General features: G+C 44.8%; 2 protein-coding genes and 1 non-coding gene across 3 annotated transcripts; 1 reads left to right on the top strand and 2 right to left on the bottom strand.

Moving 5' to 3' along the window:
* Positions 1-21,517: 21,517 nt before the first annotated feature.
* On the bottom strand, positions 21,518-50,598 carry BST1 (bone marrow stromal cell antigen 1). Its single transcript, XM_027545319.1, has 9 exons — positions 50,405-50,598; positions 48,969-49,095; positions 45,820-45,955; positions 38,107-38,189; positions 33,927-34,003; positions 33,289-33,381; positions 31,872-31,958; positions 28,278-28,337; positions 21,518-22,234 (listed from the first exon to the last, which is right to left on the bottom strand). Exons 1-9 carry the CDS (start codon positions 50,596-50,598, stop codon positions 22,135-22,137), a joined length of 957 nt encoding a protein of 318 aa, XP_027401120.1. The 3' UTR covers positions 21,518-22,134.
* Positions 50,599-55,741: 5,143 nt separating this feature from the next.
* LOC113894845 lies at positions 55,742-55,848 on the top strand. Its single transcript, XR_003511683.1, has one exon. It is a non-coding gene; the product is annotated as a U6 spliceosomal RNA (small nuclear RNA).
* Positions 55,849-63,239: 7,391 nt separating this feature from the next.
* FAM200B (family with sequence similarity 200 member B) lies at positions 63,240-70,982 on the bottom strand. Its single transcript, XM_027545073.1, is given in 4 exon segments — positions 63,240-64,871; positions 64,874-66,096; positions 67,438-67,537; positions 70,869-70,982. Coding segments are annotated over 2 exon segments (1,974 nt in total). The 5' UTR covers positions 65,352-66,096; positions 67,438-67,537; positions 70,869-70,982; the 3' UTR covers positions 63,240-63,375.
* Positions 70,983-72,089: the final 1,107 nt, after the last annotated feature.

Here is a 72,089-nt window from a genome sequence, read left to right as displayed (position 1 = left end):
ACTGGTTGGGGCATAGGCTTGGATTACTGTGATATTGAATGGTTTGCCTTGGAAATGAACAGAGATCATTCTGTCATTTTTTAGATTGCATCCAAGTACTGCATTTTGGACTATTTTGTTGACCATGAGGGCTACTCCATTTCTTCTAAGGGATTCCTGCCTGCAGTAGTAGATATAATGGTCATCTGAGTTAAATTCACCCATTCCAGTCCATTTTAGTTCGCTGATTCCTAGAATGTCAACGTTCACTCTTGCCATCTCTTGTTTGACCACTTCCAATTTGCCTTGATTCATGGATCAGACATTCCAGGTTCCTATGCAATATTTCTTTTTACAGCATTGGACCTTGCTTCTATCACCAGTCACATCCATAACTGGGTATTGTTTTTGCTTTGGCTCCATCCCTTCATTCTTTCTGGAGTTATTTCTCCACTGATCTCCAGTAGTATATTGGGCACCTACCAACCTGGGGAATTCCTCTTTCAGTATCCTATCATTTTGCCTTTGCATACTGTTCATGGGGTTCTCAAGGCAAGAATACTGAAGTGGTTTGCCATTCCCTTCTCCAGTGGACCACATTCTGTCAGACCTCTCCACCATGACCTGTGGATCTTGGGTGGCCCCACGGGCATGGCTTAGTTTCATTGAGTTAGACAAGGCTGTGGTCCTAGTGTGATTAGATTGACTAGTTTTCTGTGAGTATGGTTTCAGTGTGTCTGCCCTCTGATGCCCTCTTGCAACACCTACCATCTTACTTGGGTTTCTCTTACCTTGGACGTGGGGCATGGGAAATAGATGGGGAAACAGTGGAAACAGTGTCAGACTTTATTTTTTTGAGCTCCAAAATCACTGCAGATGGTGATTGCAGCCATGAAATTAAAAGATGCTTACTCCTTGAAGAAAAGTTATGACCAACCTAGATAGCATATTCAAAAGCAGAGACATTACTTTGCTAACAAAGGTCCATCTAGTCAAGGCTATGGTTTTTCCAGTGGTCATGTATGGATGTGAGAGTTGGACTGTGAAGAAAGCTGAGCACCGAAGAATTGATGCTTTTGAACTGTGGTGTTGGAGAAGACTCTTGAGAGTCCCATGGACTGCAAGGAGATCCAACCAGTCCATTCTAAAGGAGATCAGCCCTGGGATTTCTTTGGAAGGAATGATGCTAAAGCTGAAACTCCCATACGTTGACCACCTCATGCGAAGAGTTGACTCATTGGAAAAGACTCTGATGCTGGGAGGGATTGAGGGCAGGAGGAGAAGGGGACCACAGAGGATGAGATGGCTGGATGGCATCACTGACTCGATGGATGTGAGTCTGAGTGAACTCCGGGGGTTGGTGATGGACAGGGAGGCCTGGCGTGCTGCGATTCATGGGGTCGCAAAGAGTAGGACACGACTGAGCGACTGAACTGAACTTTCCATCTCAACTTACAGGTCTCCTCCTCCAGGAAGCCTTCCTTTCCTGATGATACACTGGGCTAGGTCCTGACTCTGCAATGCCAAAACACCCTGTGTCTCCACCACATATATAGAAAGAAAGAGAGCAATTCCCAGTTTAATTATCAGGGTCAGAAGAGTCTTTCTTCCTCCCTGCCTCCTGCCATCCTTCCTAAGTTCTATTAACAGCAGCAGTGGTAAAACTTCATTCTGATTACAATTCTGTGCAGATCACAGTGTCACCCAGAATCCAGTCCAAACAAGCATAATGTGTTCTTCCAAGAGCTTTTAACTGTGAACCAGCTATTCCCAAATAGTAAAGCTTTACAAAGTACCATCTTAGAGTTATCATGTCACATTTCTATCATAAAGTCATGCAGGTGCAGTTGGTAGAAGTCAAATCAAACCCTTTCTATTTCTGCACAGAGCAGAAACACACACACTCAGACTGACTTTTCAACATGTACTTTTCTCAAATAAATAAGTCATTTCAGTGAAGCATCTGGGTAATTTTGACAGCTACCTTTTAATAGCCACATGACAATGTGGAATTCTAAAGTACCCAAATAACACAACAACAAATCAATATGCTTTTCAGAACATGCTTCAATCCATATCTTTTGGGGAAAAAAAATGACCTGCCTGAAATTCCAAATAAGGTGATTGAAAACATACACCTTTCTCATTATTGGAACATATTTTGAGATAGACTCTATCAAAAAGGCACGGAAACATACGGCTGTAAGTAAGGAATAGTTGTGTTGAAATTAGCATCATGCTGATCCTGCTGCCCGCTTCATTGGTTACTAAGTGGATGTTCAGCATCCTGGCCACGTCTTAAAAAGACAGGTTCCCAGTCTCCACAATAGTTAAGTCCTGCTTGCCCGTTCCATGTCTGAATTTGACCTTTCCTTTGGTGGCACAAGTCTCCTTGTTTAAGTGTAAAGCTGAACTCTGTGTTTCAAAAGCCTATTAAGTAAGTTCAAGCAACGACAAGTTCTTCAGTGAAGTTTCATTTTCACAAGTTCCACTTTGGGTCACGGAGGAATTTTGGAAAGACTTCAAAAAAAGGAAGAATAGCCTTCAGGGCTGGCTCAGCTCTGCTTTGGACTGTCCCATGTGGGTAGGGCCCTGAATTCTCATCTAGGTGACACTCTTATTCATCATATCCCCTTAGCACCGTTGTAAACCTCAATTGTCATTATCTCATGGAGCAAGGAGTCCAGAAAGCTGGTTTTCCATTCAGCACATCGGCTTCTATAACTTACTTTTGAAATACTCACTGTTGAATTGGTTTTCTGGGGCTGGAATAAAGAACCACGAATTGGGGAGGAACTTGGTTTAGTCTGTGAAGTTTGTGTTCAAGGAGAATTTCAGACAGGCAACCAATCAGCTGGCCAAGACGTAGTCACTCCCACTTCACATCTTTGAAGATCATTCAGAGAGGGTCGCCATGGTTTTTAATCAAAGTCTTTTTGCCTTCCAATATATTTGGGTTTTAAAAAATTATTTGTTTATGTTTCACTGGGTCTTCATTGCTGCATGCAGACTCTAGTTGCATCGAATAGAGACTACTTTTTGTTGCAATGCACAGGCTTCTCGTTGCACTGCGAGTGGCCTCTCTGTCTGAGGCTCACAGGCTCTAGGGCGCTTCAGTAGCTGCAGCTCATGGGCTCTAGAGAGCAGGCTCAGTAGTTGTGGCCCAAGGGCTTAGTTGCTCCATGGCATGTGAGATCTTCCTGGACCAGGGATTGAACCCGTGGCCCCTGCATTGGCAGGCAGAGTCTTACCCACTGGACCACCAGGGAAAAATCAACCAATATTCAGAGATGTTTTTAGGATTTTTTTTCCTGTTCTTTTGCCTCCTTTTTTATTTACCAGCATCATCACACGCCTCAGAATTCAGGTCCTCCTTGTTTTACATCGCATTTCTTCACCTCTGGGCACATCCCTCCCTTACATTAATAGTGATACATGTACCGTAGAGACTGAGCATCTTAGTGAGGAAGGGCTCACAGACTTCCCATCTTTTCTCAAAGTTCGGAAGTTCCTTTTCAGATTGGGCTTCTATGTTGTCCTGTTGCTTCTGAAGTTTTTGAGGGACATTGACACAGACTGAACTCAGCCAGGGCCCCTGGAGATTTTGGCCTCCTTTCTGTGGAGGTCAAAGGCATTTGTGCCGCTGCACTTGCTGAGGGCTTCCCAGGCGGCGCTAGTGGTAAAGAACCCGCCTGCCAATGCAGGAGACCCGGGAGACTTGGGTTCGACCCCTGGGTCTGGAAGATCCCCTGGAGGAGGACATGTCAACCCACTCCAGTATTCTTGTCTGGAGAATCCCATGGACATAGGAGCCTGGCAGGCTGCAGTCCATAAGGCCGCAGAGAGTCGGACATGACTGAAGTGACTTAGCATGCACGTGTAAGCTGTCAGTATCTTGTGAAAATTAATAAAGGGGAACCTCACTAAAATGGAGTCAGGAGGGTTGAAGCAGGGCATTCTCATGCCAGTACCACTCAGTCCATACCGATCCCGACAGGAAGAAACGTAGTTTGCATCTTCCACAGCAAATGACACTACTTGACTACCACCAGCAGAAGAAAGAAAAGTTCTTCCTTTTTGCCTGGCAACAACCCAGCCAATGAAAAGCCACCATACTTCGAAGTCTTAGTTTCCTCCAATGGACTTTTTGTTTATAACAGTCCCCCCCCGCAGCTTCCCCTTCTTCTCCAGCAGAGAGTTTCCTCGCCTTTGTTTCACTGGACTTCCATAGGGTTACTGTAGTTGCAGGTCCCAAGTTGTAATTCTTTGTTGCTCCCCACCGCGCCCCCCATCCCTCCCCACCAAAAACCCATTTTGCTGGTAGAGTAACTGCCTGTTTTATTGTCTGTGGTTAACAATCTTCACCATAATAGTTTCTACTAGTCCTCTTCAGGTTCCAAAAGTCGCTTGGTATCAAGTATGTCGTACTAGAGAGAAAACGACCAATTTTGGGGATGGTTACCATGGAGACCCAGAGCAGAACAGGAAAGACAAAGACTCAGTTCCTCCGCGTGCCTGCCCAGTCTTGTGCTCTGGGGCCGTTCACGAGCGTTTCATTTGTGCTTTAATGACAATCCTCATTCACTCACTCAGCAGATGACTAAGCATGTACTAAGTGCCAAGTGTGATGCTGGCACTGGATATGTCAGTTCATAAAGAAGGAGAGCTGGTGCATCACACTTCTGCTAAGACTGACAGCCGCCCTCTCTGCCCAGAGCAGGAGGAATTCTCAGAGGTCTTAACCCTGTAATAGAAGCTCTCTGCTTCTACAGTTTCGCCTCTGCAAAACAGGATGTAAAGAACTGATCTCATGGGGCAGGTGAAGACTAAACGGGGCATCTATGAAAATGCTTGGCACAGTGCCTGCTGCACAGTAATTCCTGCACTGCACTAGAAAGCACTGTCTTGGTAGATAGTGTTTAAAGAATTATCTAACATCTCTAGTAGTAATAACAAAAGCGCACACCTCAGACTGGGACTTGAAACCAGCCAAAACTCAGATTGGCACTTGAACACATGGGCTGGGACTTGAACCCTCTTGTCTTTTAATTAAAATCACTTACTTGGTGTCAGGACTTACTGAAGCTCAGGTTCTTAACGTCTCAGTACAGAAGGAATTTAGCAAGAGGCAAAGTGATAGGCAAGAAGTAGATGTATTAATATAGGATGCTTGTCAGGGATATAAGTGGGCAGGCAAGGGGGTGGCTCTGCCCCCAGAGTTATGTGGGAAAGCAAGTTTATTTAGGGAAATACACACTCCATAGACAGAGTGTGGACTATCTCAGAAGGCAAAAAGTTCCAAAACATGGGGTGGTTAGTTTTTATGGGCTGGGCCATTTCATAAGCTATTACATGGGAAGATTATCCCAACTATTTGGGGAAGGGGCAGGGATTTCCAGGAACTGGATCACAGCTCACATTTTGGCCTGTTATCATTGGCCCTGAAACTGTTATGGTGCATGTAGGTGTGTCATTTAGCAAGTTGAGGCATCACAATGAAGGTATAAGGAGGCTCAAGGTCTATGGAAGCTGAATCTTCTGCCATCTTGGACATCATTGGTTCCAGCCAGTTTATGTCGTATCCACAATGACTGTGTCATTCTAAAAGTTATGCCCTGCCCTCTTGCCTCCAGTCTCAATAACAGCACTAGCAACTGACACTTCCACAGTGCTCACCTACTGCATGCGTGGCACTGTCTTGGGTTCTTTATGCACATGGATTCATTTCATTCTGAGTACTTATAACCTCTATCTACAACAAGGTGATGCAACTCAGAGATATACATCATCTGCCCAGGGCCACACAGCGAGCAAGTGATAAAGGCAGGATTAGCTAGACTTATGCTGACTGATGGTGACTGCAGCCATGAAATTAAAAGATGCTTGCTCCTTGGAAGGAAACTATGACCAACCTAGATAGCATATTAAAAAGCAGAGACATTACTTTGCTAACAAAGGTCTGTCTAGTCAAGGCTATGGTTTTTCCAGTAGTCATGTATGGATGTGAGAGTTGGACTGTAAAGAAAGCTGAGCACTGAAGAATTGATGCTTTTGAACAGTGGTGTTGGCGAAGACTCTTGAGAGTTCCTTGGACTGCAAGGAGATCCAACCAGTCCATCCTAAAGGAAATCAGTCCTGGATGTTCATTGGAAGGACTGATGGTGAAGCCGAAACTCCAATACTTTGACCACCTGATGTGAAGAGCTGACTCATTTGAAAAGACCCTGATGCTGGGAAAGATTGAGGGCAGGAGGAGAAGGGGATGACAGAGGATGAGATGGCTGGATGGCATCACCGACTCGATGGACATGAGTTTGAGTAAACTCTGGAAGTTGGTGATGGACATCAAAGGCTGGCGTGCTCCAGTCCATGGGGTCGCAAAGAGTCAGACACGACTGAGCAACTACACTGAACTGATGTTGACTGAAAAAGAAAAAAAAGCACAATCTAAAAGTTGAGAATTATGTTTTATTTGGCAAACAAAACTGAGGTCTTCAGCCTGGGACACATGATCTCAGATAGCTCTGAGGGACTGCTCCAAAGAGGTGAGGGAGGAGCCGGGATATATAGGAGTTTCTGCAACAAAAACAAGTAGTCAGAACATCAAAGGTTGACTATTAATTAAAAAGTCCAGTGACCTCAAGTTAAGGAAATTAGCAATTTTCTATGTATAGGAAGATGCAAGAGTCTGGGCTCACTGAAACCCTTCCTTCGATAGGCACCTCAGCCATCTGGGGCCAGCACCCTGTGACTCTCACCTTGAGTCTCCTTGGAGTACAACACCGGGATGAAGGCTGGGGGGAGTGGCTGCAGGGGCTGATGCCAAACATCCTGTTTCTATGAGTTTCCTCAGACAGGATGGCTGTAATGTGATGGTTTGATGGCTTCAACATACTTTGTTTATTGATGGCAATTCTTCATTCACACCTCACAGAATCTTAGCCATGGTGTTGGGCAGTGACCCCACTTGGCTTCCGTCATACTGTGACTTCTGATGAGAAATACATATTTGGTCTGCATCCCTGATTCTGCAACAGCACTCCTGAAACCCTCAGAATTTCTTAAGTGAGGAGGACAGTGAAGGTGGTTTTTGTTATGTTAATAGTTGAATTTTTGGAAAGACCGTAGGTAAGAGTGGGAGCTGCTTGCCCGGGGAACTAACCACAGGACTAGAGGGATGGAACTTTCAATTTCACCCCCTTGACCTGGGGGGCAGGGGGGCTGCTGGAGTTTAAGTTCAATCACTAATGGTCAACGATTTAATCAGTCATGCCTTCCTAGGTAATCGTGCCTTCCTAGGTAAGGAAGGCTCCATGGAAACCTCAAAGGAGAGCTTCCAGGTTGTTGAACCCATGGAGGTGTGGGAGAAGCGGGGCTTGCAAACAGCTTGGAAGCTCTATGCCCTCCCTTTCCCTGTCTCTTGTCTCTGCAGTTCTTCCATCTGGCTGTTCCTGAGTTTTATTGTTGTTATTTAGTTGCTAAGTTGTGTCCAACTCTGTGATGCCATGGACTGTAGCCCACTAGGCTCCTCTGTCCATGGGATTTCCCAGGCAAGAGTACTGGAGTGGGCTGTTATTTCCTTCTCCAAGGGATCTTCCCGACCCAGGGATTGAACCTGCCTCACCTTCATTGCCTGCATTCGCAGGTGGATTCTTTACCACTGAGCCACCAGGGGACCCCTCGCTGGTGGTGTGACTTTTTTAATAAAAAGTCACAGCCTTTTTATTAAATGATAACCTGTGGACAGGTTTCCTGAGTTATGTGACCCACTTTGGCAAACCAATCACAAATGATACCAAGCCTTGTGGGGCTTAGGCCTTGTGGGGCTCCTGGGCACACAGCCTTCCTGGGACCCCCATTTCTTTGATTACGGGAAATAGGTTTCATTCAGCCTCTATGACCTTCCCTGAGTTCCACTGGGCAGATTCAAGCAGTTATTCATTAGGGAAGGGAGGGGATGTGCGACCAGGAAAAGCAAACAGTCAAGATAAACAACAGGGTAAGGTCCTGCTTCCCCATCAGTACACACAATAATCAATACCTTTGAGCTGTTTTGCAGACACTGAAACTCCCTCCAGGTAGGAGAAGTGAATGATTAACCATAGATGCTGCCCACAAGCATGTAGACCCCAGACCAGTTGGAACATGAAGGTCGATGATCTGGACTCCTACTTACCTCACCACCAACCCATCAGAAGAATGTCCATGAGATGATCATGCCCTCTTTGGATAACTACTATAAAACTTCTCCAAGTCTCCAACTTAGGACATACGGGTTTGAGGGCATTAGCACACTGTGGCCCCCTTTGCCTGTCAAAGCAATAAGGCCATTCTTTTCTACTTCACCTAAAACCATCCCCAAGGTTTAATTCAGTGTCAGGGTACAGAAGCCAGAATTGGCTTTCCAAAGAGAAGGTCGTGGGAAGCTCTGGTCTACAGCTGGTCAGGCAGAAGCACAGTCCACGCTTCTTGTGTCCATGGGGTCACAAAGAGTCGGAATGGCTGAGCGGGTCAGGCAGAAGCACAGTCCATGCTTCTTGCGTCCATGGGGTAACAAAGAGTTGGAATGGCTGAGTGGGTCAGGCAGAAGCACAGTCCCTGCTTCTTGCGTCCATGGGGTCACAAAGAGTCGGGATGGCTGAGCGACTGGACAAGAACAGAAGCACAAGGGACAACCTCAGCAGGACCCTAGGGGCCTTCCCGGGACAGACTCCCCTTCCCACACACTCTGCTTTCGTTCTTCTCTGAAGTACGTGCTGACAGTATCTGGTGCACATTTTCTGAGCTGTTTTTTCAGATGCTAAAACCCCCACCACACAAGCTGGAATCAAGATTGCCAGGAGAAATATCAATAACCTCAGATATGCAGATGACACCACCCTTATGGCAGAAAGTGAAGAGGAACTCAAAAGCCTCTTGATGAAGGTGAAAGAGGAGAGTGAAAAAGTTGGCTTAAAGCTCAACGTTCAGAAAACTAAGATCCTGGCATCCGGTCCCATCACTTCATGGTAAATAGAACAGTGGCTGACTTTATTTTTCTGGGCTCCAAAATCACTGGAGATGGTGACTGCAGCCATGAAATTAAAAGATGCTTACTCCTTGGAAGGAAAGTTATGACCAACCTAGACAGCATATTAAAAAGCAGAGACATTACTTTGTCAACAAAGGTCCATCTAGTCAAGGCTATGGTTTTTCCAGTAGTCATGTATGGATGTGAGAGTTGGACTATAAAGAAAGCTGAGCGCTGAAGAATTGATGCTTTTGAACTGTGGTGTTGGAGAAGACTCTTGAGAGTCCCTTGGACTGCAAGGAGATCCAACCAGTCCATCCTAAAGGCGATCAGTCCTGGGTGTTCATTGGAAAGACTGATGGTGAAGCCGAAACTCCACCTGATGTGAAGAACTGACTCATTTGAAAAGATCCTAATGCTGAGAAAGATTGAGGGCAGGAGAAGGGGATGACAGAAGATGAGATGGCTGGATGGCATCACCGACTCAATGGACATGGGTTTGGGTAAACTCCGGGAGTTGGTGATGGATAGGGAGGCCTGGCATGCTGTAGTCCATGCGGTCCCAAAGAGTGGGACACGACTGAGTGACTGAAATGAAGTACATGGTGACAGAATATGATGCACATTTTTTTGAGCTGTTTTTTCAGATCCTAAAACCCTGACCAAAGGGAGATGTTAATTACTTGATGACCCTGAGCCCCTAGCCCCCAGGCCTCCTGGAGCCTGAAGACTGATAATGTGAATTATCATTATGACAGTGTTATGTCACCATCAACTGATCAGAGAATTGTGCGCGAACTGGCCGCATACTCTGTGACCCTCCCCCTCCCCCTCACCTGGCCTGTAAGATTGCTTTGCTGAAACCCGTGGGGAGTTCTGGCTTTTTGAGCCCTACCTGTCCTGGACTCTTTGTCTGGCATATTACAACAAATGCTGCACTTGCCTTCACCACAACTTGGTGTCAGTAGATTGGCTTTACTGCCTGTGGGTGAGCAGACCCAACTTTGGTTCAGAAACAAACCTGGGCCATGGACAGGCAGCTGAAGAGGACTTAGTGGAGGGCAGTCTTGTGAGGCTGAGCCCGTAACCTGTGGAATCTGACGCTGTTTCCAGATAGGTAGCTTCTGAATTGAGTTGAATTGTAGGACATGCAGCTGGTGTCAGAGAATTGCTTGGGGTGGGAAAAAATCCACATATTTGACAACCAGGAGTGCCAGAAATGTTCTGTGTGGATTGTGGTTGTTCAGTCGCTCAATCATGTCTGACTCTTAGCGACTCCACGGACTGCAGCATGCCAGGCTTCCCTGTCCTTCACTATCACACTATCTCCCGGGGTTTGCTCAAACTCATATTCATCGAGTTGGTGATGCCATTCAACCATCTCATCCTCTGTCGCCCCTTCTCCTCCTGCCCTCAGTCTTTCCCAGCATCAGGGTCTTTTCCAATTTGTCAGTTCTTTATGTCAATTGGCCAAAGTATTGGAACTTCCTTCCAATGAATATTCAGGGTTAATTTCCTTGCAAGTTTGATCTCCTTGCAGTCCAAGGGACTCTGAGGAGTCTTCTCCAGCACCACAATTTGAAAGCATCAATTCTTCGGGGCTCAACCTTCTTTATGGCCCAACTCTCGCATCCATACACGATGACTGGAAAAACCACAGCTTTGACTGTACAGACCTTTGTTGGCAAAATGATGCCTCTGCTTTTTAATATGTTGTCTAGGTTAGTTATAGCTCTCCTTCCAAGGAAATTATCCTGCCCATAAAAACTGATACTTTCCTGGTGGTTAAGACAATTCAGAATCTGCCTGCAATGCAGAACACCTGGGTTCAATTCCTGGGTCAAAAAGATCCCCTGGAGAAGGGAATGGCTACTCACTCCAGTATTCTTCATGGAAAATTCCACTGACAGAGGAGCCTGGTGGGGTACAGACCATGCCATATTTCAGAGCCTCTCGCCTTCTAAGATGGCCCACACTGTCTATGGAATGTGTTTCTCCCTGAATAAATCTGCTTTAAATCTGCTCTAACTTTACTTCAACTCACTCTGGAATTATTTTGTGCATGAAGCCAAGGACCCACATTTGGCACCCCGCCCCAAGGACTCACCTGAGCTCTGGAACATGACCATCCTCTGGGTCCCAGTTTCCTGTGATATCTTAATTAGGGGATCATGAAATCGAGATCCTCTCTTAGGATGCTTTCTCTAGCACCTCTGTAGAAGTTAGGCTGGGGGGAAGTGGATCAGCAATTGTTTGAAATCAACATTTTAACATGTCAAAAGCCTAGAATCTGCAGTCAAATGATTCTGCTCTCAGTTGTCAAATACAGCTTTCTGTGTTCAAAAACAGGAGCATGTGTCCCTTGGACAACAAAGAGACCAAACCAGTCAATCCTAAAGGAAATTAACCCTGAACACTCATTGGAAAGACTGATGCTGAAGCTGAAGCTCCAATATTTTGGCCATCTGTTGCAAAGAGCCAACTCATTGGAAAAGACTCTGATGCTGGGAAAGATTGAGGGCAGGACAAGAAGGGAATGACAGAGGATGGGATGGTTGGATGGCATCACCAACTCCATGGACATGGATTTGAGCAAACTCTGGGAGACAATGAAGGACAAGGGAGCCTGGCGGGCTGCAGTCCATGAGGTCACAAAGAGTCAGATGCTACTTAGCAACTAGGACAACAAATGTGTTTGAACATACGTAGAGAAAAATCTGTTATGATGCACATAGTATGACAGAAGACCCATATTGCCTTTTACATTAATCTTTCTGTATTGTTCAAAGTTTTTCAAGGGAGCCATTGTCCTTATTTTTGTATTCAGAAAAAAAGTAATGTTATTTAAAAAAAAAAAAATCCCTTTCCTTTCCACGGAGCTCAAAATGACATCTAATGAAGTCACAGACCATCGTGCTGTGAGAGACTGTGCAAATCCACTGGTTACCCAGGCAACCCAAAGGCAGGGGACGCTGTGTTCTCCGAGCCCGGCCTAATAGATGCCCCTGGCCGGGTTTCCATGGGATTAGCCTGAGGAGCCGGCTGGCCCTGAGACAAGCTGAATTGCAAGTCAGGAGGGATCTTTCTTTTCCTTTCTAGGAACCCCAAGTTCTTAGGCCTCTTGTCATGCTCCCTGCTGCTCCCCTCACCCACACTAGAGTAGATCACACATTTCATGTTTCACTGAAATAGAGCATAAATATGCATTTCAAATCCAGCAGTGTGTACATGTCAAACCCCAACTCCCTAACTACCCTTTCTCCCCATCCCCCCCACCCCCCAAGCATAAATTTAATCTCTAAGTGTGTGAATCTGTTTTTGTTTTGTAATAATTTCGTTCCTATTGTCTTCTTTTTAGATCCGCATATGAGGGATGTCCTGTGATATCTCTCTTTAAAATGGATAGCCAGCCAGAGCCGGCCGTGCAGCACAGGGAGCGCTGCTCAGTGTCACACGGCCGCCTGGAGGGGAGGGACAGTGGACACGCGTATGTAGGGCTGAGCCCCTTCGCTGTCCGCCTGAAACTGTCACAACACTGTGCATCGGCTTTGCGCACAGACACGGTCGCTTCAGTCGTCTCTGACTCTTTGCGACCCCATGGGTCGTAGTCTGCCAGGCTCTTCTGTCCATGAGTTTTCCCAGGCTGTCCATGAGTTTCCAAGAATACTGGAGTGGGTTGCCATTTCCTCCTCCAGGGGATCTTCCTGACTCAGGGATCGAACTTGCATCTCCTGAGTTGCAGGCAGATTCTTTACCCCTGAGCCACCAGGGAATCGGCTTATACTCTGATGCCAAATAAAAAGGTTTTTTTAAAAAAAGAAAGAAAAGTGATATGCAACGCTTTTAATCTTCCCTTGTACCATCCCTGATCTCCTCCAACAAAATTTACATTAAAAGCAAATCAAAGAATCACCCATCCTGTGTTTTCTTCTCTGAAGCCTGTTCATTCACAAGTCTACTTTCTCAATGAAGCTGCACATGAAGTATCCACTTTACCCAGCCGAGGCTGAGCCAGGGAGGAAATTATGTATGTCTTCAGAAAAAACCACAGTCCTAGCGATGACAAGACAGGGCAGATGAATCATGTCAGGAAAATTCACAGGGCCTGGGGCAGCAAAGAACAACCAAGGCCCTGGTGGCAGAGGAACCAGAGGACTCAGAAGGTTTTCAGTAGGAAGAGATTTTCCTCTACCCTTCTAGACGCTTCTGGTCAGACTAAGAACTGAATTGAAGTGAGATGGAGTAACGGGAGACAATCAAACACAAGTTTAGTATATATCCTGGTGGCTCAGACAGTAAAGTGTCTGCCTGCAATGCAGGAGACCCAGGTTCGCTCCCTGGGTCAGGAAGATCCCCTGGAGATGGAAATGGCAACCCACTCCAGTATCCTTGCCTGGAGAATCCCATGGTCAGAGGAGCCTGATGGGTTACAGTCCATGGGGTCGCGAAGAGTCGGACATGACTGAGCGATTTCATTTTCTTTAGTATACATGGGAGAGATCCAGATAAACTAAGGCACTCACCAAAATAACTGAAGTCTTCACTTTAAATAACATCTTCAGCCAAAGATGAAAGAGGATGTGGTGGGTAGTGGTTGGGAACCACAAAGGGTAAAAATGCAATTCACATGAATAGCCAAGCAAATGTCTGGTAAACACATATTTGCTGGGTTACGCAGAGACAGTGGGTCACACAGAGACAGTGGGTCACAGAGTGGGCTCTGATCGCTAAGCCCTGTCGAGTTCCTCCACCCCCACCGAGCCCAGATCTTTGCAGATATCTCTGGTGATAGCTCTATTCTAGGGAACCCCCGCCATCTAAATTCTTTTAGGCAGTTAGGAGGAATTTCAAGGTTTCTTCCCGACTTTTTTGAGTCTTGATTCTTTTCAGCTCAAAATAATCCACATGCCAAAGAGACATTTCAGGGAGGAAAGTTTTGCTCCCCTACAAAGTGATGCTTAGGGTGTATGCACTCATGTTCAGTCACTCAGTTGTGTCCGACTCTTTGCAACCCCATGGACCATAGCCCACCAGGCTCCTCCTTCCATGGGATTTTCCAGGCAAGAATACTGGACTGGGTTGCCATTCCCTTCTCCAGAGGATCTACCTGACCCAGGGATTGAACCCCTGTTTCCTTCATTGGCAGGCAGATTCTTTACCACCGAATCATCTGGGAAGCCCTGAGGCATAAGGGGCTTAAAATCTGACAAAGAGATGGCAGAGCAGGAAGGGATATCAGCACAGAGAGACCAACCCATTCAAGACATAAGGAGTGAGAGATCAGGACACGTGTGGCTCATGGCAAGTCCTTGGTCTGATGGTGCCCACTGGGTAAAAGTGAAAGAAGTCACTCCGTCTTATCCAACTCTTTGCAACCCACGGACTATACAGTCCATGGAATTCTCTGACCAGAATACTGGAGTGGGTAGCCTTTCCCTTCTCCAGGGGATCTTCCCTCCAGGGGATCGAACCCAGGTCTTCTGCACTGCAGGCAGATTCTTTACCAGCTGAGCCATGAGGGAAGCCTAGCTGGGCACAGCCTCTCTAAGACACTGACGTCACTCTTACGATTCATAGCAGTGGCCACACCATAAACATTCCACATCATTCCAGTTCTTCTTGGATTTTGTTTCTCTGCTATCTTTCTTGCCATACTCTGCTCACTTCACCCACTCTGAGCTTGACCTTGTTCCCAGCCCCCTCCACTCCCTGTCGAGCTGGTGTCCCATCACACCATGCTCCCCAGCGTGTCCTGGATTGAAGAAAGGCATTCACTCTTCCTCCAGCTGCCCGAGTGTCTGTTGGGCTTGGAAGTTGGAAGGCTTGACCAGGAGCTTCAGGAGGCAAGGCTAACTGGTGTCCATGTCCTGAGTCAGGGCAGGCTAGGAAGTCACAATGGGTCCAACACATTAGGTCTGAAAAAGCTGTGGAGCAAATCTAGGATCAACAACAGAGAACAATCATTTACTCATGGGGATTTCTACTGAACATCTTTTTAAAATGTATTGTCTCTTTCTTTCTGGTTGCTCTAGGTCTTCATTGCTGCGAGGGTTTTCTCTAGTTGCACAGGATGGGGGCGACTCTTCACTGCAGTGCACGGGCTTCTCACTGTGGTGGCTTCTTTGGCTGTGGAGCACAGGCTCTAAGCTGCTGGGCTTCAGCAGTTGCAGTATTTGGGCTCAGTAGTTGAACACAGATTGAACCCATCATGTCCCTGCATTGGCAGGCTGTTCTTATCCACTGTTCAGTTCAGATCAGTTCAGTCGCTCAGTTGTGTCCGATTCTTTGCGACCCCGTGAACCACAGCACGCCAGGCCTCCCTGTCCATCACCAACCCAAACCTATTTCCATTGAGTCAGCGATGCCATTCAACCATCTCATCCTCTGTCAGCCCCTTCTCTTCCCATCTTCAATCTATCCCAACATCAGGGTCTTTTCAAATGAGTCAGCTCTTCACATTAGGTGGTCAAAGTATTGGAGTTTCACCTTCAATATCAGTCCTTCCAGTGAATATTCAGGGCTTATTTCCTTTAGGATGGACTGGTTGCATCTCCTTGCAGTCCCAGGGACTCTCAAGAGTCTTCTCCAACACCACAGTTCAAAAGCATCAATTCTTCAGCACTCAGCTTTCTTTATAGTCCAACTTTCACATCCATACATGACTACTGGAAAAACCATAGCCTTGACTAGACAGACCTTTGTTGGCAAAGTAATGTCTCTGCTTTTTAATATGCTGTCTAGGTTGGTCATAACTTTCCTTCCAAGGAGTAAGCGTCTTTTAATTTCATGGCTGCCATCCACTGTACCACCAGGGAAATCCTACTGAGCACCTTTTATGTGTCAAGCACTGGGCCAGAGGCTGAAGATACAATGAACAGAGTTAACCCCATCCCTCCACGCTGCTGGTGCTAAAGCTAGTGGTTTTCCTGATGAGAACATCTGGCATCCGCTCTGATTGGTTAGGCCTGTGACACAGTGATGGTTAATTATTTTTCATGTCACCTCTTGTCCCTGGCTGGCTTCCCTGTTAGCTCAGCTGGTGAAGAATCCGCCTGCAATGTGGGAGACCTGGGTTCTATTTCTGGGCTGGGAAGATTCCCTGGAGGAGGACATGGAATCCCACTCTAATATTCTTGCCTAGAGAATCCCCGTGGACAGAGGAGGCTGGTGAGCTACAGTCCATGGGGTCGCAGAGTCGGACACGACTCAGCAACTAAGCACAGCACTGTTCCCTGGCCTTGTGAGAGGGCAGATACAGATGTTAATCAATATTGATAGTGATAAATATATAATTACAAACTGAAATAAGGAAAAGAACTTGGAACCTGACCTAGACTGGGAACGGTGGTCAGGGAAAGCTTCGGGGAGGAAGCGAGCCTTGAGCTGAGATCCAAATGGTGGGCAGGAGATAACTGGCGAAGACGTAGGGGTGGAACAGAAGAGCGTTGTGAGCACAAAGGGAGACCCAGACCACTTTGTGGGCGGAGTTTGGTTGAATCTTCTAAGGAGAAGGGGTAAGATGCAGGATTGATGAGCTGTGAAGTGTTCTGAGTTGACTTGGGCATCAGTGCCTGCTGTGGTCTAAATGTTTGTGTCCCCCCACCCCCAGACTCATTCCCAAAACATTAAAATCCGAATGCCTGAAGTGGTGGTTTGGGGACAGGTAAGCCTTGAGGGTGGAGTCCCAATACATGAGATTAGTGTCTAAAAAAGAGGCTCCAGAGAGAGCCTGAGCTCCTCCTTCCATGTAAGGACACAGCAGGGATGCTCTGGCTTATCTCCCAGGAGGAGGACCCTCACCAGAACGTGACTTTTCTGGCACCTTGACATTGGGCTTCTCAGCCTCCAGCACTATGAGAAATAAATTTCTGCTGTTTTTAAGTTACCCAGTGTGGTACCTGTGGTAAAGAACCCATCTGCCAATGCAGGAGACCTAAGAGATACAGCTTTAATCTGTGGGTCAGGAAGATCCACTGGAGGAGGAAATGGCAACCCACTCCAGTATTCTTGCCTGGAGAATCCCAAGGACAGAGGATCCTGGCGGGCTATAGTCCACAGGATCGCAGAGTTGGATATGACTGAAGCGACTTAGCCAGCACCCAGTCTGTAGTATTTAGTTATAGCAGCAGCCCAAATGGACTAAGACAGTAATCTTTCTTTTTGGTGGGGAAGGGACAGAAGAGTTAGTGAGATTCTTTAAGAAGAGATGGTGGTTCAAAGCGCGAGCAGCTGAAGTGCACAGCAATGGGCTTGGCACCTCTGTCCCCCACGGCAGGTTAGAAAGAGCGCACAGCAAGAGGCAGCAGGAATTTGCCTAGGCTGGACAGGCCAGTTCATCCAACTCTGGCCACGTTGCCGAGAGCTGCCGTCTCATTTAAGAATGCCGTCCTTCATCACGGAGATACCTCATAAGCAACGGGAGGGGATTGTAGGGGAGAAGGGACACAGGCGTATGTACGGCTAAGTCGCTTCACTGTTTACCTGAAACTATCCTAACACTGTTAATCAGCTGTACCCCAATTCAAAGTAAAAAGTGAAAAAATAATAATAACAACCTCATAAGCTCCCCAAATGTGCAGACACGGTGAGCCAAGACATCTCTCCCCTTTTCCTTTGGCTGGGGAGGGCTTCAGTTAGAGTTGGGAGTTGTCAGTCGGGATTCTCAGCTGCAAACAACAGAACCACTCCAGCTTAAGCAGAAAGCACTCCTATTAATAGAATCTCCAGGAAAGCCAAGGAATGGAGCTTGCAGACTATGCCCCCCTGGTGGTGGTGGTGGTGGTTTGGCCACTAAGTCGTGTCCGACTCTTTGTGACTCCAAGGACTGTAGCCTGCCAGGCTCCTCTGTCCATGGGATTCTCCAGGCAAGAATGCTGGAGTGGGTTGCCACTTCCCTCTCCAGGAGATCTTCCCAACCCAAGAATCAGACCCAGGCCTCCTGCATTTGCAGGCAGATTCTTTTCTGACTGAGCCACCAGGGAAGCAATCTGGATCCACTCCCAAATCAGCAACGTCCATCCACCCAGCAGCACCGCTGAGCTCAGTCATGGCAACCTGCGTCACCCAAGACACTCTGTCGTCTGTTTCTTCCGCATTAACAGGCCACCTTAGACAGACCAAGACCCACTTTGTCTTGGAATGCTTTACTTCCACTCAGGACCAGCTACATGATTCGCAGGTCCCAGTGAAAAATTACAGTGCTGAGCTCCTTGTCCAAAAATTAAGAATATAAAGACAGAGGAATTAGACCAAGCGTGGGCCTCTCTGAGCATGGGTCCTCGCACTGCATGGATCACAACGCCTGCCTCCTTTTCCTCCAGGTTGACCAGCTTTATGTTGTTTGGACACTTGTATAACCTACTGTTGCTGGACATGGTGGAAAGAGGTGGTAACTCAAGTGATAATCCTCAATAATAAGATAACTGGTAAGGTCTGGATCCATCTGGAAACCTATCAGAGCTCATTGTGTAGGGAAGGGAGGTGTCATAAAATTCTGGGACCTACACAAAGAAGGACAAAGGATGAATTCCAAAGCTGAAGCAGGAACAAAAGTCGCTTTGGCAAGCTGGCTGTCTTCACAACGCTGTACTTCTTGTCACAGGATGTGGGTTGTTATGGTGAGTGAACTGGGACAGAAGTGTGAAACACTACAGAGAGGGTTTTCTTTCTTTCTTTCCTTTTGTCTCTTTCTTCTATGAAACTTTGGTCAAATGTATTCTCTGGAGCTAAAGTAAGACATCCATAACCCGGTATTTCATGACAAAGGATACATGTGTTCAACATTTCTATAAAAAGAAAAAACACCCCAAGATTCAACCATCCAAACCAGGCTTCTCCAAAACCCATGGGGCCTTGGCTATAGAAAGCAAAAAAGCGCCTTGATGCTGGTAATACTGCACGCTCATCTGCACACCTGGAGGGATTCGAGCTGTAAGTCTAATTCCCACCTGCAGGGCTCAGGTGGTCTGAATAGGGGTCCGACAATGTCCGCTCTGGGAAGGAGTGATAGAAAGCATGTTACCCTGACACGTGTCCTTAAGTGTGCTGAGGTGAGGAGGAGCGATGCAAGTGTAGAGAAAAGGGGAGCCCAGTTTGAGACAAGAGAGGCTATTTCCCGTGTCAAAGTGTAAGGGAGAAGCAAAACCATAAATGGTAGGTGGAGTGTAGGGCTGGAGATCTAAGAAGACTGAGAAAGTGGAAAGAGGACGCGGGAGCGAGTTCAGAGGTTTCCAGAACAGAATCTGAGTTTTTGGTTGTTTTTTTTTTTAACATTCCTGGGGACTTATTTCGAGCAGCAGATGGGAAGGCACCCCAACTCTAGAGTCAGTCCACCTAGATGTAACACTTCCCCTCCATGACTAACTGGGCGACCTTGAAAAAAGTGATTTAACCTTATCAAGCCTTGACTTTCTGCAAAGATTAGACAGTAATGAGGATGAGATAGTATGAGATAGTAATGAGGAGAGTAATAAGAATTTCGTGAATTATTAAAGTAGATAACAATGACTGGTTTTTGGTAGGAATTCAAGAAATAGTAGGTGTGGTGATGGTGATGATATTGAAGCTTACGAAGATGGTGATGATGGTGGTGATAAAGGTGACCGATACTGATGTCAAGGAACCTGGCCTCTCCTGAACCCTGCAGTGAGCACCATGGGGAGGGGTGGATGACGTGTGAACCCCACAAGAGGGATAGTGGTGGGCGATGAGGAGCAACCAGCGGAGGAAGAGACAGGCAGCACGGGGAGCTAACTAGGAGACCTGTGATCACTGCCAGTGAGACATGCCCAGGGCAGCATCTCAGCTGCTCTCTAGAGACGCACGAGGTTGGGCTGTAAATACATCTTATACACAATGACCATCAGACTCTGGGCAAGTGTTTCCAAAAAATGGAGTGAAGTCAGGAGGAAGAGAGAGCCCTGCTCTCAGGTGAGCACATTTGAGGAACAGCTCTGCCTGCGATGGGCAATTCTTTTTCTCTCCGGAGGTTTACAGGAAATGACAGAAAGTGAAAACTCCCATTACTACTTGTGGGCACTGGGGCACCAGATTACGCCAGTTCTCACATCTGAACCTCCTACACCGATCTCTGTGAAAAAATAAGGAGCAAGAACAGAGAAGTGGCCGTGACAACTTCTGGTTTTGTTTTCGTCTTCTGGAAATGTGTGTTGCGTTAAATGACCATACACAGAAGGCAGGTTTAGTTTTCTCTTCCTGATTAGAAAAGGGATGTGCGCTTATTAGAGAAAATTTGGAAAACACAAAAGGTCAAAAGTCAAGAATAGGAATCACTGAAAAGACCATTCTGCAGAGATTACTACTCTGCATTTGGGCCGCTTTTCGATCCCTGGGATGGGAAGATCCTTTGGAGGAGGAAATGGCAACCCACTCCAGTGTTCTTGCCTGGAGAATTCCAGACAGAGGAGCCTGCTAGGCTATAATCCATGCGGTTGCAAAGAGTCAGACATGACTGAGCGACTAACGCTTCCTTTCATCGATTTTGTTGTTCAGTTCCTAAGTCGTGCCTCACTATTTGTGACCATGGACTGCAGCCCGCCAGGCTTCCCTGTCTTTCACCATCACCTAGAGTTTGCTCAAATTCATGTCGAGTCAGTGATGCCACCCAACCATCTCATCCTCTGTCACCCCCTTCTCCTCCTGCCTTCAATCTTTCCCAGCATCAGGGTCTTTTCCAATGAGTCAGCTCTTCACATCGGGTGGCCAAAGTATGGGAGCTTCCGCTTCTGCATCAGTCCTTCTAGTGAATATTCAGGATCGATTGGTCTGATTTATTCATTTAATTATGTATAGGTAACACACACACATTGATGTGTTACATTTGTATTTTATTTGACAAGTGGATCACATGAGAAACAGTTTTATGCTCTACGTCTTACACTTATCATTGACATTTTTCTATGGCATGAAATGTTCTTTGAAAATGATTTACATACAATGAAATGACTCCTTTGCATGCAATTCTGAAAAAACTGGAAGGAGAGCTGACAAACACATAGACTCCTGTTACCATCACCACAGTCAAGACCCAGAACAATCTGTCTCCCCAACTAGAGCCCCTACAGGGCTCCTTTTTAGTTAGTGCCCTCTCCAGTCTTAACGCTGAGGCTGAAAAGTACTCCATTCCTATAATTTTGCTTTTTTTCAGAATGTCCTGTAAATAGAATTATATAGTACGTAGCCTTTTGGTCTGGCTTTTTTCACTTGGCACAGTGCAATTGAGACTCGCTCACACTGCTTCATTTATCCATAGCTGGCTACTTCTTACTACTGAGTAGGATTCCACTGTACAGATGTACCAAGGTTAGCTCCTCCATTCACCGGTTGAAGGACAGTTGGGCTGATAAGCATGACTTTTCCTATTTGAATGATATCCCATCCTCAGTTCAGTCCAGTTCAGTCGCTCAGTTGTGTCCGACTCTTTGCGACCCCATGAATCGCAGCACGCCAGGCCTCCCTGTCTATCACCAACTCCCGGAGTCCACTTAAACTCACGTCCATTGAGTCGGTGATGCCATCCAGCCATCTCATCCTCTATCGTCCCCTTCTCCTCCTGCCCCCAATCCCTCCCAGCATCAGAGTCAGTATCCCATCCTACAGATATACTAAATCATATGCAAAGAGTTCCCTATTATTAGAATTTTTAGTTCCCCCTCATTATAAATAACCATTACATGGGCATCTTCATATACAACTCTTTGCCTACCAAACATCTTTGAATATACTTATATAGTATACATGTATTTGAAGCTGTCAACAAACAGGCAGTATGCCCTGTTGGTGGCATAAGAATATATGAAAATATATACACAGTTGTACTAAAATTTTCTTAAAATGTTTGCTTATATAAAAGACAGTCTGTGTCTCAATGCATTGTATTATGAAAATAAGAAAATAATAATTAACTTTGCTCTAATGAAGTTGTTTTTAACCAGCTAAATAGAGCTAGATTAATTTCTGAAATCCTGAGCATGTATATCACTCACAATCCATTTCAGAACATTGTTCAGCCAGCACGAAGCTTCTTTAGACAATGGAACCACTTGGTGTATACAGAACAAGGATGACTGGGCAAGGGCAGGCTTCAGGTCTGTGGGCCACTTAAGGCAGCATAACTGAGTTTCTAGTTACATCTGAGCAACTGAAGTGAAAGCTGCTAAGAGAGAAAAGATAAAGCAGGCACCTCGTACTGCATAAAAGGCTTCCCTTTGAGTAGATGCTGCTGCCCTGCAAATTAAAAAGGAAACAGGAAAAAAAAAAGTCAGTATTGATGCATGGCACCTACTCTCGAAAAATACATGCACACTGCAGGAAAATCTAAATAGTACAGGAAGGGACTTCCCCGGCGGTCCCGTGGTTAAGAATCTGCCTGCCAATGCAGGGGACACAGGTTGGATCCCTGATCCGGGAAGATCCCACATGCCATGGGGCAGCTAAGACTGTAAGCATGAACTACTGAAGCCTGAGCACCGCAACTAGAGAGGAACCCCACTCACCACAACTAGGCAAAGCCCACACACAGCAATGAAGACCCAGCACAGCCAAAATTAATAAGTCAATTCAAAATAAAGAAATAGCACAGAAAGTTACAAAGTGAAAAGTAAAAGCTTCTTTGTTGTTCAGTCCCTAAGTTGGGTCCGACTCTTTGCGACCCCATGGACTGGGGCCTACCAGGCTCCTCTGTCCATGGGATTCTCCAGGCAAGAATCCTGGAGTGGGTTGCCATTTGCTCCTCCAGGGGATCTTCCCTACCCAGGCCTCCCTATTCCCACTTTGCATAGAGATAATTCTTGATAGTCTGAGCTGTCCTCTCAGGACAGTCCCACGTGCGTGCAAAGAAATTACCACATCCTTTCGTCTAAGCACAATGGAATCTACAATTTGTTCCTTCACCCAACACGACATCTTGGACCTGCTTCCATACTAGTACATATGGAGGTACTCATCCTTTCTCCTGGGGGAATTCTGATTGTATGGATGCACCATAAAGTTACCCAAATGCAGCAATATCTACTGATGGATATTACACTATTAGAGTTTAACTGGTGATGAAGAACCAGTTATGACATAAAGACATTGAGAGAGGCTCTGGCCAAAATAGGGACTGTGGCCATAGCGATTAGGATCCAACCTCCAGATTTTTAAAAACAGAAGTAATGAATTCTTTGAAAGCAATCAAAGACAACGTTTTTAAATTTAGGAAACACCCTGATGTCTTTATTCCCTGGCTTTCTGCTAAGTCACTTCAGTCGTGTCCGATTCTGTTCGACCGCATAGACGGCAGCCCACCAGACTCCCCCATCCCTGGGATTCTCCAGGCAAGAACATTGGAGTGGGTTGCCATTTCCTTCTCTAGTGCATGAAAGTGAAAAGTGAAAGTGAAGTCGCTCAGTCGTGTCTGACTCTTAGCGACCCCATGGATGGCAGCCTACCAGGCTCCTCCATCCATGGGATTTTCCAGGCAAGAGTACTGGAGTGGGGTGCCATTGCCTGGCTTTCTACTAGTGGCTTATTGTTAGAGTGAGTGCTGATCACCTCTTTTTCGCTAAAGCAAGCTCCAGCAGTCCACAAAGTTGTACTATGGCTCCGCCTGCTGGACATTTTCTATAACTGCACATCTGATTGAGTTCCTCTTCTAGACTTCGTTCATTCAAAATTGATTAGTTTTTGCTTTTAAATAATTAACCCATTAAGACAGAGATAAACTTATTTTTACTTTTTAATAAAATAAAATAATACAGAACTAAGCACAGTAATAGTGGGTCTCCCTTCCCTAGAAGTAATCACTGTTAGGGATTGGGAGTTTATCACTTCAGATCTATTTCTACCATTTACATTCAATATCATGCACAAACAGAAATATACTTTTGTTTTCTTTTACTTTACATGTTTGGGTCCACATTCTTTGCACTGACCTGTCACATGTTAGCTTAAGCTTTTCAGGCCAATGTGGAGTTGTGCTTGAGGACAGCATTTATGCAGAGAGAAAAACACATTACTTGCAGTTACTTTGGTTTTAAAAATTAATTCTAGCTATTACATTAACAAATTCAAAATCTTAACTTTCCCATACACTTTTTCTATTTCATTTATGAATAGTCTTGTTCTAATTTAAAAGCCGAATGAGCTCTGATAATAACTTCTAAGGGGACTTCAAAATTATTCTAATTCCCAGAACATTTTAGGTTAGATTCTTTTAAACGTTCATTTTAAAATATTACATTTTCTTTATAAAATATTGTTAAGTGACTTCAAGTGAGCAAAATCTTCTTAAATACTTGATGCTAGTAAATTTAATAAATGTATAAAATTTAATCTTAATTCTCTTAAACATTTCAACACTGATTTAAAGAACAGGGGAGCCTGGCATGCTGCAGTCCATGGGGTCACAAAGAGTCAGACACAACTTAGCAACTGAACAGCAGCAATGACTGATTTAAAAAAGTAAAAATCGCTAATAACTTTCAACTAAAAATTCTAAGTCTAAAATCAGTTATTTAAAAGTTAAATTTATATTGGAATCACACGGCTATTCCAAGAGCTATTTGTATATGCTAAATCCTCTAAAATGTTATAAATAAGTTAAATATAAAAAAAAATACAGACTGTTACTAAACTTAACACAAAAGTAATATAAGTTGGCTTTATATCAACAGCTGCTCATTAGATTCTGAATTTCTTCCGATGAAAAGTCCTTTTCTCCACTATCCCTAAGCAAGTGAAATTTGCTCTCCTACTTTTGTGACCTAGGGCCAGGGCGGAGTAGGGGAATACATTTTGAACCGTAAACTGGGGCCAAGATGAGAAATCTGATTTTCTCCTTGGAACCCTGACTGACACAGCAAGGCCTTATGTCAGTAACACGATTATGTCTGCTTCCTCATATCCTCACCAATCCTGCAGATGATCCACACATTGAATTTTTGTCCATTAACTTATAAGTCGATAAGACTGTTTACTACACATTTCTTACTTTAGTTGTGAGAATGTTTCCGTATTGTTACATGGTTTTCCACCACTCCCAGCTTTATGGAGATATGTGACATAAACCATCTACTCTTTAACTTTTTTTCTTTAAACAAAGGTCCGTGTGTTTTACAAACTTTGCTGCAGGGCAACTAAGCCCGCGCACCACATCTACTGAGCCCACGTGCCTAGAGCGTGTGCTCCGCAACGAGAAAAGCCACCGCTGTGAGGCTTGCCCACTGCAACAAGAGAGCCCATGCGCAGCAAAAACTTAGTGAATTAATTAAAAACATATTTTTTAAGTGCACCACTGGGAAGATCCCCTGGAGAAGGAAATGGCAACCCACCCCAGTACTCTTGCCTGGGAGAATCCCCAGGACAGAGAAGCCTGGTGGGCTACAGTCCATGGGGTTGAAGAGAGTCGGACACAACTGAGCATGCGTGCCGGGGCATCTACCTGCGAGGATTCCGATCTCTGCTTCCGAGACCGCAGCACCTTCTCCTCCTCTCGAACCAAGCCTCCTCCGCCTCCCTTTTGTCAGGACACTTACATTACATACAGGGCCCACGTGGACAGTCCAGAACTGTCTCCCCATCTCCCCATCTCTCCCCTTACGTTCTTATATCTGCAAAGCTCCTTTTGTAACATAAAGTAAAACCCACTCATTCCAGGGGTTAGGACCTGCACATATTTAGATGTATGACTCAGCCCAACACGGTGGGTAAATTCAGGAGTCCAGTTTGGGATGTGTTGCCTTTGAGATAAATATTAAGCAGGGAAGGGAGGGTGGGTTTCATTCTCAGGAGAGGAAAGTGAAGACCCAGGCCCTCGTCTATTCTTTCCCTTCCTGTGAGAGGCCTCAAAAACAGGCGTGCCTAATTCACAGGGAGTGACCAGCAGAGCACTGGAGGGAGGGATTTAACCTCGCCAGCCACTCCAGGGACACATGCAGGAACTGATGATGTAAACGTCTTGTCTCCTTTATTGCCATTCCTTGCATGGTAGTGTGTGTACATGTCAATCCCAATTTCCCGAGTCATTCTGCCCCGGCTTCCCCCACCATGTCCACGCACATCCATTCTCTGCATCTGTGTCTCTATTCCTGCCCGCAAACGGGTTCATCTGTACCGTTTTTCTAGATTCCACCATATACGCATTAATAGATGACATTTGTTTTTCTCTTTTTCACTTACGGCCAAGAAGTACATGAAAACATGCTCAACATCACTGGTTGTTAGGGAAATGCAGATCAAAACTACAATGAGGTATCACTTCACACCAGTCAGAAGGGCCATCATCAAAAAATCTGCAAACAGTAAATGCTGGAGAGGGTGTGGAGAAAAGGGAGCCCTCTTGCCCTGTTGGTGGGAATGCAAACTAGTACAGCCACTATGCAAGACAGTATGAAGATTCCTTTAAAAACTAGGAATAAAACCACCATATGATCCAGGAGTCCCACTTCTGGACGGTCCATGAGGTCGCAGAGTCAGACACGACAGCGACTGACCTGAACTGAACTGAATTTCAGCATTGATTTCTTTTTAATAAAAATATACATCTATGTTACAATAGAGGTAATCATTTTGGGGAAGAGCCAAAGGATATTCTTTCCACTGGGCATATACCACAATTCTAAAAGACACATGTACCCCAGTGGTCACTGCAGTACTATTTACAATAGCTAGGCCATGGAAGCAACCTAGATGTCCATTGACGGAATGGATAAAGAAGTTGTGTTACATATATATACAGTAGAATATTAGCCATAAAAAAGAAGGCATTTGAGTCAGTTCTAATGAGGTGGATGAACCTAGAGCCTATTACACAGAGCGAAGTAAGTCAGAAAAACAACTCTCATATGTTGACACCTATACACGGAATTTAGAAAGATGGTACTGGTGAAGCTATTCGCAGGACAGCGATGGAGATGCAGACATAGCGAATAGACTCGTTGGCACAGGCAGGGAAGGAGCAGGGGGACGAACCAGGAGAGAAGCGTGCAAACAAATACATTACCATAGGTAAAACAGACAGCCAGGAGGAGTTTGCTGTGTGACACGCGGAGCTCAAATCTGGTGCTCTGTGGTGTGGGATGGGGTGGGAGGTAGGAGGGAGGTTCAAGAGGGAGGGGGCATACGAATATCTGTGGCTGATTCACGCTGATGTATGGCAGAAACCAACAGAGTCTTGTAAAGCAATTACCCCCCAATTAAAAATAAATAACTTTTCTGAAAAGGCAAGTAAATAAATGAAAATAAGATGAAATGAAAAACAAACAGATGAACAAACTCACATCTGTGTCTGGTAACATATGTGTGTACCGGGATGTATGGGCAGAAATGGACCAAAATGCTGAAAGAAATTCCTTAGAGGAAATGGGGGTAGAGGGAAAGAATATTTAGGACTGATTTCCTTTAGAATTGACTGGTTTGATCTCCTTGCTGTCCAGGGGACTCTCAAGCATCTTCTTCAACCCCACAATTCAAAAGCATTAATTCTTCAGTGCTCAGCCTTCTTTATGGTCCAACTCTCACATCCATTCTCACGGGCTTCCCTTGTGGCTCAGCTGGTAAAGAATCTGCCCGCAATGCCGGAGACCTGGGTTCGATCCCTGGGTTGGGAAGATCCCCTGGAGAAGGGAAAGGCTACCACTCTAGTATTGCCTGTGGCTTTTGCTATAGTTTGCTTGTTCCAAACTGCAATTCCTCTACTGGTCCCAAATAAACTCACTTTCTTTAAAAAAAAAAAAAGGTTTTTTTGGTGTGGACCATTTTTCAAGTCTTTATTGAATTTGTTATAATATTGCTTCAGTTGCACATTTTGGTTTTTAAACCACGAGACAGGGGGTGGGGTGGGGGTCTTAACTCCCCAGCCAAGGATCGAACCCACAGCTTCTGCATTGGAAGGCAAAGTCTGAACCACCAGACCACCAGGGAGGTCCCCCAAAATAAGCCCACTTTTGCTGGTAAAATAGCTTTCATTTCTGAGGTCCACAGAAGTAAATTTTAAGAGGTGGTCCTGCCACCCCAGGTCCAGGCTTTGTGCTGCCGCCGGTGCAGCTGCAGTGACCTTGCTCCCATGGTGCACGCGGGGGTCAGCTCAGCTGCACGGATGCTCAGCAAACCTGCACTTACCCAGCAGCGCAGAGATGGAGAGGGGCAGTGCACACGTACCAACCTTACTCTGCAGCCGGGCATCTCAGGGGGTGGGCGTAAAATGACACTGTGACCCACCAGCATCCTGTAAATGGTAAGGGCTGGCCATCTTCAGGAAGCAAAGAAGTTAGGTTAAAAATTTACTTACGAACTTAAGGCACAGTCAGGATGAGTGCTGTGTTCCACACACTGTAAGAGCTTCACTGGTCTGCAAAATGAAAAGAAGTAATATTTAAGGGCTGATTCAAGTGACTTTCATTCATCATACATTTATGGGGAACCTGCAAGGTACTGGAGATATAAAGTCTCTGACCTTGAAGGACACAGTTTATTTTCAAAAATATTAGCTGGCATTTGTTGAGCACTTACTATGTACCAGAAAATCTGATGATATATTAAATATTTTACATAGATGATGTCATTCCCTCCTTACAACACCGAACAAAGCACATACTAAGGAGATCAAACCAGTCAATCCTAAAGGAAAATAACCCTGAATATTCACTGGAAGGACCGATGCTGAAGCTGAAGCTGAAGCTCCGATATTTTGGCCCCCTGATGCGAAGAGCCAAGTCATTGGAAAAGACCCTGATGCTGGGAAAGATTGAGGGCAGGAGAAGCGGGTGGCAGAGGATGAGATAGTTAGCATCGAGGACTCAAGGGATATGAATTTGAGCAAACTCTAGGAGATGGTGAAGGACAGGGAAGCCTGGCATGCTGCAGGCCATGGGGTCACAAAGAGTCGAACACGACTGAGCAACTGAACAACAACAACAAATTATTATCTGCGATCGACAGCTGAGAAAGCTGTCCAGAGGAACTTGGCCAAGTTCTCACAGTAGCAAGTTGCGGAGCTGAACTTGAACCTCCCCTCCAAAGCCTGGGCATGGAACCACTTCTGTAAAGATGTACAACTTTTCTGGGAAAATCTGTTGATAAGAACTTCGGGCAGAAGGTTGGACTTGAAGCACGTGGGTGATGGCTGGTGCCCAGGCTTCAGGGAAGAAGATGCGGGTTCCAGGACAGTCCGGAGGGAAGGGAAAGTAGCAGTGAGGACGGGAGCCTGGTGACAGTGAGAGGCAGGCCAAGAGAGGATGTCAGTCAGCCACAGGGTGACTGGAGGGGACTTGGGAAGAACAGGAAAGCATTCTGTCTATGGCACACTACGTGACCCCTCCCTAGGACTCTCTACTTCTCAGTGGACACCGTTCAGATACATTTTTTTTTAACAAGAGTAGTCTGTTATTGGATTTCCCTGGTGGGCCACTGGTTGAAAATCCACCTGCCAATGCAGGGGACACAGGTTCAATCCCTGGTCTCAGAGGATTCCACTCAGTGCAGAGCAACTCAGCCCAAGCACCCCAACTGCTGAGCCTGAGCTCTGCAGCCCGTGTTTGACAACAAGGGAAGCCCCAGCACCGCAGCTAGAGAGGAATCCCCTGCTGGCTGCAATGAGAGAAAGCCGCCTCACAGCAACAAAGATCCAGCACAGCCAAAAAATAATATTAATTTTTAAAAAGTAGCTTGGTATTGCTGTCATGACTCCCCACTTCCCCCACCAAAACGCACTGAGTTTCACGGAGTGTGGGTCAATACAACGCAAAGCAGAAAACAGGAGGCAAGAGAGGCTTTGAACAAGGACCTTGCCACGATCTGCAGGATGTGGGGAGAAAGTTCCACCGCCGTGGCACAGAGGTCAGTGTCACCTGAAATTTGACGGGCAGGGGATTCTCACTCACATCTGGGCTTGAGTCTGATCTGTTAACCCTGGCTGCTCACCCTGTGTTAAGCCTGTTGTTATCTCTCTGGGGGCCCAGGAGAAATAAAACCCCATCTGAACGCGAGAGCCCACAGGTGGTACAGAAATAGGAACTGGGGGGCTGAGCCAGGCATGCAAGGGCGGAGCCTGGGTCCAGCTTAGGCGGGGCAACGTGACTCAGGAAAAGCAGGCTGAGGCCTTGAGGCTCACAGCTGTGAGTCGGGAAGGCAGCCCTGGGCCCCCATTTGACCTGATGACTTGTAAAAAGACAGCCTCCTCAGGGAAGTCCCTGGGCCAAAGCCAAGGGCTCCTAACTGTGGAGTTTTTAGCCATTATTTTTTTTCCTATCCCTGAGCTCTTTTAGAATCAGAATTGCCTCTTATTTAATTTACAAAAACCTGATGCTGTAAGAAAGGAGGAATCTCAGAGTAGAAAGAAAAAGGGGAAGCTTCAGGGTCACACAGTGATGGGTTCAAAACTCAGCTGTGTCACCGAGTGGTGACTTTGGGAAACTTGCTTAACCTCTGACCTTTCATTTACCCATGCATAAACAGGGGATATTTATATAAAACAGACAAAACGAATCTATGCTCTTACAAGTCCAGAGAGTGGTTCCTACTACAGGCGGATGGGGAGCCTGAAAGGGAGACCAAGAAGAGACTGGGGGTGCTGGTGACGCTCTGCCTCTTAATCCGGGTACACGTGTTCAGTGACCTGGGGAAATTCATCCAACTGGATACTTACGGTTTCTGCATTTTTCTGAACACAGATTATGTTTCCAAAACAAGAGTATGTGCTTTACTTTGTGTTCAAAACAGGGTGATGATAACACCTAACTAACTTCAGAGTCTTCTGAGACTGTTAGCAATAACAGAGAAGGGAAAGAGTCCAGCTTCAAGCTGTGGGAAAAGAACAGGCCTGTTCTCCTTGGGGAGAGGCCTGAGGAGGGGGAGACCCACACTTCTGGGGGCTTTGCTCAGGTGGGAGGGTCACCAGGTCCATTTTGAGAAGGCCAGAGGGCGGCAGGGCCAGCTGGACAGTCCCTGGTGCTGGTAAAGGCTGCAGATGTAACATGCACCCTGCCGCACTCACAAACCTTCGGGAAAGCCCCTAAATCACTGAAGTGTTGGGCTCCGGCCCCCAGGGAAACAAACAGGCCCGCAAACTCAGGAGCCAACACATAAAGACACCTAGAGAAGCAGGAAGCGATAGGTGAGTAATTCCCAGGCCAGGGGAGGGCTTTCAATCATCCCAGAATTTGAGCCAAACTTACATTTCCAAGAATCAGGAGCACCCCGAAATGATCTCTGACTACATGTATATAAAGTACCTGGCCCATAAAGTCCGTGATAAATGGTAGCTATGATGACTTCGGTTGGTCCACAGCCACCAAGCATCTCTCTGTATCTCAAACTCCCCTTAATATAAATCACGGGTAGTGTGGCATCCAGAGAAGCAGTGTGCAGGTGACTCCCCAAGCAGGTAAGCGAGTGAGGAGGACACCAGATACTCACAAATGATAAATGGCAAATGTCCATCCTTTAAGCATCCTTAAAAAGGGCTGGGGACAGTAGGGGGTGGGGGTCAGGGGGAACTCTAGCTGGAAAGCACTGCCGGTCCCCAGATCCAGTGACAACAGGAAGGCACAGTTCCATGGCCTCTGGGGCTGACCTCTGAAAAACCTTTCCAACAGCCCCCTGCTCCTTCTTTGAATATAAGCACTGATAACCGTTGCTGAAGCTGAAGCTCCAATACTTTGGCTACCTGATGCGAGGGGCCAACTCTTTGGAAAAGACCCTGATGCTGGGAAAGATGGAAGGCAAAAAGAGAAGGGTGCGGCAGAGGATGAGAGGGTTAGACAGTGTCACAGACTCGATAAGCATACATTTGAACAAACTCCAGGAGACAGTGAAGGACAGGGAGGGTTGCAAAATGCCGGACATGACTTAGCGACTGAACAACGGATTACAATCCGCCACCTACGTGTAGTCATCGATACAGCTGTACTGGAAACCCATCTTGTCCAGCCTGTCTTCCAAGAGCTTCACACTGCCTTCTCCACAGGATTCCCTGAAACACAAACACAGACACATACACATCAAAGAAGCTGTTTCTGTGTTAATGAAAAGTTATACTGGCCACGTGCTACTGAGATCTACTCCTCGCTGGAGAAATACGTGGCAGATTCTCTGAATCCAGAGGTGTTGCCGGAACCCGAGCCGCCGCTCCCACGTGGAGATGCTCTGAACCTTAAACCTGTCCGAAGCCCGCGAGTCACGCACATCCATGCTCAGGCCCGCGCCGGCGCATGCGCGGTGGACCACAGGGCGCATCCCAGCCGCACCGCAGACACAGCGTTGAGCTTGGGCTCCGAGCCAGCTGACTGCCCCCTTATCCAACCCACAGCGTATTAAGTCGATCTTCAGATGGAAATAGAAAATACATACAAAATCAAAAAATATTAGAAAACTCAAATAAACAAAAAGGGCGGGGAGCCTAAATCTCACATCCTTGGCGATAACCGCTGCTCACATGTTGATGTACATCACTTTCGACTTTTTAAATGTATTTATTCCGACGAGACTGAAAACATAACAACCCAATTCTGCTGCCCAATGCGTGTTTAATCTGCGTTTGCCCATGTCTGTGTGTCCACGTATGTACCTCTCTGCCATTATTTTTAATTCCTGCTTGGGCTCCTTTTACAGTCTGAGCATAATTCATAAAAAGCAGTCCCCTGTTGTTAAAGGTTCAGTCCTACATTTCAGTGCCGTTGACACTACATGGATACATGTACATGTATGACTGAGTCCCTTTGCTGTTCAACTGAAACCATCACAACATGTAATCGGCTATATACCCCAATACAAAATAAAAAGTTAAAAAAAAAAAAGGAGGACTTCAAGCTTGCATTGATATCTGAGCTGATGCAACCATTGAGTTAGTGGTTTCCCAGAAAAGTATGGATCTTAAAAGCTTTCTCAGCCAGTTATCTGAGACCCAGTTATGAAACTGGTTGTTCTGTGAAAAGAATGTCTTCATTACATAGTCCATGAGTCAGTTCTGAGAACTCCTGGTGAGGTTGTTGGACTTCTAATGACAGACAGAAAAAACTGGCTTTGCCCCACACGAATGCATGAGGCCCTCTCCTATCTGATGCTGCCCTGGTCACTCAGAAAGGCTGAGAGGAGTCTCTGGATAAAGGAAGCTTTCTCTCTGGGCTCAGGACTGACTCGTGGCATTTCAGAAAGTCAAGCCTTTGCCTTTCTCTGCCCACCACACTATGAACAGAGAAGACAGTGGCTTCCCCAGAACTGTACATGTAAATCAGACTGGGTCATGTCACATCCAAGAAAAGCATGTTTGTACCATGACCATCACCAGTAGCACGGTAACTTACACCTTGGGTCCTCTGATTTCATGCATCACCCAGATCTCAATTCGTGTGATTTTATCCTTCTGGAGGTAGGGAATTTCAAAATCTGCAAAAAAACTGAGAAAACACGTTCTGTCAAGTCCTAAGGCAATATGACACTGTTCCCATATCGTTGTTAGCCGACTTACACATTATTTTTAACACTATTGGGGGTTGTTGGTGGTGGCGATTTTGTTGCTAAGTCTTGCAACCTCATGCACACCGTAGCCCACCAGGCTCCTGTCTCCATGGGATTCTCCAGGCAAGAATACTGGAATGGATTGCCATTTCCTTCTCCAGGGGATCTTCCTGACTCAAGGATCAAATCCGAGTCTCCTTCATTGGCAGGTGGATTTTTTACCACAGAGCCGCCAGGGAAGCCCTTTGGGGATTACCTTTTAGCTTTAACTTGTAGGTTACTATTGCATTCGTGCATTCAGCTGTTAGTGGTATAAAGGCATGCACATGGCTCTGATGTCCAGGTCATTCAATGGTTTTGCTCCAGCTGAACTTACAAAAGCACTAGATTGGGATATGCGGACGATCCTCTTAAGCCTCCATTCAAAACAATTAAAAAGACATCTTGGCATCTTTGTCATATATGCTAGGGCTCGCATTCTTACCCTTTTACAGGATAGGCTCCTGCTGGCTCTGAGCCATTCAGCATGACATTGATCACCCCAGAACTATCTCTTGCATACTGCAAAAAAGAAACAAGCATTTTGAGTTAGCCAAGACACCATTTTTCACCTATGAAACAGTCAACCGTTTTTTTTTTTCAATTAACAATCCTCAATACTGACAAGGATGTGATAAATCTGGTATTCCACAGAGCTAGAAGGGATGTAAATTGGCATATCTTGGAAAGCAAATTGCTTTGAAATGTGCAAACCTCATGCCTGTCATCTACCATCATAAAACAATACAGGACTTCCTTGCTGGTCCAGTGGTTAAGAATCTGCCTGCCGATACAGGGGACATGGGTTCAATCCCTGGTCTGGGAAGATCCCACAGGCCACCAAACAACTAAGTCCGTGTGCCCCAACTACTGAGCCTGGGCTCTGCAGGAATAGAAGCCACTGCAAAGAGAACTCCGACACCGCCACTGGAGAAAAGCCCCTTCAAGCAGCAACAAAGACCCAGCACAGCCAACATAAATAAAGAACTATTTTTAAAAAAATAAAAGAATCCAAAACTATCAGATTCCAACCCTGTATCAATCAGTGTACACTATCTTATGCTGCTGCCATTACAAACAGTCTCAAAAATCCCAGTGGCTTTAAACAAGAAAGGTTTATTTCATGCATATGCTACATGTGTATCACTGGTTTTCGGATTTGGGGTTTGGGTTTTCCTACATATGCTCCTGCTCTGGGACCCAAGTTGATGAAGTCTCCACATCTGCAGAGTCATAGTTTATCAGTGAAGGGAGAGAAAAGTGGCACGCCACAGACCAGTTCTTCAAGTCTTCCCCAGTGGCTCAGTGGTAAAGAACCTGCCTACAATGTGGGAGCCACAGAAAATTCATGTTTGATCCTGGAGGTGGGAAGATCGCCTGGAGAAGGAAATGGCAAGCCACTCCAGTATCCTTGCCTGGAGAATCCCATGGACAGAGGAGCCTGGCGGGCTACAGTCCATGGGGTCCCAAAGAGTCAGACACGGCTAAAGTGACCTGGCGTGCATGCACGCACACACCCAGAAGTCAGGCAGTCACTCCTACTCATATCCTATTAGCCAACGCAAGTCACACAGAAGTAACTTCAAGAGACAGAATGAATGCGAAACACACGCCCAGACGATGAGCCAGAAATACTCAGGAAACATCACAAAGGATCCCCCGGTGCACAGAGTTATACTGCAGCACGGTTTGTAACCAATCTAAAACGGTCAACTACAGGGAAGGGTAAGTCCATCGTGGTACTCACACGTCTGAAATACAACCCAGCTGCTGGTAAAAGACTACGAAAGACTGGCCGTAGCCCAAGAAGTGCTTACATCCAGAGCAGTGTGTGAGATGAGATGGCTCGCGCTCAACTCTGTTCAAAATGAATGGGCAGGGACTTGGCTGGCGGTCCAGTGGCTAAGCCTCTTGTGCTCTCAGTGCAGGGGGCCAGGGTTCGATCCCAGGTCAGGGACCTGGCTCCCGTGTGCTGCAACTTGAAAATATCCTGCCTGTCACAACTGAGACTCGGTGGAGTCAAATAAATAAAGAAAAACACAAAAATGAATGGGCAGAAGTGTGGGAATCAGTCAACCCCCGAAATTCCTAAGGCAGACACAGGGCCAGAGAAATTCCCCAATCTCCTGCTCAGCACACTACTGGAGCATATAATTTCCCTGATAAAATGCTTCTTCTGGACTGAGGTGGAGCAGGGCAGGGCTGTCACGCAGATCTGAGATTCGCAAGGCCGGGCTTGTTCTCTGGCAGTGTTAAATGTAAGTTGCTCAGTCATGGACTCTGTGATTCCATGGACTGTAGCCTGCCTGGCTCCTCTGTCCATGGAATTCTCCAGGCAAGAACACTGGAGTGGGTTACCAATTCCTTCTCCAGGGGACCTTCCTGACTCGGGGATCGAACCCTGGTCTCCTGCATCACAGGTGGATTCTTTACCATCTGAGCCACCAGGAGAGCCTGGCCGCCCAATACCGGCTGCAACACTCCGCTCCATGCCACCACACCTGTCTCAGCTTGCTTCCAAACATGCGAACATTCGAGGTTAAATCTGCAAATGCCAAAGTCTGATGACCACTGTGTTAAATGATTTGCTCTTAGGTAGCAGGAATGTGAATAACTAGTTTTTTTCTTTATACATTCTATAATTATCATTCTCTATCATGAGCAGCTATTAAACTGGTGATACAAAAATTTTTTTTTTTCATTAAAACAAAGCATGTCGGGAGTTTCTTGGTGGTCCAGTGGTTAGGACGCCATTCTTCCATTGCAGGGGGCACAGGGTCAATGCCTGGTCGGGGAGCTAAGGTCCTGAATGCCACACGGCACAGCCAAGAAAAAGAAAAAGGAATGCAGATGCAGTGAGGCTGTATGAAGTCACAGTGTCCAGTTGCTGCACTTGTTAGCTCAGTAATTAGACGGATTAAGTTCCTTGGCCTTGTCACCAAGGCCTATCTGTAAAACAAGGGTAGTAAGAGTCTCTACCTATAGGATCGCTGTGATGATCAAATTATTTTAAATGATACTACTATTTATGGCATATTTCTCTGCCATGGTTCGGACCCTCTCCTCATCAGTATATCAATACTATATTATCTCACTTCACGTTCAGACAACCCAGCATATTCTGAGGGTTCATAAAATGTGTGTGTGTTTGTGTTAGTCACTCAGTCGAGTCCCACTCTTTGCAACTCCAATGGACTGCAGCCTGCCAGGCACCTCTGTCCATGGGATTTTCCAGGCAAGTATACTGGAGTGGGTTGCCAATTCCTTCTCCAGTCGTAAAGGTGAGCATGGTTACGAAACTCCCATTTCAGGGTTGGAGGTGGCTTGGAGCGCACTTTGAAATGGGGTAGGTCCACGGGGTAACATTTGGGTTTCTCTGCATACGATGCTGATGTCACTCCTGCGTGGTCCTTAGGACCCCATGTTCAGATGATGATGCCACACACAGCCCCCCACTCCTCAATGAGGGGCTTGGGCAGCTCACCCCCTGGAGTGGTTCTGTACTCCAGGCAGAACCTGTGGGGAGCAGGCACAGACCGAGGGCTCCCCGGAGCTAGCAGGAGAGAGAGGAATAAGAACACCTTTGTTGGGAGCCACCCTCCGCTTAGTTCCAAACTGCCCCTGTAGCGGAAGATTTAACCGAAGAGTCTCTTGCCCTGATGAACAGTGGCTCCGGTGGACACCTGGTGATCCAGGGCAGGAAATGAGACCGAAAGGAACACAGATAACCCTGAAAGGGGCTCAGTGGCAGGACCGGACATCGCCAGAGCCCTAGCCAGTGCAGATAACAGTCAACTGCTCTTCGTCAGGCACTGAGCTAAAAATGTCACCTTCTTATTTGGAATCTTTGGTCTAATGCTGGTGGCAGGAAATGTAAGCTGCAGTCACTGGTGTTTTCTAGCTACTGATCGCTATCAATTCTGCTGATGATATTCTCCGTGGCCTTTAGGGGACTGTGGGATTTCCCTGGTGGCTCAGACGGTAAAGCGTCTGCCTACAATGCAGGAGACCGGGGTTCAGTCCATGGGTTGGGAAGATCTGCTGGAGAAGGCAATGGCAATCCACTCCAGTACTCTTGCCTGGAAAAATCCCATGGACAGAGGAGCCTAGTAGGCTACAGTCCCCGGGGTTGCAAAGAGTCGGACACGACTGAGTGACTTCACTTTCACTTTCTGCACTTCCAGTTTATCTCTGGTGTGTATCATCTCCTGCCCCAAGAATATCAGCCTTCTGGACGCCTCTGACCCCCACATATAGGTCTCAGGAGGCCCAGGTTCTCCCGTAAAGCAGGGATTACGCCACTTCACATCGCAACCAATATCACATTGATTTGAAACAGTAACAACAACCGCAACCCAACTGTAATAATAACAACTGTTTAAGATCCTCAGCTGAAGCTACTATTTAGAATATTTTCTCTGCGCCAGGCAATGCATTAAGCATTTCAGCTTCTTAAATCCTCACGCCTTTATGGAGCAAAGAGGCTGAATCAGAACGTGGCAGAAAGTGAGACACAGGGAAATGAAGGACTGACGTGATGGCCCAGTGATGCCTCTGAACCCTCCGGCGCCCTCTTCACAGGTCCCACATCTGCTCTGCCGCCCAGCCGTGCACCCCAGGATTACCTGGATGGATGCACTTTTCCAGAAAGAATCCACAGGGTTGTTTTCGCAGTCTCCTGATGTTGGACAGGATTGGTAGTCGAGTCCTACAGGGCAGACAGACAGACACATTTCATTTCAAAGATTATAACAGGAAGGGATTTATTGAAAATATTTGCTGGGTCCACTACAGGTATAAAGAATTTTTAGTGGATTTAAAAAAAAATCTTTATTGAATTTGTTACAATATTGCTCCTGATTTATGTTTTGGCTTTATGGCCAAGAGGCACGTAGGATCTTGAGCCCTCTCCAACCAGGGCTCAAGCCCACATCCCCTGCATTGGAAGGTAAAATCTTAACCACTGGACTACCAGGGAAGTCCCTCCAACAAAATACATTGAGCCGCATTCTACAGAACGTGTATGGGCTTAAAATTCATAGCTCTGTCTACCTAGGCCACAAGAAGCCTGGTGAGGAGCATCCAACCCCTGATAAGAAGACATTCGTCATTCTGCTCCACACAAATGTGAAGAAGGTGGAGAATTGAACAGATGGATTATTTCTCTGCTGGAGTTCTAGCCAGTGATACATATATTGATGTGTGTGTGTGTGCTCACTCAGTCCTGTCTGACTCTTTGCAACCCCATGGACCGTAGCCTGCCAGGCTCCTTTGTCCATGAAATTTTCCAGGCAAGAATACTAGAATGAATTACCATTTCCTACTCCAACATATATTCATATATATATATCCAAAAATTATATATAATATCATAAATTATACACATATTAAAAATTATAAATATTTAAAATGTATATGTATTTTATATATATATATATATATATATATTTGCTTTATTGGGAGAAATGTTTCTGTAATTAGCACAAGTGTTGGAAGTAAATACAAGAAAAACAGACCCAGACAATAACAGTCCTTAGCCAGAAAACAGAAATTTTATAACATTTAAAATATACAAAAAGTTAAAATGTACGACGTTTAAAAATTTTAAGGGCAAAATTCAGCAGCTATATAATGGGATTTGTCCCCCATTTACACTATTTAAAAAAAAAAAAGAAGGAGAAAGTGCTCATTGACAATTCATTCCAGGGAGGACCAAGCAGAGCACCATGAGAACTGCTTGAAGGGAAATGCATGATGATTCGTTGGCCCCTCTGGGTGTACCAGCATCACCAATTTGGAGGTTTCCTGAACCCCATCAGAGAAGGGTTTTTATGGAGATTTCATGATGTAGGTGTCACTGAGTCAGTTGTTGGTGATTGACTCAATCTCCAGTCCCACTCCCCTTCCCAGAGGACAGAGGACGGGGTTGAAAGTTCCAGCTTTCTAATGATGCCTCTGTGTTTTTGGCAAGCAGCCCCCATCAAAAGTCACCTAGGGGGCTCCCAACCACCAGTCATCGCGTTTCTATACAAAAGGCGCTCTTATCCCTCCTCGATGCCAAGGTTTTCAAGAGCCTTACCAGAAACCAGGGGACCAAGACCTTCATTTCCATTATACCACAGTCTCCCTCTCTTCCGTCTAGTCAAAGCTATAGTTTTTCCAGTAGTCATGTAAGGATGAGAGAGACCACAAAGAAGGCAGAGTGCCGAAGAACTGATGCTTTCAAACTGTGGTGTTGGAGAAGACTCTTGAGAGTCCCTTAGACTGCAAGGAGGTCACACCAGTCAATCCTAAAGGAAATTAACCCTGAATATTCGTCAAGGCTGTATATTGTCACCCTGTTTATTTAACTTATATGCAGAGTACATCATGAGAAATGCTGGACTAGAAGAAACACAAGCTGGAATCAAGATTGCCGGGAGAAATATCAATAACCTCAGATATGCAGATGACACCACCCTGATGGCAGAAAGTGAAGAGGAACTAAAAAGCCTCTTGATGAAAGTGAAAGTGGAGAGTGAAAAAGTTGGCTTAAAGCTCAACATTCAGAAAACTAAGATCATGGCATCCGGTCCCATCACTTCATGGGAAATAGATGGGGAAACAGTGGAAACAGTGTCAGACTTTATTTTTGGGGGCTCCAAAATCACAGCAGATGGTGACTGCAGCCATGAAATTAAAAGACGCTTACTCCTTGGAAGGAAAGTTATGACCAACCTAGATAGCATATTCAAAAGCAGAGACATTACTTTGCCAGCAAAGGTTCATCTAGTCAAGGCTACGGTTTTTCCAGTGGTCATATATGGATGTGAGAGTTGTACTGTGAAGAAGGCTGAGCGATGAAGAATTGATGCTTTTGAACTGTGGTGTTGGAGAAGACTCTTGAGAGTCCCATGGACTGCAAGGAGATCCAACCAGTCCATTCTAAAGGAGATCAGCCCTGGGATTTCTTTGGAAGGAATGATGCTGAAGCTGAAACTCCAGTACTTTGGCCACCTCAGGCGAAGAGTTGACTCATTGGAAAAGACTCTGATGCTGGGAGGGATTGGGGGCAGGAGGAGAAGGGGACGACAGAGGATGAGATGGCTGGATGGCATCACTGACTCGATGGACGTGAGTCTCAGTGAACTCTGGGAGTTGGTGATGGACAGGGAGGCCTGGCGTGCTGTGATTCATGGGGTCGCAAAGAGTAGGACACAACTGAGAGACTGATCTGATCTGATCTGATCTGATTCATTGGAAGGACTGATGCTGAAGCTGAAGCTGAAGCTCCAATACCTTAGCTACCTGATGCAAAGAGTCAACTCATTAGAAAAGAACTTGATGCTGGGAAAGATTGAAGGCAAAAGGAGAAGAGGGCAGCAGAGGATAAGATGGTTAGATAGTATCACTGACTCAATGGACATGAATTTGAGCAAACTCTGGGAGATAGTAAAGGACAAGGAAGCCTGACATGCTGCAGTCCATGGGGTCAAAAAGAATAGGACATGACTGAGTGACCCAGTAACAACTCCCTCTCTTCGCAGTCTTTCCATCACGTTCCCCCTTCAGCCTCCCCACCTTCTGCAGAATAATCAAACTGTGGTCTCCTGATCACAGTCCACTGGAAGAATGTCCATGGCCGTTTGATCTGTACCCTGCCATGCTTCCCATCTCACTCAAAGTGAAAGCAAGCATCCTCAGTGTCCTGTGCCATCTGGCCCTTTATTTCCCTAGCCTCATAGCCAACGACTTGCCTCTTCACTTACTGCCTGCCTTTCTGTTCCTTGAATCTGCCAGACACCCTCCCACCTCAGGGCCTTTACACTTGCAGGAAGTGTTCTTCCTTGCAAGGAGCTAGCGTGAGGCACTCCGCCCGTGGCAAAGGTCATGAGGAAGGAGGCTCGACATATGCAAAGGCGGGATCGAGCCTCAGGACTCCCCCTGGAAATCCTCGAGCATCTACCCCCATAACCAGAGCCTGCCTACTTTACTACTTTGTGCTCTCACCTACACCTCTGACTTTGCGGGGGGCTGTCCCCCACCACCTCTTTCAGAGAAGGAGTTAACTTAGAGCTCCAGTTAATAATAATTCCTGGGTGTGATAGGAGTGTTTCAACCTACAAACTCCTCTGAAGGTTCTGTAGCCTGCCTGACAGGCTTGTCCAGCCACATGTGATTGCTCACAGCCTCCCAACCGTGAGAGGCATGAGATGCTTTAAACCTAAAAACAGGTTCTTTAGAGAAGTTAGAAAGCTATTAGTATAAGTATAATGGGCTGATTAGAAATTGTATTGGTGAAGGGTTTTTCATTTGTTGAGCCAATGTTTGTTGCTAAGTCTCCACATCCCCTGCCCTTACACACATTAATGAATATATAGAAGAAATAAGTATTAACTTTTGATATTAATCACATTAGACCTTAGGCTAAGTAAATTCTTTCCTTAATTAAAACCCACTACACCCTCACCCTATAGGAATGTAACTTTATTTGGGTGGCGTCTGTTTTAAGAATAATCACCCCTGGAGAAATAAGTGTCCTGGTTGACTGACCGCTGTCACAAGGAGAGGGTCGTATATTGTCAGCAGGCCCCCTGGCCAGAAGATGATGTAACACCCCTAAGACCTCTGTATACATTTGTATGAAGCACCTGACTTTGATAAAAGTCAGGACTGCTGACCCCGCGTGACTTTTGCATAACATCTCAGTGTATAAAAGTAGACCATGGAAAATAAAGAATTGGGATCAGTTTCTCGAAATACTGGTCTCCCCGTGTCGCTCTCTCTTTCAAACTCTGGCTGAGTCTCCATCTGGAGTGCGGAGCCCGCCATGCTTACTAAGTATGCCTGGGCTTCTAAGATCCGACCAGGGAGGCCTCAGTGTCTCCTCTCCTTCAGGAGAACGGAAAGACGCCTGCGGCCTACGTAAGTGGTGCAAGCTTCTTGTCTTGAAGTTTTATTGGTTTCCCGCGTAAACCAAGCTACTCAGCCTCTTTTCTCCACTGAATTTTCCTGCTGAGCTATCCTCATTCTATTACTCTTTATATCTCTAATTAATATTTAAATAAGTCACCGACGCCGTCCCCGCTTCGAATACCCTGGATCAGCCAGGGCTGGACCTCGGCACTTCCTCATCTCCTTCAGCCCTCTACTCAAATACCAGCCTCTCAGTGAGGCCTTTTCTGGACCCATGTAAAACTGCAAGGCTTTCCTCTCCCTTCCCCATCAGCCAGCACTCCCTACCCTCTATTCCCTATTTGGTTTTTCTCCATAGCCTTCTGTAGTATGGCAGACTATAGCATACTTCATAGTATGGCAGACTATAAATTATCACTTGCCTATTTATGGTCTTATCTTCACCCCCGTAAGGATCAGGTGTTGATTTGATGGTTTGTTCTCTCTTGTGCTCCTAGTGCCTAGAAGAGCAAACACTGGCGTGGAGCAAGTACTCTACGAACTTTAAGATGGATGAATGAATGGAGGAGAAACAGAACTGAGCTTAGGTTAACGTTTTTTTTTTTTAACTTTCTTAAAAATTTTTATTGGTGTATAGTTTCCTTAATCATGTTGTGTTAGTTTAAGCAAAGTGAATCAGCTATGTGTGTGTGAGTGGCTCAGTTGTGTCTGACTTTTTGCAACACCAGGGACTGTAGCCAGTCAGGCTCCTCTGTCCATGGGATTTCCCAGGCAAGAGTACTGGAGTGGGTTGCCATTTCCTTCTCCAGGGGCTCTTCCCAACCCAGGAATTGAACCTGGGCCTCCTACATTGCAGGTGAATTCTTTACTGAGTCAGCTATACATATACATATATCTACTCTCTTGGATTTCCTTACCATTTAGGTCACCACAGAGCACTGAGTAGAGGTCCCTGTGCTCCACAGTAGGACCTCTATAATAGTTGTCTATTTTATACACAGTAAGCTAACTTTTATGTATAGTAAGTTAACCTATAAGTTATACACGGTAAGTTAACCCATCAGTAAGGACTGATGCTGAAGCTGAAACTCCAATATTTTGGCCACCTGATGTGAAGAACTGACTCCTTGGAAAAAACCCTGATGCTGGGAAAGATTGGAGGTAAGAGGAAAAGGGGATGACAGAAGATGAGATGGTTGGATGGCATCACCGACTCGATGGACGTGAGTTTGAATAAGCTCTGGGAGTTGGTGATGGACAGGGAGGACTGGGGTGCTGCAGTCCATGGAATTGCAAAGAGTCAGACATGACTGAGCGACTGAACTGAAGTTAACGTTTAAAGTGACTCCAATACCCAGGGAGGAAGACTCTCCAGTCTTCACGAAAGGGCCACCTCCCTGCACCCACTTCTTTGCTGGCCTTGCTCCTGCTCAGTGTGTAAGACTCACCGAGAACTAAGAGCCTCGGGAAGCTTCTGGAGTCTCGGATCCAGGCTGGTGTCTCTCTCTGCTTACTCCTGACTGCCCAGTTCTTCCTGCCTCAGAGTACACATCTCTGGACTAAATGGCCCGCCCCCACCTACCACCAAGGCTACAAGCTCCCTGAGGGCAGAGACCGCTGTATCACCAGCGGGAGTCGTTGAATGAGACGCGTCTGCATTACCATCAGGTCAGTTTCTGTGACTTTAACTTTCATTGTGATTTCGCCAACTACAAGTTGGCACTTTCCATCCACCTCTACAAGGATTAAATCATGAGCCGCTGCAGTTGCTGCCCTTCAACACCCCTTGAAAAGAGTTTAGGGTGGAGATCAAGAATGAGACGCTCTGTGCTCCGGGAAAAACTGGCAGAACAGGTCTTCGGATAGTCAGATATTTTCAAGAGATTTTAACGAACCCAATTCTTGCATCTCCTCGTACCTAGAAAAGCACTAAAATCCTTCGTGGTGATGTCTGCTCCTCGTGACTGGCAGCCAGTCTTTGCCAAAGTGAGTGCCTGACTGTATGCACCCCCTGCACTGAAATCATACATAACACTGACCTTCCCCATGGCCTCTTTAGAGCAGTTTCTCAGAGCTATCTGAAATGCTGTCTCCCAGATTATAGTTTTCATGTTGCCCTAAATAAAACTGACTCACAGCTCTAACATTGTGCATTTTCTTTTTCAGTTAACAATCTGAATTTCAAAATATTGGCTAGTGGTCTGGTGTGGTTTCAGAACCAGTGGGAAGAGGGGTGAATCTTGGTCCCAGTTCCTCAAGTCATTTAACTGCCTTCAGCCTCAGTTTACCCCTCTAAGGATAGTGAGACAGAGTCATGCAGGACTGAAGTCAGACGGTGTAACTGTGCTGCTAACATGCTGCGCACTCCTGAGCTAATGTGTCAGCCTTGCTGTGCCTCAGTTTCCTCGTTTGTCAGAATAGGAATCAGAGAGGACTGTCCCATGGGGCCGTTGCAGGGATTCAATGAGTTAATACAGTAACTCCCCTACTACAAAGCTTCAAGTTGCGAACTTTCAAAGATGTGAGTGTGCGTCTGGTTCCAGCAAGGAACCCTAACCTGTACCATCTTCAACGGGCGTGAGTGAAATCACAGCTTGCCCTCCGTCTCCTATTGCTGATGATCTTTCGGCTCTACCATCTCTCACTTCCTCTCTCTCTTCCGGTCAGTAACTCTTCTTGCCTGTTGACTGGATGCCAGCCTGGGTATGCCAGCTGTTGTCCTCTACTTTTCAAGGTATTGTACTATAAGGTTAAAAATGTCTTCTTTATTCTTGTGTTTGTTTTTTATGTATTGTTTGTGTGAAAAGTATTATGAACCTATCACAATACAGTAGTATATAGCTGTGTTAGTCATGTACCTAGCTTACCTTATTGGACTTAACGAACACACTCTTGAAATGTAACTCGTTCATATGTAGGGAACATACTGCATATGTAAAGTGCTTAGAACAGCACCTAGCAAAGACGGATGCTCCCTATTACTGTTATTAATTATTATTATTATGACCGCTTTACCTGGGAGGGTTTGAGGGCAATCAGATGAGATAAATACATATGAAAGCATTTAACAAAAATGGCAAATGCATTGAAAGTCACTCAGTCGTGTCCGACTCTTTGCAATCCCATGGATTATACAGTCCATGGAATTCTCCAGGCCAGAATACTAAAGTGGGTAGCTTTTCCCTTCTCCAGGGGATTTGCCCAACCCAGAGATTGAACCCAAGTCTCCTGCACAGCAGGAGCATTCTTTAAGCTGAGCCACCAAGGAAGCCCAAGAATACTGGAGTGGGTAGACTGTCCCTTCTCCAGTGGATCTTCCCAACCCAGGAATAGAACCGGGGTCTCCTGCATTACAGGCAGTTTCTTTACCAGCTGAGCTACCAGGGAAGTCCCATGGTAGATAGGAACACTGACTTTTCTTGTGATACATGCAGAAGTCTTACCTGAGGCATTTGTCTGTCGACACCAGTTCAAGAAATCTCCAACCCTGCCATACAGAATGTTGCAGAGCGGTACAAAGCGGCGGCCATTCTCTCCAAAGCTGGTGACAAGGAGGTGGTTGTTTTCCCAGAACAGGGACTGAGGAAAAATCAGCACAAAATGAAAACATAAAACCACAACAGATTCCTTCAGGCACAGCATCATCAAGACAAGTCAAGACAACCATTTTTCATTCAACTGAGACTTGCCTTATGACAGGCAAACATTATCTTTGTCTTTATTGACCCCTTGGAGAAGGCTACCAACTCTCTTCTCTTTATTGCAGATGTGTGTTAGTTGCTCAGTAGTGTCTGACTCTTTGCCACCCCATGGCCTGTAGCCTGCTGGGTTCCTCTGTCCATGGGATTCTCCAGGCAAGAATACTGGAGTGGGTTGCCATTTCCTTCTCCAGGGGAACTTCCCGACCCAGGAATTGAACCCAGGTCTCCCGCATTGCAGGCAAATAGTTTACCAACTGAGCTACATGGGAAGCCCAACCCAGGGATCAAATCTGGGTCTTCCAGATTGCAGGCAGATTCTTTACCATCTGAGCCACCAGCAAACCTTTTTATTACAAGGGTAGCATACAAATCAGAGAAGGCAATGGCACCCCACTCCAGTACTCCTGCCTGGAAAATCCCATGGACTGAGGAGCCTGGTAGGCTGCAGTCCATGGGGTCGCATAGAGTCGGACACGACTGAGCGACTTCACTTTTACTTTTCACTTTCATGCATTGGAGAAGGAAATGGCAACCCACTCCAGTGTTCTTGCCTGGAGAATCCCAGGGACAGGGAAGCCTGGTGGGCTGCCGTCTATGGGGTCACACAGAGTCAGACACGACTGAAGCGACTTAGCAGCAGCAGCATACAAATGCTAATGAAATATTTTCCCAGCAGTGAAAAAAAGTAGATAGGTATTCCCTGATGGCTTAGATGATGGCTCAGACAGTGGCAACACAGGAGATCTGGGTTCAATCCCTGGGTCGGGAAGATTCCCTGGAGAAGGGATTGGCTACCTACTCTAGTATTCTTGCCTGGAGAACCCATGGATAGAGGAGCCTGGTGGGCTATAGTCCATGGGGTTGCAAAGAGTTGGACGTGGCTGAGTGATTAACACACACCAGCTCTCTTCCCTTTATTGCAAGGGTAACATGTAAATGTTAACAAAATATTTTCCCAGCAGTAAAAACAAAGTAGGTAGGTAGATACATATATAGAGGCTTCCCTGGTGGGCCAGTGGTAAAGAATCCGCCTGCTGATGCAAAAGACACAGTTCAATCCCTGGGTCGGGAAGATTCCCCTAGAGGAAGAAATGGTAACCCACTCCAATATTCTTGCCTGGGAAATCCCATGGACAGAGGAGCCTGGTGGCCTACAGTCCATGGGGTCACAAAGATTTGGACATGACTTAGTGACTAAGCACACACACACACACACACACACATATACTTACATTTTCTAGTACTTAAAAAATGATTGAATTTTTTTTTTTTTAAATCAAGGGACCTGGGTTCGAATCTTGGGTCTGTCACACCCTAAATGTGTGATCATGAACACAGCAAGTCATTTCCCTTTGCCTCAGTTTCCACACGTAGAAAATAGTGAGTATGAACCCTTTCTCTTCTCTCACAGCTGTGCCTAAGATGACGTACAATCACAGATGGATTCCTAAAGGGTAAGATGCGTCAAAAACACATTGCTTTTAGATTAGACTTTATAGTTTTCTCCTATAAAGTTCCAGTGTTTCCAGACACTAATAACACAAATAACAATATTCCCCTCATCACACCATCATATCCTCAGTATCCCAACCAGGGGCTCGGTCTAGACTGGATGCTACCCAAGGGCAGACTGTGTTCCCCATTGCAACTGAAACCCTGAGAACAACGCCTGGTACATAAGAAAGGCTCGGTGTTTATGAGTCTATCAGTCAAAGTCTATGAGAAAGGAGAACAAACACAGCAGCTCCCAGGCACTTCCTGAGCGTTCCCAGGTGGCGCTAGTGGGAAAGAACCCAGCTGCCAATGCACATAAGAGATGCAGGTTCCATCCCTTGGTCAGGAAGATCCCCTAGAGAAGGGGATGACAACCCACTCCAATATTCTTGCCTGGAGAATCCCATGGACAGAGGAAGCTGGTGGGCTACAGTCCATGGGGTCACAAAGAGTGAGCCATGACCGAAGCAACTTAGCACGCATGCATGCAGGCACTTTTCTGGCAGGCCAATGGCTACGACTCTGCACTTCCACTGCAGGGGTTGAGGGTTTGATTCCTAGTCAGGGAACTGAGATCCTTCGTGCTGCACAGCACAGCCAAAAGAAAAGAAAACACAGTAACAGCTCCTGTTCTCACTGACAGAGCAACTGCAAGATTCAAATGGCAACATATATTCAAAAAGCACATTTTTAGCCTATTATACGTTTGAACCTCCCAGTTCCATTCACCTGCCTTTACCTAAAAAAAAACCAAACAAACAAAACCAGTCAGATGTTTTCATTTGTAAACATCAGTGCTACATGACTTTACAATTTAAAGATTTTATGTCAAAAATAAATATGTCCTTCATTAAGAAAAAAAGAATTTATGTCAGAGAAATAAAAATGGTATCTAGCTTTCTCTAAACTCAAGGTGTTGTTCTAAACAAGCAGTTTACAAGGATGTTTTCATTTACTTTCACTGTATTAGGGATTAGAGTGCAGACAGGATACACACACGTAAGCCACTTGTGTACATGTTAACCAGTTTCTTAAAGAAACTGGGCCTGAATGGACATCATCTTAAGGCCTGATGAGAGGAGGGACTGGCCTCCTGGAAGGATATTGGGAGGGGGTTTTCTGAAGTCCTCAATGTTCAAGCCTCTGGGGTAGGTTAGGATGGAGATTGTTCAGAACTGGCCAGGTGCAGTGGTCCCGTGGGAAACGTGTGGTGACACCCTGATGTTCTAGTGGTTCCTGCACACTGAGTTCTTGACTTAAGAAAGCACCTTCTGCCCACAACAGGCAGGAGACCCAGGGGCACAAGTGAAAACAGAACCACCTTCCCACCAGCCAACTGGCACTCCTTGTGAGTTGGCTGCTTGATGAAGCAGAACAGTGTCCAAAGGTAGGGTTACCTTGTCTCTGGGAATGGAGTGTCTGGAGAGGTTAATAAAAAGGTCATAATCCGAGGGGAGCACAGAACAGGGATCCTTATCCAGCACCACTTTAAAGGCTTCCCAGATGGCTGTGCAGTTCTTGTCCCTGCAGAAAAGCACATGTTTGTTTGGGTTTTTTGTTTGTTTGTTTGTTCGTTTTTTAAGACTACATTCCAGTGTGATACATTTCCTCTTCTCTCTCCAAGTGTTTTTATGAGCAATTTTGTCAAATATCAGCACTGCAGAAGTGGGCATACAAAAAAGACAGAAAATTGCCATGACTCATGCATTAACCCCAGTTCACTAGAGGAAGGAAAATAACTTTGGTAATGGATTTAGAAAGCTGACAGTAGAATTGTCTTTCAGAGGCGCCACATACATCTTGTGCAACTTAGAACAGGCTCACAGAGGTGGCAGAGAATGCAGGGAGCTAGAAGGAGAAGATCCCGATAAATCACATGGGCTCCTGGCTTCAGGTGCCCCTTCACTTAGACACAGGTGCATCTTGGGCTTGGAGGCCAGGTGAGATCAGGTGGACAGGCAGGACCTCCTGTTAGTAAAATCAGGAGTGAGGACCAAGTGTGGAAAAGGGTTTCCACCTCCCGCTAGGAAGGAAGCATGACCTCCAGAGCCCTCAGGAACGCCTAAGTCCCGCCTGGCTTTCCAAAAACATTTCCCACGCCTTTCCTACCTGTTATTCTCACGCTGGGCAGTGAATAGCATGGGTGTTCCCTGCGTTACTCTCTGTTCTTTTTTATTTGCCTAAAATGCGTCTCAATAAAAACAAATGGCACAAAAAAGGGGCCTTGTGAAAACTGAAAAGGTGTGTCCCAAGAAGGAACAAAAATTACTAAGAACCACAGTGCTGGCAAGAGAGACTCAGACGTTTAAACGCCCTCTAAATGACAAGATGTGAAATTTGAACTCTCAAAGTAGCTGGGCTCCCGGAATTCCAGCTGGGGACCACGTTCCTGGGTCTGAGCATTCTGCTTATATTTTAAGCTGGTTGCGATCCAAACACACCGCTGCCTCATCCCCATCCACGAGCCCCCACCTACACCCTTCTCTTCATCTTTACAGACTCACACACACACACACACACACACACACACACACACACACACACATGACTCACCTCCAGACCCCTACAGCGCACTCAAGCACCCAGTAGATTCCCCACCCCCCTCCCTCTTTATCCCACACCCCTCCCCATTTGTCCCACCCCCATCCCCCTTTTTCCCACCCCTCCCCCTTTATCCCATCACTCTGCCTTTGCCTCACTCCCCTCTCCCTTTATCCCTCCCCTCCCCTTTATCCCCCCCGCCCCGCCCCGCTCCCTCCCACTTTGTCCCACCCCACCCTTTTTCCCCCCACTCCCCTCCCCCTCCGGCTCCCTAGCCCCCAGCCACGCTCACCGCAGCTCCGGGTTCTGCAGTGCGATCTGCTCGGCGCAGCGGCCCAGGAAGATGCTCTGCAGGTGCGGGGTGGTACCCGGCCCGCTCCAGGGCGCACCCGCAGCGCCGGCGACCTGGGGCCACCGCAGATGCAGCAGCAGCAGCAGCAGCGCCGGCCGCGGGCGCCCCCCGCGCGCGCGCCCCGGACCAGCCATCGCCGGCACTTTGGGCGACTCTGCTCTGGGACCCGCCCCTCCCCTCCCAGCCGGGTTCTCCCCGAGCTGCCCCCGCGCCGCGCTCTTCGCCCAATCGGCACCCGCGCTCACTTCCTGTCCCCCACTTTCTGCTTCAGCTCCGGGATCGAGTTGGGACATCACTCTGGGCAGGACTGTTGCCCTCAGCTAACCGTGTCCGGAGTCCACCGGGAGGGAGCTCCCAAGAAGAAGCCAGGTTGGAGAAGGACGAGTTCAGTCCCCCAAGGGAAGATTTTTCCAAGTTTCACACAGACAGCTTTCAAAGACGCCCTCTTTCTCAACGGCGCAATAATAAGTGAATGATGTTTGCTTTCTCTTATTTATTACGAAGTGCCAAGCCTTAGTGCCAAACATGCATATTTTTATTACTAAATATACAAGCATGCATATTTATTACTAAGTGCCAAGCATGCATATTTTTCATTGCCTTTTCACAATTCCTCTCTGAGCTAGGCTTATCACTCCCGTTTACAGGTGAGTAACTTCAGGGAAATGAAATCGAATGTTAAGATTCCTTTCCAGATAGATGCAGAATTCCTGAGATATCAGTGCAGGGAGCAAAGATTATCAGAACTCCAGGTGGAGGGCCAAGTCCTCAGTCCCTCCGTGATGATAGCTTTGAACTGAGTGCCTGGCAGACACGTGATAAATGTGGGAGGTCTGTGAGATACCGGTAAGGTGGGAGGATTCTAGAATTTACATGATTTAATTTACATTTAATAAATTTAACTTTTAATAAATAATTTACATTATTAAATTTAATAATTGACAGTATTTACATTATTAAAGTTTTATTTTAATCTCCTTTTTTGTTTTTGAAATTTTAGTCAAAATCCGCATTGTCCTGTCCAGTCCCTTCATAACTGAAGTCCACTTTCTAGAAATAAGCATTTAATATTTTTTCAGCAGGTTTTTTTCCCCCTGATATTGACTTCCACGTTTCCAAATAATAAACCTATATGCTGTTTCGTGATGTTTCCATCTTGGATAGTATCTTTGACTTCCCACCGTGGAAAAGGAAATTTGAACTTTAACTCCACATATCCTCAAAAGGCAGCCTTAGGACTTCCCTGGAGGTTCAGCAGCTAAGACTTCATGCTTCCAATGCAGGGAGCCTGGGTTCGATCCCTGGTCAGGGAACTAGATCCCACAAGCTGCAACTAGAAGTTTGCATGCCACAGCTAAAGATCTCCCACGCTGCAACTAAAGATCTCCCATGCTGCAATAAAGACCTCGTTGCAGCCAAATACACTGGGGGGAAAATGCAGCCTTCTGTATCTTTCTTTAAGCAAGTCTTTTTTTTTTTAAGATTTATTTATTTTTATTATGGCTTCCTTTGTAGCTCAGTTGGTAAAGAATCTGCCTGCAGTGCAGGAGACCCAGGTTTGATCCCTGCCTGGAGAAGGAAACGGCAACCCACTCCAGTATCCTTGCCTAGAAAATCTCATGGACACAGAAGCCTGGTGGGCTGCAGTCCATGGGGTCACAAAGAGTCAGGCATGACTGAGCGACTAACACTTACGTACTTACTATTATGGCTGCACTGGGTCTTGGTTGCTGCCTGCAGTCTTTCTCTAGTTGCAGTGAGCAGGGGCTACTCTCTAGTTGCGGTGCACAGGTTTCTCCTTGACGTGGCTTCTCTCCTTGCGGAGGACAGGATGTAGAGCTCAGGCGCTTCAGTCTTGCGGTGTGTGGGCTTAGCTGCTCCGAGGCATGTGTGATTGTCCCAGACCAGGGCTCGTTGGCAGGCGGATTCTTTACCACTGAGCCACTAGGGAAGCCCCCAGGTAGTTTGTATCAAAAGCTTTCACTCCGTAAGCAGCATTTACATTATTACGACTTGTGAGTATGTAATACTTTGGCCACCTGATGCGAAGACCTCACTCATTGGAAAAGACCCTGATGCTGGGGTTGATTGAAGGCGGGGGGAGAAGGGAACGACAGAGGATGAGATGGCTGGATGGCATCACAAACTTGATGGACATGAGTTTGAGTGAACTCTGGGAGTCGGTGATGGACAGGGAGGCCTGGCGTGCTGCAGTCCATGGGGTCACAAAGAGTCGGACAGGACTGAGCGATTGAACTGAACTGAACTGCGAGTATTATTCATGGCTGAATTATAGTATTCTATGGTTCTATTTCCTTTCTTGTGAATTTCATGCTTACCCAGGAAGGAGTCCCTGTCTTTCTCCCACAATTCCCCACCACTGGCTTATTTGTTTGCTTGGTATAATATGTACACTTATGATTATGGTCAAATTCTCTACAAGGCTTGTAAATCTCTCAATGCATTTTAAAGCATCGGTCAATATTTCAGGTGTCTCACGCTCTCTCTCTTTTTGTTTCTTGGAAACATCCTTTCTTGTCCAGTTTACTGTCCCAATCTGAGCTCACTGCTCTCAAGTTGTAGTGTAGTTGTCTTGCAGTGGTCCAGGAAGATACTGGTTTTCCTCTATTGAGTTGATGTCCTGTTTCCTAGATCTCCTGTCTTCTTTCTTGTTTTTTTAGATCGCATCTTCCAATAACATCTTCAGAAGATGCCATAGGGGCTAAATTTCTTGACTTTTGCATAATAATGTAAAATGGCATTATTCTCCCCTCACACTTTACTGAGAGTTTGGTTGGAGAGAATTTTAAGTTGAAAATCATTTTCCCTCAAAATTTTGAAGGCAGTGCACCATTGTTTTCTGATGTCTATATTATTGTTGAAAGAGCCAAGGCCATTTTCCTAATCCTGTTTATTTGACTTTCTCTCTGGAAGTCTTTAGGATAAATCTCAAGAGTATGAAATTTCAGAGATGAACTTGAGAGCAAGCCATTTCCGTTCATTGTGCTGACAGCTCTAGGAAGGATGTTTTCAAGAAAAAAAAAAAGAGAGAGAGAGAGAGACAGAGTGAAAGAAATCAACTGAAGTATTAACTAATGCTTTTGAATGCATTGAGAGATTTATACATCTTGCAGATAATTTAACCATGATTACAAATGTATGTGTTAACAGAATACCAAGCAAATAAACTTGGGAGAAGGGAGACAATTATTAGCTCTAAGTTAAGCAAGTTTACAAGAAAAAAACATAATCACAGAATACTCTAAGCTCACCTATGAATAATATTCATGAGACGCAAAAATGTAAATGCTGACTACTGCTTTAATGCTTACATCTAGAAAATAGAAAGAATTCAACAACTCAAAAATAAGAAAAACCACCCAAATTTTTAAATGGCATCTGCTTTTAAAATATGAGCAGACACCTCACCAAGGAAGATATTCTACTACTAGCTATTTGCCAAAGAAAAACATGAAAATATGTCTGGAGTAGCAGGCAAATTTGGCTTTGGAGTACAAATTGAAGCAGGGCAAAGACTAACAGAGTTTTGCCAAGAGAACGCACTGGTCATAGCAAACAGCCTCTTCCAACAACACAGGAGAAGACTCTGCACATGGACATCACCAGATGGTCAACACCAAAATCAGATTGATTGTATTCTTTGCAGCCAAAGATTGAGAAGCTCTATAAAGTCATCAAAAACAAGACTGGGAGCCGACTGTGGCTCAGATCATGAACTCCTTATTCCAAAATTCAGACTTGAAGAAAGTAGGGAAAACCACTAGATCATTCGGGTATGACCTAAATCAAATCCCTTATGACTATACAGTGGAAGTGAGAAATAGATTCAAGGGATTAGAGCTGATAGACAGAGTGCCTGAAGAACATTGGACGGAGGTTCCTGACATTGTACAGGAGGCAGTGATCAAGACCATCCCCAAGAAAAAGAAATGCAAAAAGGCAAAATGGTTGTCTGGGGAGGCCTTACAAATAGCTGAGAAAAGAAGAGAAGCTAAAGGCAAGGAAGATAAAGAAAGATATACGCATTTGAATGCAGAGTTCCAAAGAATACCAAGGAGAGAGAAGAAAGCCTTCCTCAGTGATCAATGCAAAGAGATAGAGGAAAACAATAGAATGGGAAAGACTAGAGATCTCTTCAAGAAAATTAGAGATACCAAGGGAATATTTCATGCAAAGATGGGCACAATAAAGGACAGAAATGGTATGGACCTAACAGAAGCAGACAATATTAAGAAGAGGTGCCAAGAATACATAGAAGAATTATACAAAAAAAGATCTTTATGATCCAGATAACCACAATGGTGTGATCATTCACCTAGAGCCAGACATCCTGGAATGTGAAGTCAAGTGGGCCTTAGAAAGCATCACTAAGAACAAAGCTAGTGGAGGTGATGGAACTCCAGCTGAGCTATTTCAAATCCTAAAAGATGATGCTGTGAAAGTGCTACACTCAATATGCCAGCAAATTTGGAAAACTCAGCAGTGGTCACAGGACTGGAAAAGGTCAGTTTTCATTCCAATCCCAAAGGCAATGCCAAAGAATATTCAAACTACTGCACAATTGCACTCATCTCACATGCTAGCAAAGTAATGCTCAAAACTCTCCAAGCCAGGCTTCAATAGTACATAAACCCTGAACTTCCAGATGTTCAAGCTGGTTTTAGAAAAGGCTGTGGCGGATTCATGTTGATATATGGCAAAACCAATACAATATTGTAAAGTTAAAAAAAAAATAAAGGAAAAAAGAAAAGAAAAGGCAGAGGAACCAGAGATCAAATTGCCAACATCCACTGAATCATCAAAAAAGCAAGAGGGTTCCACAAAAACATCTAGTTCTGCTTTATTGACTATGCCAAAGCCTTTGACTGTGTGGATCACAATAAACTGTGGAAAATCCTTCAAGAGATGGGAATACCAGACCACCTGACCTGACTCCTGAGAAATCTGTATGTAGGCCAAGAAGCAACAGTTACAACTGGACAGGGAACAACAGACTGGTTCCAAATCGGGAAAGGAGGACATCAAGGCTGTATATTGTCACCCTGCTTATTTAACTTATATGTAGAGTATATCAATAAAGCAGGTCAGGAAGCAACAATTAGAACTGGACATGGAACAACAGACTGGTTCCAAATAGGGAAAGGAGTACGTCAAGGCTGTATATTGTCACCCTGCTTATTTAACTTATATGCAGAGTACATCATGAGAAATGCTGAGCTGGAAGAAGCACAAGCTGGAATCAAGATTGCAGGGAGAGTGCTCGCTTCGGCAGCACATATACTAAAATTGGAACGATACAGAGAAGATAAGCATGGCCCCTGCGCAAGGATGACACGCAAATTCGTGAAGCGTTCCATATTTAAAAAAAAAAAAAAAAAGATTGCAGGGAGAAATATCAATAACCTCAGATATACAGATGACACCACCCTTATGGCAGAAAGTGAAGAGGAACTAAAAAGCCTCTTGATGAAAGTGAAAGAGAAGAGTGAAAAAGTTAGCTTAAAGCTCAACATTCAGAAAACAAAGATCATGGCATCTGGTCCCATCACCTCATGGCAAATAGATGGGGAAACAGTGGAAACAGTGTCAGACTTTATTTTTCTGGGCTCTAAAATCACGGCAGATGGTGACTGCAGCCATGAAATTAAAAGACGCTTACTCCTTGGAAGGAAAGTTATGACCAACCTAGATAGCATATTCAAAAGCAGAGACATTACTTTGCCAACAAAGGTTCGTCTAGTCAAGGCTATGGTTTTTCCAGTGGTCATGTATGGATGTGAGAGTTGGACTGTGAAGAAAGCTGAGTGCCGAAGAATTGATGCTTTTGAACTGTGGTGTTGGAGAAGACTCTTGAGAGTCCCATGGACTGCAAGGAGATCCAACGAGTCCATTCTAAAGGAGATCAGTCCTGGGTGTTCTTTGGAAGGAATGATGCTAAAGCTGAAACTCCAGTATTTTGGCCACCTCATGCTAAAAGTTGACTCATTGGAAAAGACTCTGATGTTGGGAGGGATAGGGGGCAACAGAGGATGAGATGGCTGGATGGTATCACTGACTTGATGGATGTGGGTTTGGGTGAACTCCGGGAGTTGGTGATGGACAGGGAGACTGGCGTGCTGTGATTCATGGGGTCACAAAGAGTTGGACACAACTGAGCGACTGAACTGAACTGAACTGAACTGAGAGTACATCATGGGAAATACCAGGCTGGATGAAGCACAGGCTGGTATCAAGATTGCCGTGAGAAATATAAATAACCTCAGACATCAGATAACACCACACTTATGGCAGAAAGCAAAGAAGAACTAAAGAGTCTCTTGATGAAAGTGAAAGAGGAGAGTGAAAAAGTTGGCCTAAAACTCAACATACGGAAAATTAATATCATGACATCTGGTCCCATCACTTCATGGGAAATAGATGGGGAAACAGTGGAAACAGTGACAGACTTTATTTTTGGGGGCTCCAAAATCACTGCAAATGGTGATTGCAGCCATGAAATTATAAGATGCTTGCTCCTTGGAAGAAAAGCTATGACCAACTTAGGCAGCATATTAAAAAGCAGAGACATTACTTTGCCAACAAGGGTCCATCGAGTCAAAGCCATGGTTTTCCCAGTGGTCATGTATGGATGTGAGAGTGGGACTATAAAGCAACCTGAGTGCAGAAGAATGGATGCTTTTGAACTGTGGTGCTGGAGAAGACTCTTGAGAGTCCCTTGGACTGCAAGGAGATCCAACCAGTTCATCCTAAAGGAGATCAGTCCTGGGTGTTCATTGGAAGGACTGATGCTGAAGCTGAAACTCCAATACTTTGGTTACCTGATGCAAAGAACTGACTCATTTTAGAAAGATGGTAACGATAACCCTGTATGCGAGACAGGAAAAGAGACACAGATGTATAGAACAGTCTTTTGGACTCTGTGGGAGAGGGAGAAGGTGGGATGATTTGGGAGAATGGCATAGAAATGTATAATATTATATAAGAAACGAATCGTCAGGCCAGGTTCAATGCAGGATACAGGATGCTTGGGGCTGGTGCACTAGGACGACTCAGAGGGATGGTACGACCCAGGGGAGAGGGAGGTGGGAGGGGGGTTCAGGATGGGGAACATGTGTATACCTGTGGTGGATTCATGTCGATGTATGGCAAAACCAATACAATATTGTAAAGTAATTAGCCTCCAATTAAAATAAATAAATTTAAATTTAAAAAATAATTTAAAAAAAGAACTGACTCATTGGAAAAGACCCTGATGCTGGGAAGATTGAAGGCAGGAGGAGAAGGGGACAACAGAGGATGAGATGATTGGATGGTATCATCTACTCAATGGACATGAGTTTGAGTAGGCTCTGGGAGTTGGTGATGGACAGAGAAGCCTGGCGTGCTGCAGTCCGTGGGGTCGCAGAGTCAGACACGACTGAGTGACTGAACTGAACTGAAAGATTTATACATGAAATATGCATAGCAGCTTAATTCATAGTAGTCCCTAAACAATGCAGATACCCAACAAGGAAGGAATAAATGAATTGTGATGTAGTCTACAATAAAATACAACTAAGAGACGCAAAGGAGCAAACAATGAAGAATCTAAAAATATACATATGCTTAATGAAAGAAGCTAAACGTAATAGAATACACACTTTATCATTCTCCTTATGTGAGGTTCTAGAAGAAAGAAGAGAATGGTGATATACAGAATTGGGAGAAAAGAGATTTCAGATGGAACCATTGCCTGAGCAAAGGCAGAACAATGAGAAAGCATGGGGCTTCTCTTGAAAAAGGTATAATTTTATTTCCACTGATAAATAGGGTGCAGGTTGAGATCTGACTAAAAAAGTTAGGGTCATACTTTTTTTTTTTTTTTTTTGGCCCTACCTCGAGGCTTGCAGAATCTATTTCCCCGACCAGCAATTGGACCCATGCCCTCGGCATGGAGTCCTAACCACTGGACCATCAGGGAATTTCCAGGGTCAGATTTTATATCTTAAAGACCTTGGACACAGTACTAATTTGAACTTTGTCGTCCTGAACAACAAGTGCTTTCAATAATTCCTGAACTTCCTTATTGAAAATTTTGTCTTGTTTGCTGGTTGGAATTTTTGGTTGCTGCAGGATGAAGCAAGAGAGAAAATGAATTTGAAGGTTGGAACAACGTTTCATAATGACTTCTCAATGAATGTTTTTAAATACTTGTGCTCAGTCATTCAGTCACATCAGCTCTTTTGTGACCCCATGAACTGTAGCCTGCCAGGCCCCCCTGTCCGTGGAATTTCCCAGGCAAGAATACTGGAGCTGGTTGCCATTTCCGACTCCAGGAGATCTTCCTGACCCAAGAGTTGGGATGGAAGCCATGTCTCTTCTGTCTCCTCCACTGGCAGGCAGATTCTCTACCACTAGCACCACCTGGGAAGTCCCTTTAAATGCTTATCATTGTCTTGTTTGTTCCTTGTGTTTATTTTCAGTTGTGGTCAACTGAGTAATGGTCCCACAGAGATGTGCATGTCTTAGTCCTGTGGAACCTATGAATATATCAGCTTACATGGTAAAAGGGACTTTGAAAATATGGTTAAATTGGGGATCCTGAGATGGAAGGATTATAATGGATCGTCTGGATGGATCCAATAGATTCATAAGTGAAGGCAATCATAGAGAGAAGGCAATGTGGTGATGGAAGCAGAGAGATATTTGAAAGTGCTTTGCTGCTGGCTTTGAAGATGCAGAAAGATGCTGTGAGACAGCGAATGCAGAAAGACCCTAGAAGCTTGAAAACTCAAGGAAACAGATTCTTCCCTGGGGTTTCCAGAAGGAACAAACTCTGCTGACACCTTGACTTTAGGCCAATGAGATGATCATTGGACTTCTGCCTCCAAAAGATAATAAATCTGTGTTGCTTTAAGCCATTCATATTGCAGTCATTTGTTATAGCAGCAATAGGAAGTGAGTATAGGTTTTGGTCTCTAAAAGTGTCTGTCTTTCTGCTTCCCTTTGTCTTCAGATCCAAGACTAAGCTTGGGAGGGACATCATGAGCATTTACTGCTGGCTAATCTTGGCCAGAGTCTGCCAGGAGCATGCCCCAAAGAAGAAGTGGAATTGGAGAAGGAGTATGGTGAGTTCAATCATCAGAAGAAAGATTTTTTTCGGGCTCCAAACTGTGCCAACTCTACTGTAACAAATACTAAAAATATGAAAGTGGTTTCAAAGTGGGTAATGGGTAGAAGCTGGAAGAAGTTTGAGGAGCACGATAGAAAATCCTAGATTGCCGTTAACAGTTAGTAGAAATGTGGGTTTGGGGCACTTCCCTGCTGGTCCAGTGGTTAAGACCCCAAGCTGCCACTTCAGAAGCATGGGTTTGAACCCTACTCAGGGAACTAAGATCCCGTATGCCATGTGACACAGCCAAAAAAAGAAATATCGGTATCTGCTGATAAAGTCTCAGGACGAAAAGAGGAATATGTTTTTGGAAATTGGAAGCAAGGGGGTTCTGTTATATAATGGTAATACTGTGTCCTATAAATTATACAGAAAACGGAACTTGTAAGCAACAAATCTGGGTATTTGGCTGACATTTCCCAGTGACGTTCTGAAGGTGTCACCCGGTTTCTCCTTGTTGCTTTTGGTAAAGTGTGAAAGAAAAAAGTGGAGAGAACTGTTACAAAAAGTTAGCAGAATTTTATTTGGGAAATTCTTAGACTACACAGATCGCAAATAATGCTGGAGTTGAAATTCAATGTCAGGAAAGGATGCTCTGGAGAGTTAGCCAATGATGTGGTTGGTGAGGTATTGTCTTTTTTTTTTAATTAAAAACTTAATTGTGGTAAAATACACATTAAAGTTATCGTCTTAACCATTTTAAATGTGGAGAGACTTTTGCTACTGCTTGGGAAGTACAAAAGGTTAGCAGATTCAAATACATAGAGGGCTCTTTGAAGGGGTCTGTGACTCAGAAGCCAGAAACAGAAATGAAATGGTTCAGGAAATATCTGTGGAGTAGCCTCTTCTAACGGAGTGAATTTATCACCCACAATGTTTATGAGACTGCTGTACCAACAGAAACATAGTCACATTGGATGAAAAGGGACAGAGGACAAAATTGTAAAAGCTGTCAGATCCCCAAAATTCTACAGGCAGAAAACGGGCTGTGAACAACAGAGATGTATTACTCTTGATAAGAAAAGATGATTCCGAGGGTGGAGAGCTCTGGGAGTGCAATGAGTCCAGGGGGCAGAGGCATGAGCCATGGAAGTTATTTCTACACTTTGAAACTTCACGGAGTTTGCCTAGGTGGACTTTACAAGTGATCAGCTGGCTCTTTTCCTTCATTCTCTCCCTTACTGAATGAGGAAGGACCTGTTACCCTGTTATTTTTGGAACACAGACTTACTTTCTAATTTCACAGGTCCACAGATTTTGCTCCAGGATAGGTTATACCCAGAAGCGCACCCATACATAATTTAGATGGTGAGATATGAGATTTGAGTTGATGCTGTAATGGGCTGAGATTTTGGGAAGCCCCTGGAATAGACGAATGTATTTTTCACGTGGGACGTGGAAGAGTCTGTGAGCACTGGGGGTGGACTGTGATAGGCTGAACAATGGTTCCCACCAAAGACGGCCAAGTCTTAGTCCCTGAAACCTGTATGGTGTCACACACGGTAAAAGGGATTTTGTAGAAGTGCCATTGTTATTCAGTCGCTAAGCTGTGTCTGGCTCTTTGTGACCCCGTCAACTACAGAAGTGACATATGTTGGCCATAAAGATACAAGACCTTTGGATCAGAGATACAACTTATTACTTATAGCAAGAAAAAAAAAAAGGGAACCAGATGAGCATTGTGGGTTCACTGCCTATGCTTCAGTTCCCACAGGTGTCAGCTCTTCACGCAGCGCTTGCACCACAGGAGATGGGTTTTAAGGGGCTACTGGTACATCTTCCTACCCTTCCCCACAGAGAGATTACTCATTACTCTTGGAAGGCAAGCAAATGTCTCCAGGGAAGTAAGAAGACTTGACCTTTACTTCCCAGGGATGTTCCTTGGAAAGAAGGATGTTTCTAGTCTCACCATCCTGAAATGTTCCCTTACATGCATATTCTTAATTTAAATCCAAATACTTTCATTCAGAGGATTCAGATTATGCAGAAATGTGAGCTATCCATGGAGAGTTGTCTTCCAGCTGAAAGCACCCAAAAGGGGGATAAGTCTATTACTTTGTTAACAGAGTAGAAAAATCTAAAAAAATCCCCAAAGATTACAATAATGCTAGGAAAGGCTGATGGAAAGAAACTGCTAACCTGTGATTTTAGAGAAAGACCACGGCCAAAGAAACAGCTGGGGAGGGCGGTCGGGAAATACGAGAGGCAGAAGCTGAAAGCAGTTTGAGGAAGACACGTTAAGCAATTAAGTTGCTTAATTTTCAGCAACGATGTGAGGAAGCAATATCAATCAGTGCTGTTTGGGGACACTTATAATCTGACAAAGATCAGACTTTAAAAAAAATTTTGGTCACACCTCGTGGCATTTGGGACCTTAATCCCCTGAAGTGAAGTGAAAGTCACTCAGTTGTGTCTGACTCTCTACGACCCCATGGACTATACAGCGCATGGAATTCTCCAGGCCAGAGTACTGGAGTGGGTAGCCTTTCCCTTCTCCAGGGGATCTTCCCAACCCAGGGATCGAATCCAGGTCTCCCACATTGCAGGCGGATTCTTTACCGACTGAACCACAAGTTTAGTCCCCTGACCAGGGGTTGAACCTGAACTCCCTGCACTGGAAGGCAAAGTCTTAACCGCTGGATCACCAGGTAAGTCCCCCCAAATCAGATATTTAAATATAAAAAAGGGCAAAGAAATTTGCCATACATTGATTAACTATTCCAGGGAATATGACTTCAGGTTACAAGTGATAGGTATCACAGATTCGTTTGTGCCTCAGCAAATGTAAATGAAATATCCACTTGCTATGTATCATGCAAGATGGGACACAATTTCTGCTCCTATGGAGCATGCATTCCAGGTGGCAGACTGACAGAACCAGTAACCAAATAAATACAAATATTAGAAATTACATACCACCAAGAAAGCAAAGAAATGGAAGAATAATAAAGGATGTACCCAAACTAAGGTGATTAGGAAGGACTTCTTTAAAGAGGCAACCTTTAAATTCAATCTATTCTCAAAACAGAAGTCAGAAGGAGTTTCTGAAAACCAAATTCGTACCACGTCTCTCCTGCACAGAGCCCTTCAATTGCTCTCCACGTCACTGGCAAAGCCCAGAGGCCCTGGAACGGTCCACAGTCCTTCATGATTTGGTCCTCAAATACTTCCCTGACCTCCTCTCTTATTACTTCCTATAGCACTTGTTGCGTTGCATGTGTGTTCAGTTCGTGTTCCAACTTTGTGACCCCAGGGACTGTAGCCCATCAGCTTCCTCTGTCCATGTAATTCTCTAGGCAAGAATACTGCAATCAGTTGCCATGCCCTCCTCCAGGGCATCTTCCTGACCCAGGGATTGAACCCATGTCTCTCGTCTCCTACATTGCAGGGGGATTTTTTACCATTGAGCCACTGGGGAAGCGCGTTCCTACAGCACTTATTACCTGCTAAATATTATAAAGGTTGTATTTATTACATTTATCATCTTTCCCTCCTTGCCAGAACTAAAGCTCCACTAGAGAATGACCTTTTGTTTTCTTCATTTCATATTCCAAATGCCTCTACAACAGTGCATGACCGCTAATCAAAATTCATTAATTTCTGTTCAATGGACATAAAATTATTTTATTAGTATTTAAATTTAACAAAAATAAAACATGTTACCACATACACTGCTATATTAACATTTAAATACAACACAGGAAGGATTACAAAATATGAAACGCCAACAAAAACCAGGTCAGACTGATTTAAGGTGGGGAGTGTCCTGCCTGCGCATGAGCTCGTTCCAGTCTGGAACACAGGAGGAGAGTGCTACCCGCACTTCTGCTGCACCACTGAATCCATTCCCTTCCTTTGTTTTTAACTGGGTTAAGACCAAAAATCCCAGTTCACACAAACTAGTTGTTGTGAATGGTAATAGTAGCAGGATGCTCTTTCGACTTAGCAAAGGAAAATCTTCCTTTATCTTAATCCAAAATGCTGATAAACTTAATGCTTCATAATCATTCTTCAATGTGATTGAAGAACTGAGCTGCAATAATTCATTCTCTTCTTCAGGCACCAGGTCTAACTCAGTTATTGATTCTGGGTTTTGAAAAGCAAATGGATCTTTTACCCAACAATTTTGTCTTAGTGTTTCGAATTTCTCTTCTGGGAAGAAATGGTTAAAGGTTTGAAAGAGAGACGTGAGATGCAACAGTATCTCTAGTTTTATTTCCTCCAAAATGTTCTCATTAATAACATTCTCTTCGATGTGCTGCAAAAATCTTGGAAACATGTAGTAGCTAGGACGCTTGCTTTTCAGTCTCGCTTGCCACAATAATAATGTCTTTTGGAATCCTTGGATCCGTTCCATCTGTTGGAATACATCATTGTTTTTCCCCTGTAGTTTTAAACTGAGTTCATTAAGGATGCCAAAAATATCTGTTAAATATGCCAGTTTCATTACCCAAATATTATCCTCAAAAATAGTTGCCAAATGAGATCTCTTTTCAGTGAGAAAAACATGGATCTCATTCCTGAGTTCATAAACCCTGCTTAATATTTTCCCTTGAGATAACCAGCGGACTTTGGTATGATACAGTAAGTGGGTACAGTTAGCTCCAATCTCTGAACAGAAGGTTTCAAGCAGTCGGCTGTTGAGTGAGCTTCCTTTAATAAAATTAACAACTTTCACTGCATTTTTCAATACTTCCATGAGATTCTGTGGGATCTCTCTGGACACTAACACGTCACGATGTATAAAACAGTGATTCCACGTGGCACTAGTCACCTCGAGCAACTTTTTAATTACTCTGCTCTGTTTCCCAGTTACATTTGCTGTTCCGTCACTTGTGATTCCTTTGCAGTTTTTCCAGTCTAAGTTATAGTGACCAACAATGCACTTTTCCAATTCTGTGAAAATATCTAATTCACTCAGGCATGAGGTTAAGTTTAAACAACACAAAAAATCCTCCATGAAGTCACCTTGCCACGTGTATCTCACATAGACTAAAAGTGCTGTGCAGCTTCCAGTATCAGTGCTTTCATCAAACTGAACTGCAAAGTCTATTCCTGACTGTAATCGAGCAGTAAGCGTGGCCTCTAAATGCTCGGCAATTGTACAAATTCGAAGAGCTATCGTGTTATCGTTAGGAATAGTTTTTAATTTATCTGCAGATTTATCATCAAAAATTGTACGCACTATATCCAAGCATGCTGGAAGAATAATTTTTTCTGCAGCTGTGTAAGCCATTTCTCTTTTGCCACCCGATATGCAACTAAGTACGATGACAATAAGGCTTTCTCACTGACAGCAGAATAGCTAAGAAATGGTGTTGGTGACTTTACGTCTTTTTTCTTCCTTTGAAAATATTCAAGAGGCTTATCAGTAAGTTCAGCATGCTGTGTTTCTAAGTGCCTTTTTAATTTGGAAGGTTTTAAGCTTTCATTTGCAAGAATATTATTACAAATAACACACTGAGGTCTGTCACTTTCAAAGGGTTTTTCACATTTGATAAAACCATATTTTAAATAATCTTCATTATAACGTCTTACACTAACTTTTTTCTTTTTGAAATCTGGTTCAAATGCAGTTGATGTTTGCAGATTAGAGTCAATATTTTTCTCATAATTGTCACTGGTCACACTTCCAGATCCAGAGGCAGAACTTGAGCATGCTTTTGCGTATTTTGCTTTATTATTCCTCTTTCTTTTAAAAAAGAAACGATCCATTTTAAAAGCAATTTTGAATGTTACAATTGCCACTAACTCAAATATAAATGTATATGTGCGTATACATATTTATAGCCTAGATAACATCTTTCCAAAACATTCAATTTGCAACTGAATCTCAGTTGAACATCTCAGACTTTATATCCAGTTGCAAGTTATAATATACAACTAGACTGCATATCAGCCGTTTTGTTTATCAATGAACAAATAACTGAAAAATCGTTTCTTAAGCAATCAATGGACACTATATTCATCATATCCCCTCCATCAAATATCTTTTCACATATTGAAACTGACCTTAGCATTCCCTGCAAGGTGCACGATTCTGGCAAAGGATTTATGCAAAGCACTCTGATATTTCAAATTTTATTTTGTTTTTAAAAATGTTCATCATGACTCACAAATTGATTTCATGACCTACCAAATGGGTCCCACACATAACATGAAAAATACTGATACAGAGACATTTTCTTCTGTTGTGTTGGTAGCTTGACTACGTCTGCTTGATGATCAAAAAAACTAGCTGATCTGCTAAACTGCTGGCTGACACTGGAACTTCCTTGAAGTGGTGGGTATATATCTCAGATTTTTATTCCTGATACTTTCTGATGGGAAGCATATTTTTTAAGATGGCAAATTATGCTTTGATCTAGTAAGGTTCCAATGAGGTTTTCCATGGCTAGGTCAACTATACGGTTGGAGCTGGTGATATATCTTTAGAGCTTTCTTGGAATGCATCCTTGACCTGGGAATAAGACCAGAAATATGACATTAAGCATTACAAGACAGAGCAGTACTATTCCCAGCTATAGTGATCTTTAAAAAATCCAAGGTCATGGATGTTGAAGCAAAAAGCTGTAGGTCTCCTCACCACCATGTTATACAGGTTTAGGCCCATTTCTAAAAGGCATACTACTTCAACCAAGACTGGGAGAGAGAAAAAATGATGTTAAGACCTGGGGGTCAGTACCAGGAGATGCAGAGTACACTGCCAAAGCTGAACACAGCAGACCATGGAGGAGCACAGCTCATCCACCAAGTGTTTTTCCTTAGCTCACTTTGAGTGTGCCCATTTTGAAAGTACTTACTGCACTGCTTTCTTGAACTTGGGATATTTGGGTCTTATCAACATAATACAGCACTTCCTTAAAAACCTCTCCATTAAGTAATGCCACTTTGTGTGTGGGGGAGTGGGGGTCGGGGTGAGAATAGAATGGAAGAACGGTAAAGTCTTCCATCTGTGCTCAGTCACCTCTGACTCTTTGCAATCCCAGGACTGTAGCCTGCCAGGTTCCTCTGTCCATGGCATTTTCCAGGCAAGAACACTGGAGTGGGTTGCCATTTCCTCTTCCAGGGGATCTTCCGAACCCAGGGTTTGAACCTAGGTCTTCTGAATTGGCAGGTGGATTCTTTACTACTGAGCCATCAGGGAAGCTGACAGATGATCTGAATGCCATCAATTTTCATCAGTCCGTCACCACTATATTTATTCCGGTCTAATCTTTTAATAACAACGCCAGATTTAAAGAGGCATCATGTTTTGACCTTGAAACAAGAAAGATGCTGCCAGAGGGAGAAGGCCTTGGTGAGGGTATTCTATAAGACTTCATTAAATTGTATTTAACAGTAAACTTGAAGGGGACTTATAGTATGTCATGTATAATACGTTTTTTTTTTAAATGTAATAAACTTGGCAACTTTAGGTTCACAGCAAAACTGAGCAAAAGGTAGAGATTTTTTCCCACATAGCCCTGCCCCCACATATGCAGTCTTCCCCATTACCAACATCCCCCACCAGAGTGGTACGTGTTACAGGTGACAAAGCCACACCAACACATCGCCATCACCCAAAGTCCATCACTTACACTAAGGCTCACTCTTGGGGTCGTACATCCTATACAAATGAATAACGGCATGTATCCACCATATGGCATCAGAGAGAGTATTTCACTGCCCTAAAACCCTGTGCCTCTATTTATCCTTCCCTTCCTTCCTACCCCCACTGATCTCTGGTAGTCACTGATTTTTTTAACCAGCTCAGCTTCACAATTTTGCTTTTTCCAGGATGCCATACTGTTGGACTTACATGTATATAGACTTCTCAGGTTGGCTTCTTTCACTTGGTCATATGCATTTAAAGGTCCTCCATGTAGTTTCATGACTTGATAGCTCATGTCTTCTTAGCACTGAAAAATATTTGCTTGGTTCTAAGTTTATTTATACATTCACCTACTGAAAGACAACTTAGTTGCTCCCAATTTTTGGCAATTGTAAATAAAGCTGCTATAAACATGGGCTGCCAGTTTTTGTGTGTACAAAAGTTTTCCACTCCTTTGGGTAAACACTAAGGAACCTGACTGCTGCACTGTTTGTAAACATGCATTTTTAACAAGGATGCTCATTTTTAACAAGCCAGCCACTGGAAAAGACCCTGATGCTGGGAAAGATTGAGGGCAGGAGGAGAAGAGGGCAGGAGAGGATGAGATGGTTGGATGGCATCACTGACTCAATGGACATGAGTTGAGCAAACTCAGAGAGATACTGAAGGACAGGGAAGCCTGGTGTGCTACAGTCCATGGGGTCACAAAGAGTCAGACATGACTTAGCAACCAATGGGAGAGAGAATTCAGGGTCTGGTAGATGCTTCTGATTTAATCTTCCTTAGATGTTTCCCCAAAGATGACATGTTCAAAATATCTTACCCTCCTCTGAGAAAGAGGCAAAGCTTTTCTTTGTACGTCTTCCGTCCTGTCTGCCAAGGTAGTTAGCAGGAGTAATGAGTTTCTGGCAGATGCCTCCCAGATGGAGGCAAAGTATGGTGGAAAGCATCACCATATTAAACTGGAACTAAACTGTTGGAAAAGCAACTCCATCTGGATCTCTTTGATAAAGAAGAAGAGCAATAATGCTCTTTAATCGGCTGTGCATCTAGTTTAGCCATTCTTTAGAAGAGACTTTCAAGAGTTAAGGTAACCAAATACTTGTAGCTGAAAGCATCTTATATACCAAGGTGTATTAATAGAGGCATGGGATACAGTTTCAAGTTAGTGACTTTCCACTAATGAATCTTTTTATCTACCTGTTCCTAGAACAGTGTTTGTCACATGGTAGGTTCTCAATAAATGCATTTGAAAGATTAAATGAGAGAATGAATGACACCTATAGTAAACTGTACCACGGACATTCTATTTTTATTAGTCAGTGAAAAATAAGTTACCAAACTATATTTGAACAATTTGGTGATATGTAAGACATAGATTAGTGAGACATTTAAAATTGGATCCACAGTATTATATTTCAAAATAAATTGCTTATAAAAACATAAATGTAAACTATATTTAGATTTTTCTTATAAAGCCAAACACATAAATCTACCTGAAAATAAAGACTTAAAAAACTCATCTCTCATTTATATTATTATGGGTATGAGTAATTCTTTTTTTTTTTTTTTTGAGTAATTCTTTTAGGACAAAAACAATTGTCTTTAAATCATTCTGTTCTTTTTTATTTTTACTATTTTCATTTGGACCCAATCCTCTTTGAAAGTGAAAGTGTTAGTAGCTCAGTCCTGTCCAACTCTTTGCGACTCTCAAGGACTATAGCCCACCAGGCTCCTCTGTCCATGGAATTCTCCAGGCAAGAATTCTGGAGTGAGCTGTCATTCCCTCCTCCAGGGGATCTTCCCGACCCAGGCATCGAACCTGGGTCTCCTGCTTTGCAAGCGGATTCTTTACTGTCTGAGCCACCAGGGAAGCCCCAAAGAGATTATAGAATGACATACGCTTCAGTCGACTCCATGGACTGCAGCCTGCCTGCTAGGCTCCTCTGTCCATGGGATTCTCCAGGCATGAATACTGGAGTGAAGTGCCAAGCCCTCCTCCAGAGGATCTTCCCTACCCAGTGATCAAACCCACTTCCTCTTGCATCTGCAGGAGGGTTCTTTACTACTAGTGCCACCTGGGAAGCCTCTTTAGGAGTCCATTCGGCTGTGCTTCAGAGCAACAATGTATGTTGTTGTATTCAAAAAGTATTCTTAAAGGGCTTACCCGCTTTCTTCAGACAATTCACCTACAGTAATAGTAGACATGGTGTATTAGTGTACAGACCTGAAAAATGTGAGGAAGAAAGCATGTGGAAGTCCTTTTTTAACTGAAAGAGGATACAAGGGAATAACTAAATGGGAGTCTGAAGTAGAAAATGTTGCAAGCTTGACAGAAGGTATGAAATAACTGTCTACAAAAGTGCTGTGAGTGGACTGGGAGAATGTTCTAAGGTTTTAAGCAGGTCTGCATGATTGCCTTACGTGCTTAACACAATGATCATTATTATGATGCCTGACAGGTGTGGTCTTTAATTACCTACCATGAATTTTTACCTCTTAGACATACTTCCATAGAGCTCTAGTACTATCTTCTAAAAATATAGCTCTGATCAGTTTCCTCATAATTCAAAAACCTCTACTGGCTATGAACCAGTGCAATCTCTTCAGGATAATGTAATTTAAACTGGTATCTCCACACAATCCTACACTTCAAGCTCTAAGACTGCCATGAGTTCTTGAAATACCTCCCGCATTTTCACACTTGTGTTTTCATTCTGGCTGGTATTCCCTGTGCCTGGACTACTTCTCTTGCTTTAAGTCATTTAAAATCCTATTTATTCTTTATGATTAAGCTCAAATGCCACAGCATTTATCCATTCAACTAACATGTAAGGATTTACAATGTGCCAGGCGCTGGGAATACAAAGCAAGAAAATGGATAGTGGGTATATGCATACAAAGGAACACACCTGTTCAGATGTTAACAATGAATGAGCTAGAGTTACACAACACTGTCAAATCTTACATTAAGAAAGCTGCCAAAGGATATACACATTTCTGACTGTGAAAACTATGCAAAACAGCACTACGCATGTAATTAAAAAATAAAACATAAAGATACTTTAAAGGGGAGGGGCCTTGGTCAAGAAAGAACAGAATGGAATTGGATGGAGCAGACAAGGGCTTCAAATATATGTATTGGTTCTAGTTTTATTTCTACTTTGTGTCAGTCAAAAAATATTCTATTTTTAAAAGGGATGGCTAAGGCGTGATTCTTTCCTGAAGGCACTGCCTGCTTGTCTCATAACCAATAATTTAAAATTACCTTCTACCTCTGATATTCTCCTTTGTTTCTTGTATTGTTATCGTGCACTCATTAGTTAATTATGCCTTAAGAGGAGGACTTTGCAGGTATGAGCTTTAACTAGATTAGAATGTAATCCTCTTCCCAGGAGACTCCCGTTTCCCCCAGATCTCAAGGGAGCTAACTAGGTCTACGAACCCCAGCCTGACCCCTTCAGCCGACCAGAGAGCATCCGCCCCCGGATCCAGGATCGCAGCTCCCTACCTCCGGTGGACGTCCATCCGTCCTCTGGGCAAAACCGAAACATGCCTCCCACCAACGAACCCTGCAATGTCTCCCTTCAGACGAATCCGGACCACTCCCACCAGAGCTCGCTTTTCTTCCTTCTTACCTCCAGCCCAGAGCCGCAAGCCTCCCGCCTAACCTGCCGAGCGCCAGTGTACCTCGCCCCCCATTCCCTACTCAACACCACTTCCGGCCTCGCCTCCGCACCCATAGAAACCCATCCCACCTGCAACCGGAAGAAGGCCGGCTCGGTCCTCTGCGCACGCGCGAAGCCAGGAGGCGGCCCTGCTCTCGCGGTTGTCTCGCGGTGTTTCCTTTTCTCGCGCGAGGTATTTGAAGGCTCTGGCGGTAACCGAGCTGTCGGCTGTTTGCGGCTGACTGACCGGAGTTGGGAGCGTCTGCTGAGACGCGGATGGTGGTCACTCTCTGGCTGTCGTCAAGCGCGGACGGCTTCGCCTCGATCCGGTCCGGCGCCATGGGAGCGGAGAAGAGGCTGGTACCAATCAAGCAGACCTTCCAGCTGGCCCAGCAGCCGCTCCGGAACCGAGATTGATGATGATTGATGATGTTGGTGACTGGTGATGCTGAACCGCCGCCTCTGGCCGGGCCGCCCCGCTCGGCCACACGCGAACACGCTAATTTTGTCAGTCTCTGTAAGAGAATTACAGAGATTCTTTTAAATTGCCGAGTCATCGGAAAAGACCCTGATGCTGGGAAAGATTGAAGGCAGGAGGAGAAGGGGACGACAGAGGATGAGATGGTTAGATGGCATCACCGACTCAGTGGACATGAGTTTGAGCAAACTCTGGGAGATGGTGATGGATAGGAAGGTCTGGCGTGCTGCAGTCCATGGGCTCGCACAGAGTCGGACAGGACTGAGTGGCTGAATAACAGCAACAGCTATCATTTACCTTGTTTACTTATTTAGGAAGACTTATTTTAATAATCATTTTAGGTTTGTGTCTCTAGGTTAGCAGTCCACCGATTTTTAACATAGATCTGCATTTCATCAAATAGATATAAAATGTATGCAAGTAAATATATATATATTTTATTTCTGCCCTGTGAATGGTTTAACAGAACACGTTTTTAGGCACAAAATAAGTCAGTGCAAAGAAAAATTCATTTTGTTACCAGACAACTATTTTTCAGGTTGATAATACAGGTCTCCCCCACTTTTAAAAGTTTGCTTTAGGCCAGTTCACTTTTAGGAAAGACCTGTATTGTATTAGTGCCTGTTTTTTTGTTTTTTTTTTTAATTGGAGGATAATTGCTTTATAATATAGTGTTGGTTTTTGCCATACATCAACATGAATCAGTGGTCGGT

The sequence above is a fragment of the Bos indicus x Bos taurus genome, chromosome 6, assembly GCF_003369695.1.
Source record: "Bos indicus x Bos taurus breed Angus x Brahman F1 hybrid chromosome 6, Bos_hybrid_MaternalHap_v2.0, whole genome shotgun sequence".
NCBI classification, from domain to species: Eukaryota; Metazoa; Chordata; class Mammalia; order Artiodactyla; family Bovidae; genus Bos; species Bos indicus x Bos taurus.
The sequence above is the reverse complement of the archived record's forward strand: the minus strand, read 5'-3'. Positions and strand labels throughout refer to the sequence as shown.

Coding starts and splice junctions, on each gene's coding strand:
- BST1 (XM_027545319.1), bottom strand. CDS start 50,598: ATGGCTGGTCCGGGGCGCGCGCGCGGGGGGCGCCCGCGGCCGGCGCTG. Junction 31,959..33,288: donor GAAATCAGAGGACCCAAGGT/GTAAGTTACCGT, acceptor TTTGTGTTTCAG/GGAATCCTGTGGAGAAGGCA. Junction 22,235..28,277: donor CCTGACTGTGCCTTAAGTTC/GTAAGTAAATTT, acceptor TTTAATTTGCAG/GGCAGCAGCATCTACTCAAA.